Below are 69,446 nucleotides of genomic sequence, written 5' to 3'. Positions count from 1 at the left end.
TGTTTCACTTTGGGGCCATCAGTGCTAACAGGTAGAAGGTGGGGAGGAGGAAGACCTTTGTGCATATCAAGGACCCCAGAGCACCCCCCTGAGAAGAGAATAAACCCAGCTACAGAACTTACATGGTGGTGAGGAGGGGAAAAAGAAGGGACACAGTACATACAGAGGTTTAAGAGAATGTTGGACGAGGACCTTCAGCAACAGGGCCTGATAGTGCTGAAGAAGGAAATGGGGCAGTCAGCCACTGATCTGGACACCCTCAGCCTCAGGCAGAGGGTAGATCTCAATGGCCTCCACCAGGGGCAGTGCCTCTACTGCAGTCTCCATCACAGCCAGGCCAACAGCAGCCTCTGCCTCTGCCAGCTGTTGCCGCACAGCTGCCTGATGCTGCTGCTGGTGGGTCTTGCGGTGCTTCCAAAGGTTTGAGAAGGAGCGGTAGCTCTTGCCACAGTCAGGGCAGGAGTAGGGCCGTTCGCCCGTGTGGATGCGGCGATGTTCTGCCAGGCGCATGGAGATGGCAAAGGCCTTGCCACACACTTCACAGGCAAAGGGCCGCTCGCCTGTGTGCAGGCGCCGGTGATCTTTCAGATGGGTACTCTGACGGAAGGCCTTGCCACAGTCAGGACACGGGTACGGCCGCTCGCCTGTGTGGATGCGCCGGTGTACTTGCAGCGATGTTTCTGTGCTGAACAGCTTCTTGCACTCGCTGCACTCCAGGCCCCGGCGTCGGGCAGGGGCCACAGGGGCTGCGGTGGTAGTGCTTCCAAGGGCTGATGGGGAGGCGACTGGTGTGCGAGTGGCCCGCGGGGCCCGAGGGGCTGGGGGCTCTTTAGCTAGGACCTCTCCAGGCCCAGCAGCTGCATGAGCCGCCTCATGTGCCTGAAGCCGAGCAGCTGAGCCCACTTTCTTGCCACAGGTGCCACACTCAAAACGCCGTGGGGCCTGGGCAGCAGCAGCTGCACAGCGGTGCTCACGGAGCCGCAGTGAGGAGGGGAAGGCCGCCCCACAGGATGTACAGCGGTGAGGCTGGCGCCCAGCATGGGCCACAAGCTGGTGCACCTCCAGAAGCCGGCGCAGCAAAAAGGAGCGAGGGCACTCACGACACTTGTAGGGGTACTCGCCCGTGTGGTGGTAGCGGTGCATGAGCAGACGGTAAGGGCGGTGAAAACGCACCCCGCATTCTTGGCAGCGGTAGGGGAAGTGCTGGGCGTGCACCAGACGGTGCTGCCTCAGTGTGGAGCTTTGCGTGAAAGCCTTGCCACAGTCCCCACACCGGTAGGGCCGCTCGCCTGTGTGTGTGAGTCGGTGGCGGGCTAGGTTGGCAGGCGAGTTGAAGGGCTTGGAGCAGTCAGGGCAGGGGAAGGGTCGTTCCCCCGTGTGCGTGCGCAGGTGGTTACGCACATGAGACTTCTTCTTGAACATCTTACCACAAATGCTGCACTTATGGCGCCGTTCCAGCCTATGCACAAAACGCTGGTGTCGGGTCAGCTGCAATGCCTTGCCAAACTCACGGCTGCACAGGAGGCAGCGGTAGGTGCCTGGGGCAGTTGGCCCTGCTGAGCTCTCTTCAGACATGGGGGGCTCCGGGGCCTCTGGTTCTCCAGTTTCTGCTGGGGCTGGCTCAGGGAACCCAATGACAGGTTCCTCTGGAGGAACAGGTGTCGTGGGCAGAGGGACACCCCCCACCCCATGGGTACGCCGGTGATAAAGGAACTTGGTGAGGTTGACGAAGGTCTTTCCACATGGACATGAATGCAGAGGATTCGGGGTGTGGGCTCGCCGGTGGGCCAGGAGGAGAGCCTCTGTGCCGAAGGCCAGGCCACAGTCTACACACAGGAAGTGGGACTCGCTGCTGTGGTCTCCAAGGTGCTGGTCCAGACTGGAAGGGCTGGGGAAGACACGACTGCATAGGGGGCACTTAAAAACTCCCTCCCGGTGACTCCGCAGGTGCTGCTGTAGCTGGTGGGGTGAGAGAAAGAGCTGGTCACAGGCTGAGCAAAAGAGCTCCTGCGTGGCTGCCCCACCTGGCTCTCCATTGTTGTTCCTCCGGGCCCTGCGACCCCGGCGATCACGCCCAATGGCTTCACCATTGCGAAGCTCATAACTGTGGTCAGAGGCAGGCAGGGGGTCAGGTTGAGACACGGCCATCTCCGCAGATGATGGAGTCAGGGTCTCTTGCTGTAAGGCAGATTCCTCAGACTCTGGGGCAGGAGTAGGGAAGTGGGTGGCCTGGTGCTCCAGGAAGTCGGCTGGCAGCTGGAAGAGCTGGGAGCACTCAGAGCACTTGTAGAGGAGTAGCTCCACCTCAGTTACCACCTCAGTGGTGGTGGCAGCTGCAGACGGGACAGCTGCCCCTTCCCCACCCTCTTCTGCCTTTCGGTACGAGTGCTCCACAGCCACGCGGGCCTGGCCCACAGGGGGCCCTAGGACAACTGGGGACCCCAGGACAACTGGGGACCCCAGGACAACTGGGGTGGGAGCCTTAGTGGAAGTGGTCCGGAGATGCGTCTGCCGGTGGTTCAGCCAGAGCTCCTGGCTGGCGAAGAGAGCCTTGCAGTCCACACACTCGTAGTGGATAGTGCTAGAGCTCAAGGAAGGCGTTTTGGGTGGTGGCTCAACTGGCACTGCCTCCTGGGGTGCCATCATCTTCAGGTGTAGCTCTTGGTGCTCCAGAAGCTGGCTGGGTGACATCAACAGCTGCCCACACTCCAGGCACTGGTACTGGCTCTCCTGCACTAGGGTCTGATAGAGACCTGTGCCTGAAGCTGCCTCTGTAGCCACAGTGACTCCAGGGTCGGCCACACCTACCAGCTCAAAGTGCTGCTGGGGTACATGGGAGTTCTGGTGCATGAGCACCTCCTCCAGAGAGCCATAAAGCTGGTTGCACTCAGAGCAGACATAGCGGTGCTCAATGTACAGAACCGTCTCCTCTGCCTCCTCAGTCATGGCGGCAGCAAGGCCCTGGGTTGGGAGAGGGGACAGTGGGGACAAATCAGTTAGGTACTGCTTCGTCAGTCCTCCCCAGGGACAGTTCTTGCCCTTTATCTCCCAATACCTTAGATCTATTTCCCCCATTAACTTCTTTCTTTGATTTTTTTTTGGGGGGCTGGCTGGTAAATTCCTTCAATTTTCCTACTCCCACCCCCCTCCCTAACAATTCTTCTTCCCCTAAACATACAAAACAAAAACACCAAACACAAAATCTTCTCAGCAGTCCCTTCCTGGGGAATCTACCCCAAATCTCACTCTGAATCAACTCACATCAAACTCCACCCACCAGATCCTTGTAACCTGTCCAATCCCTAATCTCCCATGCCTCACAGCAGGCATGAAGGTCCTGTCAACCACACAGGAACCTGTCTTCTCTCCACTCAGACTTCCTTCCACTGACTCCTCTCCTCAGCAACTCATGTTACCCCATTCCCTCTCCAAGGTACCCAAGGGAATCTACACATAGACCTTAACCACCTATTTCTCCCTGCCATACTCCTCCCACGGCATCTGCACCTTCTCCCAGGTTCTCAGATTTTTTACACCCAGACCACTCAAACAGCCCCAATGCCCATGACTCTACTTTGGGCACCCTTACATGGTGCAACGCCTCTCCTTTACACACAACTCCTGCCACCCACTAACTCTCTCCCACTGGTGCCCAGATTCCTCACATCATATTTTCCCTCAATCAAATTTTCTCACATTGGGCTAACCCATCTCCACACCCTGACTTTTCCCACCTTAATTACTTCCTCATGATACGCAGACTCTGCTCTTCAAATTACTTAAGCCCTTCTACAAATCAAGGCCCTCTCCCACAATCCTAACTTCCTATCCAGAATACCCAGATCCATCTTCACAAAGGCCTAATCCTTTTTCCATACCTAGACTCTTCCCACCACCCTAACTTGTGCCCTCAGAGGGGGCACTCTTCACATTAATGAACTCTTCTTTGTACTAAGACCAAAGCTTTAATTCTAATTCCCTCTGGGATAACGAGGTCCCCTCTTCACATTGACTTAAGCCTCTCTCTCTCTCATACACAGCCAACCTAACTCATTCAGGGACACCCAAAGCCTTCTTCATATAAACCTAAGTCCCTCTTTGCAAAAAGTCCCACCTCAACCCTAACCCATTCCAAGGATGCCCACACCCGTTCCTCACATTGACTTAAAACCATTCTTTACAAACCCACATACCATAACCCATTCCAGGGATACCCAGATCACCCTTCATATTACTAACCTAACCTTTTCCTGCTTGCAAAAAGACCCAACTCCACCCTAACCCATTCCAGGGATGCCTAGATCCCCTCACCCCATATCAACTTAATTCCTCTTTTTTTGCAAAAATACCCCTCACTGACCAGAAATAGCTAGACTACCCTTCACAATGGCTTAAACTCCTTTCACACATCCCCCTCCCATTGCCCAAATCCCCTTTAGGGATACCCGGACCCTTATTCTTCACATGCAGAACTCCCATCACTACCCTAATCCAGTAGTCACAGCCCTCTTCCTCACACCCAAACTCCTCTCAGCAGCACACCTCTCTGGGGATACCCAGACCCCCAACTTCTAATCAACCTAACATCTCATTCTTATTCCAAGAATACCCAGGCACCACCCCCTTTTGGCAAACAGATCTCTCTCGCCACCCTACCCCCCACCCCAGGAATACCCAATCTTCTCTGCACCTTGGCCTAATTACCTGTACTTTAAAAAAAGACTACCTCCCCCCAAGCTCATGCTACAGACACCCAGACACTCTTTTCACACTGACATAACCCTTCTTTGTACAGAGACCCCTCTTAACGCATTCCAAGGGTACCCGACCCCCACCTCCCAACCACGTTGGTTTAACGCTGCTTCCCATTAATTTAATCCCCTCTTCACACCTCGACCTCTCCATTATCTAAATCTCCTCTCTAGGGTTAACCATTTCCTAATATGTTTAAGGCTAATATGTTTAGTTATTCTAATATTCCTAATATGTTTAATCATCATTCCAAGCATAACTAGATTTTTCCCTACGTTACCTTAATTACCTCTTTTCTTATGCCCTAAATCCCACCTCGGGCACCCAAGCGCCCTCTAACTGCCCCCACCCTTCAGTCCTGAACTCGTCCCACCACCAAGCCCTTTGCCCCAATACCCCATGGAACTCTCCTTGAAGGTAGCTCTAAGGCCTCCCCTTCCCACCCGGGTCCCTCTCAGTCCTCAACCTGAAACCCGCCCCTCCTCACTCAGCCCTGCACACGACTCTGACCCTTCCCACCCGTCCGCCCGGCCCCTGCCCGGCCGCCCGCGCGCCCCGCGGGCCGTTGGTGCAGCTCCGCCCTCACCGCCCGGCGTGCGCGCCCCTCGGGCGCTCCGTGCGCAGGCGGCCTGGCGAGAGGAGGCCGCGGGGGTGAGGAGGAGCCCAGCCTGCCCTCAGCGCGCCAGCTCGCCCTCACCCGCCTCCGCCGTCACACACACCCCGGCTTGGGGCCCGGGCCGCCGCTCCCCTTGCACAGCCAACCTAGACCTGCGTCCTCTCTAGCTCCCGCCGTCGCCTCTCGGCGGCTCCGCGGCCTCACTCTCGCCCCTAGCCGCCCGCAGCAACGCCCCTCCCACCTTCCTCCTCAGCTGCCGCGCGGATGCCCGAACGCGCCCAATCATCGCCCGTTTGGCCCCTGCCGTTCGGCCAATCGACGCTTACGTCTCTGAGGCTTGGGCCAATAGTGAGGAGCGCCGGGATTCCTCTCAGCGCCCAACCAATCTTCTAGCGACGTTCCCTCACAGGGAGGAGCCCTGTTGATAGTGCCCACCCACTAAGCCTCCCGGAGGATGGTCCTCCTCCTCCTCGTCGACTCCGCCTCTGACGGCTCCGGAGGGTATCTCTGAGCGGAGGACAGCGCGATGACGTCAGGCGGCGGAGCGAGGCTGCGGGCGCCATCTTGGGGGCGCCGGGCAGGAGTCGGCTTTAGGAGTGGCGGGGGGAGTGTGGGAAATTGAGGCACGCGACAGCTTGAGGGCAGGAGCAGGAGAACTGAGGCACAGGAACCCCCGAGGGCCAAAGGGAGAAAGTGAAACACAACGCGAAGTGGGGAGAGGGAAACTGCAGCACCAATCACACGGAGGGAGAAAAGGGAAACCAAGGCTCTAGACCCACTTCATTAAAAAGGGAGATGAAGGCAGCAGGAAAGATGGGAGGAAAAACGGAGGGAACTTTTTTTTTTTTTTTGGTGGGGGGTTGTAATGTCAGAGGGAAAACAAGGAGAGAAGGAATTTGGAGAAAAAGGAAAAGCAGCGACAGGCAGTTTCGTTTGAAAAAACGGAGTGTAGTGGGTAGATGACCTGAAGGACGATTAGGGTAAGAACCTGAAGGAAGGGACCTCGTAGCGGACGACTCTGTTCAGCTTCCTTCCAGGGTGACTCTGACCCTGCACAGTTCAAGGAGAGTGGAGTCCCCATGTATCCAAGTGGCTCTGCCGTCCTACTCACCCTGCCTTTGTGGCCTTCAGGACCTTGGGACTGTGTTACCCCAATATTGTTAGAAACGTTTCCAGAGCTGGGCTGGCCAGTTAGCTCAGTTGGTTAGAGAGCAGCCTTACAACACCAAAGTCATGGCTTTGGATCCTCGTACTGGCCAGCCCCCCTCCCCTGCCCAAAGTTTCCAGAACTACCTTAACCCAAGGGTAGGGGAGCTGCAAGAGATTCCCTTGGTCCAATTTCTACCCCCTTCCCCCCTACCCATTTGTCAGATAAGGAAACTGACTCTCATAGTTGGGTCATTTATCTACCTGAGACTAAAAAGCTACTAAAGGACAGAACACAGAGTGAGACCCAGGTTTGACTTTTCATCATCAGCTTCAGCTTTGTTCTGTCCCTTTGGTCTTTAGCTGGGTGTCCTAACTTTTCAGTATATTAAACTCCCTAACACCAGGCCCATGTGGTTAAACCAGGCTGCCTGGATTGGAATCCCGGTCCTGTCACTTCCTAGCTATGGGACCTTGGGCAACTAACTCCCCTGTGCCTCAGTTTCCTTGTCTGTGAAATGGGGATGATAACAGCCTGTCTCATGGTGGTTGTGAGTTGCAGAGTAAAAGCTATGTAGGAGCTATTTTTATTAGTGTCTCAAGGAGCCTAATGATAGCTGACATCTCCTGAGTGTTATGATGTGGTATTATGTTCAGTGCTTTACACGCATTGTTCAGTTTAATCCTTTCAACAACCCTATGAGGGAGAAACTATTATCCTAACTTTACAAAGAAACTGAGGCACAGAGAATTTGCCTAAATTCCCATAATTAGGAAGAGACAGAGCCAGGATTTCAACCCAGGAGCTGATTCCAGGATCATCACCCCTCAGGCTCTACTGCCTGGAAGGAAGGAAGTTCAGTTGAATGGATATATGCAAGAAGTAGAGGAAAGAAGTTGGGAAACATTGTGTTCTAATGCTAGGACCAGCCTGCTCTAAGGCAGTCTGGGTTTCCCCTTAGAGTGGAATCACAGAGCCAGAGAAGTGGAAGCTGGGCTCAGGCTGTGACAGGCTCTGTGCCCTTGGGCAGGTTCTTGCTCTTGCAGAGGCTTCCTTTTACCCATGTGAGAATGTGAGAATCCAGCTTGGCTTCTCAGGCCTCTTTCTGCTAGGACTTTTTGTTTGGACTTTTCAACTTATTTTGGTTGGTTAAGTCCCTTCTCTTCAGGAGATACAGGAATAAGCTGAGGCCTGATCAGTCTTTCTGTAGGTAGTAGCTCAGGACTAGGACTTCTGGGACAGGATAAACCTAGGGTAGGTGTTCTATGTTGGGGTGTTGCATAAGCAAGGGCCAAGAGGCAGGTGTGAGTCTGGGCTTTCAGGCCTGGCTGGAGCTGAAGGTGGGTTTTGAGGGGTCTGAAGGTGTTGCCCAAGTAGGGTGAGGAGGTATGTGTGAAGTTGGTGGTCTTCCAGGGTCAGATGTATGTGTCAGATGTGTGTTGGGGATGCCCCACATGCCAGCTGCAGAGGGCTTCCCATGCCAGGCCAGCCTGTACTCCAAGAGTTGCCATGTGCCAGTTGTGTGTGCGAGGCATGTGGTCACGTGTGCTGGGGGCTGCACGTGAGTGTGTCAGTGTCTCCTCCCCATCACGAGCATCGGGGGTGGTGGTGAGTCACAGGCGCAGCTTTCAGCACCAACTGTCATGTTTCTTCTCCCCAATTTCACCCTCCACCCAGCCATGCACCACCCACCCCCACTCCAGGATCTGTGTCACTTCTCTCTTCCATACCCCTACTCAACTCCCTCTGAGAGGCTGCAGAGCTTTCCCTGGGAGGGAGTCTCCCACCTCTGGTTCTGCCCTGCAGCTCCCTGCCCTTGTCTTATCCCCCTTTCCCACTGCTTCTCTGCTCTGGTGCCTAGAGAATGAGGGCCCTTTCTCCCTACCCACTCACCTCCGTGGATCCCAAGGATTTCTCTATGCATTATGGAGAAGTCCCATACTCACCACACAGCCCCTCATTTCTGTGGGAGCTATTTCTATTTGGGGGGCTTCTCTCTCATTTACATGGGCCAGCTGCTCCTGCCTCAGTGGGCCTCTTGTGTCTATGAGCCATATCCTTGTCTCTGTGTGTCCCCTGGTGTATGCAGGCCTTCCCCCTGTTTCCGTGGCGCTCTGCCTGCCTCTGTGGTATGCTTCCTTGTTCCCATGGACCACTCCCATATTAGAGTGCTTTCTGTTTCCATGGGCCTCTCCCTTGTGTCTCTGGCCTCTCCCCACCTTCACACGGGCTGTCTGTGTCCATGAGCTTCCCCTGGTCTCTGAGGTCCTTTTGCTTTTCTGTGGGCTGCTCTCTTGTCCCTATGAGCCTTTCTTTCTATCCTTGAGCTTTTCCCTGTTCTTGTCCTTATGCGGTTTGTGGGCCTAGGCCCACCTCTCTGGGCCTTGATGGCTGTCTTTCTATTCTCTGCATTTTTCATGTCCGTAGCCTTCTCCCCCATCTCCATGGCCTCCCCAGGTCTTCCCACCTCTCCTCCCTGTGGGCTCCTGTGCCCAGGGCTGCCTGGGCAGGGCGGTGGCATGGGGTGGTGGAGGGGGTGGCCTGGGGGTGGGCCCTCCATTCAGTGCAGCTCTTCTCATCAGCATTCTCGTGGGGGCCCCCCAGTCCAACCAATACGAGCTTCCCCTCCCCCTGACTCCCCTCCCTCCTAGCTCTCTGCCTGCCTCCCTCCCTTCCTCCTGCTGCCATCCTCCCTGCCTTCCTCCCTCCCTCCCTCAGATCTCCCCTCCTCCCCCTGCGCTCCAGGACCCAGCGCGGGCGGCAGGCGGGCAGGCTGGCGGCGGCCTCGGAGGGGAGAAGGAACGGTGGTGGTGGCGGCAGTGGCCAGCAGCGGGGAGACAGGCCCAACTGGGGACCCGGAGCCGCTGGTGGCTGCTTCTTGCAGGGGACCAGGAGTCCGTGGCTAGGCCCTCCCACAGAGGCCCGGCCGGAGCACCGGGACACCCCACCCTCCTCTGCTTTGCTCTTCTACCTGCTCCTCTCCATCCTCCTCTCCTTCCTTCTTCTCCTCCTCTGTCTCCTCCCCATCTCTCCACCTTGTCTGCCCCCTTCTCGGCCTCTCCAGGTCTCCTAGAACCCCATCCTCTCTAGCCTCTCCCTGCCCCCAGCATGCTTTTCCCTTGGGGGCTAAGCGCTTGAGGACTCCAGGCCCTTGCCTCGTCCAGGGCCGGGCCAAAGCTCCAGGGGGGAGGGGGGAGGGGGGAAGGGGGTGGCCCCCTCCCCCCATTGGGCCCTCCCCTCCCCCTATTCTCCTGATGGCCAGCTTCCTTTTCTCCACCCAGTCCTCACCCCCTGTGGCCCCCCCAGGCCGGCCAGGCTAGGGGAGGGGGCGGGGGCCCTTTTCCTGGGCCGGCTTCCCCCTCCCCCGGCTTTGCCTGTGCTCCCCTCCCTTCCGTTTTCACCTTCCTCTCCTCCTTTCCTCCCTCCTTCCCCTCCATTTGCTCCTTCCCCTTCTCTTCTCTCCCCTTCTCTCCTCCATTTTCTCCTTTCCCCTTCCTCTCCTCTCCAGCCCGCCTTCTTTCTTTCCACCTGTCCTTCCTTCCCCACTCCCAGGAGCTACCGTTTTGGATTAGTTGGGGGCCACTGCTGGTGGCGGGGGAGGGGGCCCTGTGGACTGCCCTCTCCCCCCGCGCCAGCCACACCACCACCCAGAGCCAGAGCATCTCCCTGTTGTCATTCCTCGGGCCTCGAGGGAGCCCAGCCCTCCGTCCCATCAGGATCCGTGAGTGTCTGCAAGGTGGGGATTGGGCTGGGTCCTGGAAGGCTGGGTTCACTGCTGCCTAACGGGGTCCCCACCTCCCTCTGCTCTCCGGACGGCAAGTACCCTCCCCCATTAGGGGACTGTTCTGCGCCCTCCACCTCTCCAGTCTCCATTCACCTCGACCTTTTCTCACCCTGCCTCCTGGGGTCCTAAGGGGCTGACTGGCTCCTACCTGTGGTTTCTCACTTCCTCACTTCTCTGGAGCTCCTGGCATGTCTCTGCTCCTGCTTTCTCCAGTCCTTGGTTCCGATCCCAGACTGTCTTATTCTCTCTTTCTCTTCCTCTGAGCCTCATCTTCTCTGCCTGCCATGGGCCCTATCTCCATCCCATCCAGTCTCTGTCTCCTGGAAGTGTCTTTCTGTTTCTGAGTCTCCATTTCATGTGTCTTTTGGGCCTCTCTCTGACTCTGTCCAACTTCACTCTTCTTTGCTGTCAGCCTCACCTTTTCTTGGAGTGTCTCTGTTGATACCCCTCCCTCTATCACAACTCTCTCTCTTTCCACTTCTCTCCATTTTTTGCCTCAGCTCACCTGCCCCTCCCTCTCCCTCTCTCTAACTCTGGGCTTCCATCTCTCACTCTTCTGCTTGCCTTCTCTAGATCCACTCTGGGTGCCTGGCTTCTCCATCCCTCACTCCTTAGGTGCTCCATGGTACACATTGTCTTTTCCTTGCTGATCTCGCCCTTCTCACCCCCATCCTCACTCTCCAGTTCTGCGTTACTCACCTGGCCTTTCTGCTCCCATTTCTCCCCATGCCTGGGCCCTCTGTTCTCCCATATTCAGCCAAGTGTCTCCGGGTGGGTGCAACCCTGGGAGGACTTGCCCAGGGCACTCACTCTTCCTCCCTGCCTCAGTTTCCCTCCCCAGCTCTCCCTCTCTCTTAGTTTGTGAGTTCTTCTTTCCCTGTATGATTCTCCCTCAAGCTTTTCCAGTCTTGCTTCTGTCCTTTTTGCCCCTTCCTCTTCCATAGGCCTACTCTACAGCTCTGACATACTTTCTCTATCTCTTTTCAGAATTTTGCTCCCCTCCCCACAATTGTGTCTGCTGTTATTTTTTTTTTCCCTTCTTCCTCACCTCGTTTGCCTTTGCTAACCCTATTTGCCTTCTCACCTTTGCTCATATCTTGTTTGCCCACTTGTCTGTTTCTCCCTTGGTAGGTTCGCTAACTGGGCCTCTTTTGCTCAGTGGTTTGCTGTGTTGTTTTGCCTGAGCCTCTGGGTCTGAGTCCTAGGCATGCCTGGTACCCTGCCCCTCTTCTCTCGCATCCTCCATCTTGTCTCTGTCCCCTTCGGTATCTCACTTCTGGGCTGTGTTTGTGTTTCTCTGTGTACCTTCCTGTACTTCTGTGTCTATTTGCTTCCCCTAACCCTGTCACTACACTCTGTCTTCCTGCTCCCATCTGTACCTGCCACCTGTGGGTCACTGCCCTTCTGCCCCATCTCTCCTTCCATCTTTCTGTCCTCTAGTCTCTGCACCCTGCCTTGCCCCAAGAGCCCCTGGTGTCTCAGGATAGCCCTCACTTCTGCCTCTTTCCTAGCCCCACCCTCCACACCCCTTCCTTGTGAGTTCTCCTTCTGGGTCTCCCGGTATCCCTTATTCCTCCACCCTTGCTAAGCCTTGACCTTAGATCCGAATTACAGTTCCCAGTGACCAGCCTGTCCAGCATGCCCTCCCACCCCCCAGCCTCTCCTTCCCAGAGGCCCAGAGAGAGAGTGGTGATTTGCTCCAGGTAAAGTGGTCAATAGGGGGCAGAGCCTGGACTGATCCAATCTTCTGCTGCTCTGTCCTGGGTTTTCCTGGCCATATGAGATGGTCTGAAGTGTTGATTTGTGCCTCTGCCCTTCCCTAGCAGTTCTCATCCTGCAGTCTCACCAGCTCAAGCCTTTCTTCCATGGGGACTGGGCAGGGTGTGGGGGTCCAGGCTCACATTACAGCACTCTGGGCCCCATAAAACCCTCTTATATGGAAACCCAAGTGTATCTTCCATTGGGGCACGGTCCTTGGCCAGGGGGAGCTTCACATCTGGCCAAACTCATCCCTGCTCAGTGGTTATCCTACAGAAGGCCAGGAGCTCCCAGAGGAACCCTTAAGTCCATGGGGGTGGACAATTGTGAGGAGCAAAGATGCTCCATCTCCCTCTTTTCTGCAGCTCGCCAGAACAGGTGGGGGCAGTGGTTTGGCGCCCATTTCTGGCAAGCAGCTCGCTCCCCGCCTTACCTCCTTCCCGTCTAGCTCTCCCTGGTTGCATCCCAAGTCGGTTCGTGTCCTCTCTCCATTTTCTGTCTTCCTCTTTCTGTGTCTCTCCTGTGCCTTGATTTCCCCTCCTTCAGCCTGCTCTGCTCTCTTCCTCACCCTGCTCTGACCTTTTTCTATCTTCACATCTCCCCATCTTTCCTCCCCTCCCTTTTTCTCTCTCCTAGTCCTATCCCCAGCACCTGTAACTCTCCTTCTCTGTCTCCATTTCTATCCCTACTTTCCTATCTTATCGTCTTTCTGTTCCCTATATTTTTGTCTGTTTTCTCCTTTCTCCTTTTCTGAGTCTCTTTATCACTCCCCTTTCTAAGCCTCTCTTCCACTTCCTGTCTTTCTGTTTTCTCTCTTCTCTTTACTTTTACTTTTTTTTTTTTTTTTTTTTTTAGCCCTTTTGCTGCTTTGGGCCCTTCCATCTGTTTGTCTCTCTGTTTCTCTTTCTCTCTCTCTTCCTTTCCTTCATTTCCTCTCTTCTCTTCCCAAGTTTCCTAACTCCCGGATACATTCCCCTTCAGACCCCGGATGTCCAGGCCCCTCTCACCATGGGATTGTGGGAACCAGGGATGTCAGGAAGGTGGCAAATGAGGCCTGGGATGGGGTTGCCTAGCAACCAACGCATCCTCTCCAGCTGGTTTCTGTTGCCTAGTAACAGCTGCCTGCCCAGAGACAGGGGCGGGACTGGGTGGGGGGTAGTACTTCTGGTTTCCTATTGGGGTGGGGTTGGTCCTGGAATTCGCTCCTACTTGAGATCCTAGCATACCTCCCTCCTGTTTTGGTACCTGTACACATCCTCTAGCAGTGCCTGACCCACTTGTGCCTAAGTGCTGTGAGCTCCTCTCTGGTAGTGCTGTTGTGAGCTTCCTGAGCTTCCCTTCTAGTAATGCCCTCAGTATTGCAAGCTTCTAACGAGAGCAAGGCCCATCAGAGCTGTCCAGTAGTCCTCCAAAGGGGCTGCACATCAGCAATCTCCCCATGGGCTGGGGTCTCCCTGCAGGTGGCGAGTGGGGGCCGCGGCAGCTGCGTCCCCATGAGGAGGGGAGGAAGATGCCGGCTGAGCTGCTGCTGCTGCTGATTGTTGCCTTCGCCAGCCCCAGCTGCCAGGTGCTCTCATCACTGCGCATGGGTGAGGCCCTACAGCACTCTGCCCCTGCCTCCTCAGAGACTCTCCTGGTGGACCCCGGGGCTTCTCTTTGGGGGCCCAGGCATGCCAATCCATCAGGACCTGAGAACCTGGGCCTCAGATCTCAGCTTTTCTCAGCAATGAGAAGTCCCAGGCCCCAGCTCCTCCTGTCCCCTGGACCCAGGAGTCCAGACCTTCAGCTGTCTCCAGCCTCAGATCTAGGAGTCTAGATCCCTAGTCCCTATACCCCCAGAGCCCAGGAGTCCAGGACCCCAGCCCCTCCTTCCTTAGGACCCAGGAGCTGGTTCCCAACCCCTGTGTTCCCTTAGCTGCAATCCTGGACGACCAGACAGTGTGTGGCCGCGGTGAGCGTCTGGCCCTGGCCCTGGCCCGGGAGCAGATCAACGGGATCATCGAGGTCCCAGCCAAGGCCCGAGTGGAAGTAGACATCTTTGAGCTGCAGCGGGACAGCCAGTACGAGACCACGGACACCAGTGAGCGGGGCCACAGGGGCGTGGGGTGAGGCAGGGCAGGCCTGTGGTCCTCAGTCCGTCCCTCCACCCTTGTCCTCCTCAGCTCGGCCTTGTCCTCTTCTAGCTTCATCTGCCCCCTTCCTTCATGTCTGTCTCTGCCTTCTCCTTCCAGAGATGGCTGCCACTGGGGGTAGGGGATGGCGAAGCATAAAATCCAGTTTGCCCTGGAGGAGCTCAGGGCCTCGTTTGAAAGATGAGCTTCATAGCTGGCTGGGGATACTTGTTAGTCCCCAGAGCTGAATAATGGGGGGGCTCAGGGACAGGGTTCAGTGAAGGCATTCTGGAGAAGGCTAGATGGAAACTGAGCTTTGAACGGTGAGCAGGACGTAGAAGGAGTGACATTGCTCTAAGCCCACCCTGTGGAACATGGCCTATCACATGGTAGGAGTGTAAAAGTGTCTGTTGAATACTGATGGACTGAATGGTTGTTAATAGGTGTCACTTGAACAGATGTGCTGGGGTCAGAGACCTTCAGGAGATGCTGCCTTAGAATGTGTTAGATTTCTTTTCTGCAGGCCTTATCAGAGGCTTTATTATGTTCATATGTGTTTCACATCACCAAGAGGGAGAATGGAGTACAATGATTCTCAGACTTTTTTGACTGGTGTGGCACAGAGGACAATTTGGGAGAAGCTGGGATGGAGGATGAGGAGGCAGATGGCGTTCTGGGTATGTGCCTGGAGTCTGGAGGTGGGGGCAGGGAGAATTACTTGGAGGCAATACCAGGACATGGGTTGAGCCCTTCCTGAGCACCTGGATTCAGCACATGTTTGGGGGTGTTGTGAGAGACTTCTGGGCTGAACATGAAGGGCAGTGGGAGGTGAGCTGGGCAGATTGTCAGACTGGCTCGAGGAGGCCTGCAGTGCCAGGGTGAAAGATACTGCTTTCACCTGCAGGCAGCAGGGAGCTATTGGTGGATTTAGACCTGGGAGCTGGGCTTCTGGAAGGTGAACCTGGAGGCTGCATTTGGGTGATGGGCGAGGAGGCTGGTACGTGCCCAAGTTGAGAGTACTAAAGTAAGACAGAGTCAGAGGGGTTGAAGAGAAGGGGACAGATATGAGAAAACTTGAGAATAGAAAAGAGATAGAACTTGGTGACTAATGAATTGGCTGTCAGGAGAGAGAATGAAGGCAAGGATCATTTCTAGGCACCTGGGCTGTGAGAATGGTGGAGCCCTCACCAACATGGGAGGCACAGAAGGAACATGTTTATGATACTTTTAGTTAGATGTGCCAGAAACCCAACTCAGGCTGGTTTAAGGGAAAAAGAGAACTTATCGGCTATGTCACTGAGACCTAAGGATCAATTTCAGGCATGGCTAGATCCAGGTACTCAAATGATGTCCCAGTATTGTTTTAGGCATGGCTAAATCTAGGCGTTGAAATAATGTCCTGGAAATTTCTGTCTTTATCTCTGGGCCCTGCTTTCCTCTGAGCCTCTGAGTTGGCTTCATTTTCAGAAATACCCTCCCCAGCTGGTGGCAAGATGGCCCCAGCAGTTCAAAGCTCATATCTTACTAGTTTAGCAAACCCAGCAATTATAGCAAAAGACTTGGGAAAGGCTCTCAGTGGTCTGATTTGAGCCCATATCCATCTCTGAACCAGTCACTGTGGCCAGGAGGATGTGGTTCTGTGACTTGCCAGGCCTGAGTTGAGTGCCAAATCAATCCTGGGAACTGTGTGGACTGAGGGGTCGGGGTAATTCCCCCAGGAAAAGTTAGGTTCTGCATTAGAAGGGGCACCAGACAAGCAAAAACAATACCTTTGTACCTCCCAGTCTTGAGACACACATTGTTTAAGGAGAAGAAAAAAACGGAAGGAAGAAGAGCAAGTAAGGTGCGACAGAAGAGTGTGGAGGACTCAGGGGACTTCAGCTGTGGGTTTGGGCTGGAGGGGGCGTTGGATGCATCATAGATTGTAGCATGGTTAAAAAGATTGAGAAAGGTGAAGGCTGAGGAGCCTGGCACTGGATTTGCAGGCCAGGAGGAGGCCCCTGTTGTCTCTCTCTTCATCCCTTCCTTTGTTTCTCTCTTGGTCTGGCCTGTCCCTCTGTTGCTCTGCCCCATCTCTCCTTCTCGTGCTCCTTTCTTTTATTCACTGTGTTGGGCAGAGTCAAGGATTGGCCCTTTGGGTCCTGGGTGGCAGAGGAGGATCAGGCAGCTCTAAGTATCTGGATCCTCTCCTGGGCCAGGGCAGTTCCCTGGGGATTGGGAAACGTGAGGAGGCAGTGGGTCTCTGACTGTGGTTTCTTCCTTGCCCCCTGCAGTGTGTCAGATCCTGCCCAAGGGGGTTGTGTCTGTCCTGGGGCCCTCTTCTAGCCCAGCATCTGCCTCCACTGTGAGCCACATCTGTGGGGAGAAGGAGGTGAGGTGGGGAGTGTGGGGCAAGGCAGGGTGGGGCAGCGGGGCGGGGTGGGGAGTGGGTTCCTGGGAGGCAGGGCTGGGGAGAAGGAGCAGGATGGAAGCCAAAGCACCCTCTCTGTCCAGATCCCCCACATCAAGGTGGGTCCCGAGGAGACTCCCCGCCTTCAGTACCTTCGCTTCGCATCTGTCAGCCTGTACCCCAGTAATGAGGACGTCAGCCTGGCGGTCTCCCGAATACTCAAGTCCTTCAACTACCCCTCGGCCAGCCTCATCTGCGCCAAGGCTGAGTGTGAGGGAGGAGAACTGGGTGTTTCATTTTCTGTTTCCCCCAAATGCCCCTTCCTAAGACATCCAGCATCCCATGCTATTGTTCAGTGCCCCTTGGTTAGAACCTCCGAGAGACCCAGGAACCAGGCTCACCTAGTTTCCCTCATCCTTTCCCCCTTCAGGGACTGAGACCTCTGGTTCCACAGACCCCCTCCTGCCCCCAAAGAGACCCGTTTAGTTCATGGACAGAGGTTAAGTGCCTGCTATGTCAAGGTCCTCTGCTAGGCCCTGGAATGTTAGCAGGGAGCAGCACTGGTGTGGTCTCTGACTGCAGGGGACTTGGTCTGGTGGAGGCCACAGGCTGTTGAGTTGTTTTGATACAGTGGGGTCCATGTGCTTCCAGGAGCCGTGTGGGGCCTCTAGGAGCAGCACATAGGAGAGATTCTAACCCATCTGGGAGGGTGAGAGTCTGCATCCCCAAGAAAGGGACATCCAAGTTGAACCTTAAGAGGGAGGGAGGAGAGAGAAAACTGCAGAGGGCATGGTAAGGGCAGAGGCAGAGGGCCAGGGGCGCATGGCCCCTTTGAGAGGCTCAAAGATGCTCCTGGTGGCCAGAGTGTGGCAGCAACAAAGCAGAGGATAATGGGAGCTGTGTACCACACAGGGCAGGGCCAGACTTGTGTGATAGGAAGTACTCTTTGGCTGCAGTGTAGAGAATGGACTGGAGAGTGACGCAGGTATGCCAAGGAGACCAGTGGGACACGGGGGAGAGGTGATGCTGGTTTGGGCTGAAGTGGTGGCATTTGGGATGGAGAGGCTAGGATGGATATGAGGAGGAGAGCCAGTGAGGGGAGGGAGCGGGCAGGGTTGTGGCTTGACAGGAAAACAGCCAGTTGAAGTGCACACACATTGGGGTGGTGTGTCTTTAAGACATTCACATGAGATGTCTGGTAGGCTGGTGGGTTTGTAGATATGGAGATTGAGACAGATGGGAAACTGTGCTCAGTAACCTCTAGAGGGAATTCCCCTTTCAAAAGGTATTTATTGAGTACCTGCTGTGTGCTAGATACTGTTCTTGGTGTTAGGGATATAGCAGTGAGTGAAGCAGACAGGAATCCCTGCCCTTGTCAAACTTACATTCTGATGAGGGGAGTTAGATAGTAAACACCATAATGAGTCATATATTCTGGTGGGGAGTCAGGAAGGTGGAGGTGACAGGAATCTGGAGTTCTGGGGAAAGGTCTAGGTTGGGATTTTAATCAGGGAGGAACCAGGCATTGGTTGGTTAGATGTAGTAAGTTCTGTGGAAAAGTAGAAGCAAGGAATGAGGTTTGGGAGTCTGGAGTGGGGGTGGGATGCAATTTTAAATGAAATGGTGGGCCTGGGCCTCATTGAGAAGGTGACATTTGAATGAAGACCTGGAGGTGGTAAAGGGCAGCTGTGTGGGGATCTAGGCAAAGGGGGTTCTAGGTAAAGGGAATAGTCATTGCAAAGGCCACAGGACAGGAGTGTGACTCGTGTATGGAACAGCGAGAAGGCTGGTGTGGCTGGAGACAAATGAGTGAGTGATGGGGAGATGAAGTCAGGGAGGTCATGAGGGGGGTGGGCAGATCATGTGGGCCACCTTTGAGGCTGTGAGGACTTTGGCTTTTAGGACCCTGAGTGGCATGAGAAGCCATCAGAGGGTTTGGTGCAGAGGAAGAACACATCTGATTTGCATCATTCTGGCTGTTGTGTAGGGAACAGACTCTAAGGGACAAGTGTGGCTATTGCAGCAAGCAAAAGACAGCAGTGGCTTGGGCCAGGGCAGGGACAGTGGCATGGTATGATGGGGTCTGATGTGCTTTGAAGGTAGAGCCTAGGTGTACTGGGCATGGGTGAGAGAGAGAGAGGAGAAGCCAGGCTGCCATCAAGGGTTTTGGCCTCAGCAACTGGCAGACTGCTGTTGCTGTTGACCAACATGGAGAAGATGTAGCAGTTTGGGTGAGAAGTGTGAGGGTGGTGTGCAATGCCTGAAAATATCCTGGTGGGGGTCAGGAAGGTGGTGGAGACAGGAATCTGGCCTTCTGGGGAGAGGTCTAGGTTGGGATTTTGAATGGGGAGGACCCAGGCACTGAGTCCCTAAGCCCAGTACCCCAAGGGACCCGGCTGTGCTCTGGACAGCCAGTCCATCTCCTTGGCATGCCCTCCAGTCCACTGCCCAGCTGCCCCAGATTGGGGAGGAGGAAGGAGTGTCTACCCCAAGCCCAGAACCTAGGAAACTTCTAACCTGAGGCCCGGCCCCTCCCTCAGGCCTGCTGCGATTGGAAGAACTGGTGCGTGGCTTCCTCATCTCCAAGGAGACACTGTCAGTGAGGATGTTGGATGATAGCCGGGACCCCACGCCACTGCTCAAGGAGATCCGTGACGATAAGGTGTCCACCATTATCATCGACGCCAACGCGTCCATCTCCCACCTCATCCTCCGTAAGGTGGGCCCCCTTCTCTGCCTGTGATACCCTAAAGGGACAGGAGTCAGAAAGATGGGGTGACTGTTGGGTGACCATGGGCCTCAGTGGTCAGAAGGGGTTATTGAGACCTCTTCTTATGTGCAGATGAAAATTATGAAGTTTATAGTTGCTTACTGGATAGTCAGTCACCTCATCTCCCTGTGAAGTGAGGACAGTATAGTTCACACACCAGCGAGTTATTTATTGTGAGGGTTAATGAGTGAATGGCAGGTGAAGTGCGTAGGGCAGTGCCTGGCCCAGAGTAAATGCTGGCTAAGTCATCTCCTTAGGGTTTTTATTGAGGGTCTGTGTTGAGATGCTTTGCATATATTCTTTAACTTGGCTCTCACCCCACTCTGGGGTAAGTGTCATGAGCATTTTGTGGATGAAGAAGCTGGGGTTCAGGGTGCGGGGGGAGGACTAGCTTAAGGGCATACAGGAGGGGCACACCAGGACCTTCTCCCACAGGCCTGACACTTTCTGTCCACCAGTGACCCACACTCATTAATCATTCATTTGCTTCCCTGCTCTTAATTTTTCTTCATAGTCAAATTTGTATTGTTTATTTTTCTTCACTTTTAAAAAAATTAAAACCATATGTCACTGCTGATCGTAGCTCACAGGAAGAAATGTGAAGGGAATCCATCAGGCTTTTGAGGCAGGATGTCTTAGGGAAGGCTTTCAGGCTCGGGAGGCAGGCAGCCATGGGAACAGTCGTCTCTTTCCTCTCTGAGCCTGCCCTTCCCTGACACCCACATGAAAATGAGCCCAGCTCCTGCCGCTGAGGCAATGCAAGCTGGTGCTCTTTAATGTTATAATTCTCGTGGGAGGACAGGACTGGGCACTCCTGGCATGGAGAGGTTTTCTGACTTTGTTCTGCTCAAGGACTGTGAGAAAGGGGCTCAAAAATGAATCTTTTAAAGATTGCAGGGGTTAGTTTTTCTGACCTTGTGACCGGGCTGAGCCCTCCCTACACATTAGCAGCCTGAACTTGGCTTTTGGGCAGTGTGGAGGTTAAGTTCCCTAATGAGGGATGGGGGCATTTGAGGGCCTCATCCCTTCCTCCAATACAATCCTTATGTCCCCTGGGGCACCAGTCAGCATGGTGGGATGTAAGCGACCAAGGTCTCCCTCTGCCCTCACTTGTCTCCTTTTCCCTGTCTCTCTGTCTCTGGGTGTCTCTGACTATTTCCCACTGGGTATCCTCTCACCAGGCCTGTCTCTAAATCTTTCTTCCTCCCTTGGGTTCTCCCCATCTCTGTCTGTGGGTCTCTACCTCTCACGCTGCCTCTTGGCCTCCCCTGTGTCCTCCAGGCCTCGGAGCTAGGAATGACCTCAGCGTTTTACAAGTACATCCTCACCACCATGGTGCGTACCCCTCTGGTCCCTCCCTGCCCTCACTTCTTTCCCACCCTTTCTGCCATACTTGGGGCCTGGCCCCAGGCCTTACCAGCTCTTCTTGGTCCCAGGACTTCCCTATCCTGCATCTGGACGGTATTGTAGAGGACTCCTCCAACATCCTGGGCTTCTCCATGTTCAACACCTCCCACCCCTTCTACCCTGAGTTTGTGCGCAGCCTCAACATGTCCTGGAGGGAGAACTGTGAAGCCAGCACCTACCCGGGCCCTGCGGTGAGCACACAGACATCCAGTCACACCCAGAGACACACTGTACACAGACACTCCCAGGGCCCATTTCAAAACTTGCTTAGATCATGCTCAGAATCCTCTGGTGCTCCGAGAGGCCTAACAGTGTGGCCCTGTGATGAGTCTGACCCATGTCCTCCTCCTCTCCACCTCCCGCGCTGCTCCAACCACACCAAGCACAGGTGCACCTCAGGGCCTTTGTATGTACTCTTCCCCCTGCTTCCCATGCACCTTGCCAGAGAACCAGTGGCTCGCTTCCTCATCTCCAGGTTTTTGCTCAAATGTCCGCTCAGTTGTATAAGACCTTCCTTGTACATTTGAAAAATGGGAAACTAACTACTTTTTAACACCTTTCCCTGCTTTCTTTGTCCTCATAGCCCTTATATTTGTTTATTTAATCACCATGTTGCTTACTTTATATTATACTTATATAGGGATATAGATTTATAGATTGTAAGTTCCACATGGGCAGGGTGTCCATTTTGTTCACCATTGTATCCCCAGCACCTAAAACAGCCTGGCTCATAGTAGATGTTTGATCATATATGTTGAATAAATGCAAACATATGAAAGGTGCATATTTATGTGTATTTGTTCACAAACATCTACTTATATACCAAGAGACATTCCTATGTGCACGGAAGTGCACTCAGACACTGCGATGTACAATCAGATGTGGGCACGCAGGGACATCACACATACTGACACAGACAGAGGCACACTCATATGCACCCCTGTGCACACCTACACAACACAGATGATCAAACCTTCACCGGCCCAGCGAAGACACATGCTTGCAAGCACACACGCAGATGCCTTCATCGTCAGTCATAGCTTGGTAGCCAGGGTGTATCAGACACTCATTGTGTGCCAGGCGCTGTTTCAAGTACTTTACAGGCATTGTCTCGCTTGATCCCCACAGTAGTGCCCAGACGTAGGGATTATTATTATCCCCATTTTACAGGGGAGGAAACTGAGGTTCAGGAAGGGGTGGGGACTTGACTCTCCTCACTGAGACAGGAAGTAGCCGAGAAATAGCAGAGCTGGGCCTCCAGCTCAGAGCCTCCAACCATCGTGCTTTCCTGTCTTCCTGACACCACGCTCACCCAGTGTATAGACAAATGGGCATGTTTGTCCAGCTCTACTCATGTCAACATGTCCCAGACGCACTCAGGGCCTGTGGCCATCTTCGCTCATCTGCATGGGCCATGTAGACATTGATTCCTTGGCACACCTGCCTAAGTGGGTGCTCCAGGCAAACCCTCTCAGACGTGCCTTCCCCAAACAGAGACATGTGGCCACACAGTCTCGGAGAGCTACTCCCACCAAGGCATGGGGCAATATGCACCCCTTCCTCACTGTCACCCACATTTCCTGAGAAAGATGCCAGAGCTGCTTCCTCGATCTTGTTTTTTTATTTTTGGCCACTAACCAGCCATCCCTTCCTCACTCCTGACTCGCCAAGTTACCCATTACTGGGGAGGGAGGAGTTGTCCGAGTGCTTGAGGGTAGCACCATGGGGGGCTTTAGGGCTCCTCTGACTAAACTACCTCTTTCCCATCCTGCCTCCGCCTCTGCCCACACTCAGCTGTCAGCTGCACTGATGTTTGACGCCGTGCATGTGGTGGTGAGTGCTGTTCGGGAGCTGAATCGCAGCCAGGAGATTGGCGTGAAGCCACTGGCCTGTACATCAGCCAACATTTGGCCCCATGGGACCAGCCTCATGAACTACCTGCGAATGGTGAGCCGGGGTGGGGGAGGGCGGAGGAGATGGGACAGTGGCCACCGCAGGCGGGACACTCACTGTGTCCACCCTGCGGCCCCCTGCCCTCTCCCCGACCTCCGGGCTCTCTCCGGGCCTCCTCTTTGCTTTTCCTTCTCATCTGTCCACTCCCACCCGTCCTCTGCCTGTCTGGGCTGCGCTGTCTCTGGGTCTTGCTCTTTTCCTGCTTTTTTGTTCTATCTCCCCTTCCTTGCTTGTTGTCCTGATCTTTTGACTGTGGTCCTTCTTGGTCTCTCTCACTTGTGCCCTGCACGCATCTATGTGCCTTTCTTTGTGGATGTCTCATCCCTGCTGGGTCTTTCTTGCCCATCTCTGGGCCCCTGCCATCCCCTCCCTCTTCCCAACCTCCCCGCCCTGCTAGGTAGAGTATGATGGGCTGACCGGGAGGGTTGAGTTCAACAGCAAAGGGCAGAGGACCAACTACACCCTGCGCATCCTAGAGAAGTCCCGGCAGGGCCACCGTGAGGTGAGCAGGCCCAGAGCGATGCCAGAGGGTGAAGTGAGGGTGGTGTGGACCCAGAAGCTGCTGTATCCTTGGGCAGGGCCTACGCTGATGGCACCATCTCTGCCCCCAGATCGGGGTGTGGTACTCTAACCGTACCCTGGCCATGAATGCCACCACTCTGGACATCAACCTGTCGCAGACGCTGGCCAACAAGACGCTGGTGGTCACAACCATCTTGGTGAGTGGCCTTGCGGGGGTTGGGTGGACTTAAGTGAAGGGACCAGAAAGCTGGGTCTTTCCTGAGCTGTGTCCCCGTCCCAGCCCTAACTTCCATGGTGAGGTAGAGGGATACCTCAGTGGCACAGCACTCAGATCAGCAGGGGACGTGACCCATGCACACAACAACCCCAGGTTGTGACCAAAGAGTCACCTCCTAGCCACTGGCAGAGCAGGAGAGAGCACAGACTCTGCCACCAGAACCAGTTTCAACTCCAGGTCCTCACACACTGTCTGGCCCTTTTAATCACAATCTTTAGGATAGTCGTTTTGTGACACCAACTGTGTTGACATGCCAACTTATTTAATATATGTCTCGAAGATGTGGAAACCAAGGCTCAGGGAAGTCAAGCAACTTGCCCAGATTCGCCCAGCAAATATGTGGCATAGTCCAACTGGCAGTCATGTCTCTAAGGCTCCAGAGTCTGACCGTGCTCTGAAGCTCCCGTCCTTTCAGTACTTCAGCACCAGCTAAGGACATTGTCTTGTATCCCCAGGGGTTCCACTCCTGCATTTTACCAAATTAGACACAGAGGGGCCTTTTTGTATCAACGAATTTTTATTGAACACCTCTTCTACACCAGTCACTGTGAGAGGCCCTTTCTAGGTGTCACTCTTTAAACCTTACAGCTACCCTGTGAGGTTGGTCTTATTTTCCTCCTCTTGAACGTAAGGAGTTTCTGGTGGAGCTGAGTGTCAGGCTCATAGGAGGTGAGCAGGAGGCTTTCCCGAGCAGCAGGTTCTGGAAGCTGGATACACTGGACAGCCATGCTCTTCTTAGTGGCCAAGTCCATGGCCTGCTGACATCTATTGTTCACAGGAGCCCCTCAGTAACACTGTGAGCTGGGTTGGCCAATAGCTGTGGATGCTGAGGTTCAGAGAGGGTTATTAGAGGGTTCCACAGGATCAGAGTCTCCCTAAAGCAGCAAGTTATAGAGCCATTCCCTCAGTCCCTAGGGAGCTCCTGATCTAAAGTGGGCCTCCAGTCCCTCTGAAGAAGAGCCAGTGAGTCTGCTGTGGAGGGACAGATGGCCTGCAGATGGGAAACCAGACACTTCGCAACAGCCTCACAAGGGGCCCTGAGGGCGGGGCACTGTGCAGCTTTCAGGGAGTGGGTGTCAGAAGTCAGGGAGGGGATGTCAGGAGAGCCAAGCCATGACCCTGTGGGCTTTGAGACTCTTTCTCATACCCCTCCCCCTTCTCCTCAGGCTGGGAGCCAATATTGTTCTTCCCTTCCTGATGTTGATTCTTCTCTTGATGGATTGATTCAGTCATTCATTCCACAAATATTTACCAAAGCTGCTGTGTGCCCACCCTTACACAGATTCTAGAGGCACAGCAATGTCACAGGTGCTCTTGAGTGGCAAGGGGAATTGAGGGGAGGCTATCCCAGTCTGATGGAGGAGACAGACCTGGATATAATCATTCCAACTCCAGGGTAATGAGGGACTCCCAAAGAAAGGAGGGACTGACCCATCTTTATAAGGCCTGAAGAAGGCTTCATGGAGGAGGTGGCATTAGATGGGGTTTTAGAAGTTGCATAGGAGTTAGGTGCACAGAGAACATCCCAGGCAGCAGGAACAGCAGGGGCGGGGCCCCAGGGGGTGTCTGTCAGATTGGACAGGGAGGCAGAGACCTCAGTGTGCACAGCTGGGCGTACCTCATTTGATTATTTTCTGACATGTGTTTCTGGGCAGGGCCTGTGTCAGGCACTTGGGGATTCAGACATGAGTCAAACTTAGTGCCTAAGGCAAGATGTGGGTCAGGACTTGTCTCATTCCCTGCTTTGTCTCCAGAGCCTAGAAAAGTGCCTGGCACCTAGCAAGCACAGAGGGGTGTGGTGAGTGATGGGACAGAGGTGGCCAGGGGGCTGTGGGCAGCAGTCGGGGAACCGTCTCTGAAGGACTCAGTTGTGCTTGTGCTTTACCTTGGAGAGAGAGTGTTGAGCTGGAAGGGGCAGGGCCAGATCCGGATGTCAGGAGAGCTTCTTGGCCCAAAGGAGAGGTGGTCCAGGGGAAGTAAGGGGGGAGTCTTCTGTGGATGTTAAGAAGCAGCGCAGACAGAGCATGGAAACCAGTGGGCCAGATGAGTGAGGGAGTGGAGGAAGTAGGTGATGGGGTGCAGGCTGGCTGTCACTGGGACAGGGGCTAACAGGTCTGGAGCTAAGAGAGGGTAGGCTGGCTCCAAGATTGAGAGAGGCCCCACTGGGAAGGTATAATGCAGGGAGATAAGGCTGTGCAGGGGCCTGCCCTCCTCAGCCCCAGGCCTCGCCCCATCTTGGAGAATTTGTCAGAGCTCTCAGTAGGTCCTGATGATTTCCCTCATCAAGCTGTGACTCCTCATCTTACTCTTTGGTGACTGGGGTCAGATGGACTTCATTCCCATTCCTGGCTCTGCCCCTACCAGAACAAATCATTTAACTCTGCAATCTCCACATCTTCTGTAAAATGGGCCTAATGACCCTACCTTGAGGGGCTGTGGGAGGCCTACATGAGCTAAGAAAGCCCCTTTGCAGTGCCCAGCATGGGAAGTGGGCCGAGTCCATGTGAGTTCCCCCTGTCTCTTTCCTAAGCTTGCATCCTTGATGAAAATAGCAATCACAGTGGCCAACATCTTTGAGCATGGTGCCAAGGCCTTTGCCTGTGTTTCTCAATCTTCACAGCAGCCCTGATCTTCATATGAAGAAACTCAGGCACAGGAGGGTTAAGTGACATTTCCAAGGTCTCCCAGCTAGAAGGCAGCAGAGCTGATTTGATTTGGCAGAGCACACGTACCTGTCCCTTGTACCACATTGTCTTGATTGCTGCTTTTTTCTGAGACCTTAGGACAGTGTTCTGGGCTTGGCACTGCCGTCCACACGCTGTGTGACATAAGCAGATCTCTCTGTCCTCATTTCCGTCCTTTAAAGGGAGGGGATTAAAATATTTATAACAGAGTGAAGGGGTTGGACTAGATCAGAGTTGTTTAAACGACACTGCAGGAAGTCTTTGATGTGGATTTGGGTCTCATTTTATGAAAGGGTCCAGGCAATCAGCTTATGAGGAATGTTCTAGAACCACCCTACTTTAATTTTTTGTTTTTACCTTTTCTTTCTTTCTTTTTTTTTTTTTGTTGCTGGCCTGTATGGGGATCCAAAAATGGTGTTACTTAAATGCCACACTCTAATCAAGTGAGCTAATTGGCCAGCCCTAATTTTTTTTTAAGTTTTAAAAGATTTTTATTGAAGTGTAACATGCATACAGAAACTTGCACAAATCATCCTCACTGAATTTTCCACAATTGAAAACACCTAGTAACCATTCCCCCACCCCCACCCTGAAGTCTTCTTGTGCCCCTTCTAGCCACTAACCCACCAAGGGTAACTAACCACCATCTCAACTTCTGTCACCATAGATTAGCTTTGCCAACCTTGAACTTCATTTAAATGGCATCTTACTATATGTTCTCTTGTGTCTGGCTTTCTTTTGCTTAACATGTTTATGGGATTCATCCATGTTATTGCAAGTAAGTTAGTCTCATTGTTGTATGTTCTGTGATATGAACCACAATTTACTTATCCATCAAATGTAGATGGACATTTGAGTTGTTTCTGTTTTTGCTATTTTGAATAGTACTACTAGGAACATTCTATTCCATGTCTTTTGGTGAACATGTATTGGCATTTCTATTTGGTATATCCCAGGGAATGGAATTGCTGGGTCACAAGGTGTGTGTCTCAGCTTTAGTAGCTACTGCAAAAGCGTTTTCTGAAGTGGTTGTACAGCTTTCATTCCCACTGTCTGTGTATGAATGAGAATTCCAGTTGCTCTTCATTTTACCAGTGGTGAATGTATAAAGGTACCAATGAAATGGTAATTTAATGAAAATGGTAAGTTTCATTTTCATTTCCCTAATGATCAGGGAAGTTGACCACCTTTTTGTGTTTATTGGCTACTTGGAAAGTCCCTGTTCATGTCTTTTTCTCTTTTTTAAAAGTTGGGGTATATGACCTTTTTATTGATTTATGAGTTATTTATATATTCTGGATATAAGCCTTTGGTCTGAAATACATATTGCAAATGTCTTCTCACCTTTGTGGCTTGCCTTTTCAATTTCAGTGGTATCTTTTGATAAAAATATTTGATTTTTAATTTTACTAAAGTCCACTTTATAAGCTTTTTTTCCTTTATGGTTAATGCTTTTAGAATTTGAGAATTCTTTGCCTACCCCACAGTAATGAAGATATTCTCCTATTTGTTTTCTAAAAACTTAATAATTTTGTCTTTGACATGTACATTTGCAATCCACCTGGAATTGATTTTTATGTATCATGTGAGTAGGAGAGGTTGAAATACATTTTTTCCATATGGATATTTAATTGAACAGCACTGTTTATTAAAATGATAATTTTTCCTCCTTTAACAGACTCTTACCTTTGTCTTAAATCAATACCCATCTATCTGTGGGTTTCCAAACACTCTATTCTATTGTATATTTACATATATTTGCTCTAATACCACATTGTCTTATATGTCATAGCTTTGAATTAAGTGTTAATATTTGGGGGCTAAATCTCTAGCTTTGATGTTCTTTAGGATTGCTTTGGCTCTTCTTGACCGTTTGCATTTCTACACACATTTAACTATTATACTTCAATTTTTAAAAATTTGTTGCATTGGGGAGGGACAGAAGTTAATACAAACCTAGATAAAATAGAATTCAAAGAGTACAAAGACGGTAAGAGTACAAAGATAGTAAGACTGAAAAATCAGTCTCCTTTTCTCCTTTGCCCCTCATTTTCTTTTCTCAGAGGCCACCATCCTTCCAGAAACATCTATGTATATATAAGCAGATCCCCACTCTTTTTTGACAGAGTAGATATTGTACATGTTGTTCTGTAGCTTGTTTTTTCCCTCCTAATATAACTTATAGACTTTGCTAATTTAGTGGTTGCCTAGGATTCTTTTATGACATTGATAATCTTTTTGACTTGTCTCAAATTAGGTTGTTTCAGTCTCTATTCCCACTACAAGCAATGCTGCAGTGACTTTCCTGGACCTGCATTTTTGTGTGTAGATGAATAGCCATTCGTAGGATGAATTCTTAGAATCCTGCTATCTGTCTACAATGCTGGCTTCCACAAAGATTCTCTTTAAAGAAGTCTGAAAATCCTGGATTTAAGTCTCCTTAAAGACTCTTCAGTTCTGTTGTTCTGAGGCTCTAAGTTAAGTCTGGATCATTGTTTTGTGATCTTGAGTTCTGTCCTAGGGCCCCAGTCTCTATTTCTGTTTCTATATGCTCAGACCCTGATTCTGAGACCTTTAACCCAAGTTCAATCTTGAGATCAGCTTTGCAGATCACTTGGCCTAGTGGAAGCAAAAATGGCTTTGGAGTATACAGTGAGGGTTGTTAATCCCTACTGTTCCTCATCTCCCCTTCCCACTTTCTTTCTTCAGCTCTGTGGCCCTGAGCTACATACTTTACCTCCCTCAAACTCAGTTTCCTCCTATATATCAAGAGGGCTGTATGGGAGCCTTCCAGCTCTAGCACTGGGTGCTTGTCTTTAGGATTCTTGATTTCTGATTCTCCAGTTTTGATACCTGACCTAGATACCCCTTGTCTGTGTCTGATTTCTCCCACGTCTACCCTCTGATTCTGTCCACTTGAGCTTAGTCAACCACAGGATTTAAGAGATGAGCTTTTTGACTTGTCCTTCTCAGCCACTTACTACTTCACCTCTCTGGACCTCATTGTTCTCATCTCTAAAACAGAGGTAATAATACCGACCTCCCACGCTGACAGAAGAGCTGTCACACAGCAAACCCACAAGAAATGCTGGGTGCTGCCGCTATTATTAGTATTATCTCACATTCCTGCTCCCAGATCCCAATTTTGGACTTGGAAGGCAGCTTGGTAGAGAGAGAAGCACTGATTTTTCTCTGTCTCATTGCCCCTCAGCATGGAGCTCCATGGGGGTCCTAGAGTCTGGAGCCTATACCAGGACCTGGTTTCACAGTAGAAGATTACATGTCTTGCGTAACACACCACACCCACAACCTAGAGACTTAAAACAATAACAATTTGTTATTTCTCATGATTCTACAGGTTAACAGTTTTTTGGCCAGTCTCACCTGGGCTCACTGAGGCTACATTCAGCTGGTGGCTAGACTGTGCTGTAAGGTCCAGAATGACCATTGGTGCTGACGATTGGCTGGCATGCCTCATTTCACCCATCCTCCAGTAGACTGGCCTGGGCTTCCTTACACAGTGGTCCCAAGAGACTTCTCTGAAGGCCGAGGCCCTGGAATTCACACAACATCACTTCTCCCACATTCTGTTGGCCAAAGCAAATCACAAGGATGGCTCAGATGCAAGGAGTCTGGATCAAAAAGAAATGGACTCCATCTGTTAATGTGAGAAGCAGCAAATGTTGTGGCCACGTCTACCACAGAGCTCAGTAATTAATTCTGTGTTGAATGAATGAGAAGTGATAGAGGTTAATTGACCTCTGTGAGCCTCAGGGTCCACATGTGTAAAATGAGTCACTGTTAGGAATTAAAGGGATGTAACCAAGAGGACACACATGGCATTGCTCAATACACAAGGACCATTGTAGATATTATTACTAAAGTTCTTCTCCCGTGGATGTTTTCTAAGTCCTTTTGTTCATTAGGCCAATGTGACACTATACAAACAACCACTAAGACCATTACTGTGTCAGGACAACTTTCCTTTTTGTTAACCATCATCTTCATCTTACTTGCTCTTGAAATGTTCTCTCTGCTTTTGTTTCTTTGGCATGATGGGATCAGTTTGCTTAAACCCTTCAGAAATAAGCATTGGGCTGGCCCATGGCTCACTCGGAAGAGTGTGGTGCTGATAACACCAAGGCCACAGATTCAAGTCCCATATAGGGATGGCCAGTTGGCTCATTGGGTGAGCATGGTGCTGACAACACTAAGTTAAGGGTTAAGATCCCCTTACTGGTCATCTTAAAAAAAAAAAAAAAAAAGCATCAACATAGCAAGCCAGCTGTAGGCTAGAGATTGCACACTGGCAGGTGTGATTCTTTGGCCTGTAAAGCATTTTTTTTAGAAAGTCAGTATTGGAATTTAAATTAGTTGCTAACATTTATAATCAGGAGATTTTACAAAATAATCTAGGTTTCCAAGTTCTCTTGAAATTACACCATCTGGCATCTCAAGCCTGCTTCCCTCATGATAGATTTGAGCTAGAGCTAAATCCTAGTGGGGGATACTCTCTTTGACCATTGGTGGCTCATGAAGTTGGTTTAATGAGTTTCTACTGGCCCTGTAAAAAAATGAAATTAAGCAGGATAGAAAATGTTGCCCATAGTCACTAAGGGCAAATACTGTTTTATGGAAGTAAGTCTAGTTACACGTGTGTGTGGGGTGTGCGTGTGTGTGTGACTTGGGTTGCAAGGTAAAATGTATTTCTTACAGTGGGTTGTAATAAAAGTTTGAAAGTCCTTGTTCCAGTTTGGCACAAGCTCCATCCAGTTTGATTCACTCTGAAGTTACCTCCGCCCTTGTAGGCATTTGAGCTTGAAATCAATGAACATCAGGTTGGCTGGTGGATTAAAATGGTTCCCTGCAATCTGCTAGGGGCTGGCATGGTCTACACACTTTCTCCCTGACTTTCAGGTCTGTTCCCCACTCTGATCATTTGTAAGCAGGGAACGTGTGCAGTGAATCTCATCTCCACTCTGTGAGCAGATTCCTGCTGTACCTGCTTGGTCTGGGCCCCTGGATCCCCGGACCAGCCCCCAGTGCCCAATCTCTGACTCCTATTCTCTCTGCCCACCAGGAGAACCCATATGTCATGCGCAGGCCTAACTTCCAGGCCCTGTCGGGGAACGAGCGCTTTGAAGGCTTCTGTGTGGACATGCTTCGGGAGCTGGCCGAACTGCTGCGTTTCCGCTACCGCCTACGGTTGGTGGAGGATGGTCTGTACGGGGCACCTGAACCCAATGGCTCTTGGACAGGCATGGTTGGCGAGCTCATCAACCGGGTATGGCCAGGCTGGGACTGGAGAAAGCACCATGGACCGGGCAGGCAGGGGTGGAGGTGGTGGCAAGCAGGCAGCCAGTTGAGCCTCAGAACCAGCCTGGCACACAGCAGGAGAGGAAAGAGTCATTAAGGGGTCCTCATACCAATCTTGCTGATGGTGCGCTGGATACTAGTGCCTGGTGAGTGTCAAGGGGCATTTTTGGAGAAGAGTGGCAGTGCACTGCCTCCTTTGTCCCATTTTGCGAAATGCCCCCTCACACCCCCTTGGCTTTGCTTGTGCTCAAAGATTTGTTGAGTGAATGAAAGAGAATGGAGTGGGAATCAAGCAAAGGCCTGAGTCAGTCAAGGGAGGCTTTCTGCAGGACGCAGGGTTGAGAGGAGGGATTGCACCTTGTTTGTGTGCTATGCCTGGCATCTGCCAGGGATGTCCTGGAACATTGCAGACTTTGAGGGCTAGCTGCCTGTTGAACTCACTCATTCAGTAGGTATATATTGAGCACCTACTATGTGCCTTGCCCCTTGCTGGGCACCAGATATAGCTTTGAGTGCAGTGGACCTGGATCCTACACCCAAGAGCTTAGAGTCTCTTTATGGTACAGAAAAGTGAGTGACCACAATACAGAGCCATCTGGGCTGTGATGGGGGAAAGTCAGAGGAGGAACTCAGAGGAGGCTCCTGACCTAGCCAGGGAATCCAGGGAGGGCTTCTTAGAAGAGGTGATGCCCAAACTGATTCCCAAAGAGTATGAAGGAGTCAGCAAGGTGAAGGGGATATGAGAAGAGAGGACTATATTTGGAAGAGAGGAAACAGCATTACAAAGGTGTGTGTGTGTGTGTATGAGAGTGGGGTGCACTGGAAGAACCAGCTGGGCCTGAGTGTGGGCAGGATTTGGATGAAGGTCAGGAGGGATGAGAGGCAGGCCCGTGGGAGGTGGTGGGCAGGGGTGCCATGGAAAGAATATTTTGGAGTCAGACCAACCTGGATTTGAATCCTTAGGCAAGTCGTTTCTCTTCTCTGAACCTCAGTTTTCCCCTCCCTAAGATGGGGGTAATAATACCTTACAGGTCAGTAGTGAGGGCTGTATAGGGACAAGTACCTCACACATTGCTTGGCAGAGAGTGGGGGCTCATTGTAGTTCCTCTTTTTATTCCAAGTGGGAGAAAGTAAGTGGGCAAATGCCCAGAGACAGGACAAACAGGCCCCTGCTCAGGACACACCCAGAGCTGGTGTGCAGAGCAGGGAATATAGTCAGGGTGGCCTTGACATTGGACTGAGCACAGTGGAGATGTTCACCCTTCTGTCTCTCCCATGCCAGAATTTACTGCATCTAAGCCCCTGAATGTCACCAGAGTAGACACGAGAAGGCCACTTTGCTTGATGTGTTAGTCTGTTTCTGTTGCTTATAACAAAATACCTGAAACTGGGTGATTTGTAAAGAAAGTAAAACTTATTCCTGATAGTTTCTGAGGCTGGAAAGTCCAAAGTCCATCTGTTGGTGGCAACAGTGACCCAGGGGCCTCACATTGCAAGATGGTGGAAGCAGAGAGAGCAAAGAGAGAGAGACAGACTCTCCTCTTCTTTTAAAGCCCTCAGAACCATGCCCCTGACCACCATTTTTAATCCATTCTACTGCACAGTCCTACAATCCAATCACCTCTTCAAGGCTCCACCTTTCAATTACCATAATAGGATTTCCCACCCTCTTAACAGACACAATGAGGACTAAGTTTCTAATACATAAAAGCTGGGGGACATAATTCAAGCTTCAGGGAGTTTGGGGGGACATAATTCAATCTATTACTCTTGACAAGGACATTTATCCCTTAGAACACCGAACTTTTTTTTCAGTTGAAGGCTCCCATGGCTGGCTGGTTGGCTCAGTCGGTTTGAGCATGGTGTTTTTTTTTTTTTTTTTTTAAAAGATGACCGGTAAGGGGATCTTAACCCTTAACTTGGTGTTGTCAGCACCACGCTCAGCCAGTGAGCGAACTGGCCATCCGTATATGGGATCCGAACCCGGGGCCTTGGTGTTGTCAGCACCACACTCTCCCGAGTGAGCCACGGGCCAGCCCTGAGCATGGTGTTATAACACCAAGGATTCTGATCCCTGTATCGGCCAGCCACCAAAAAAAAAAAAAAAAAAAAAAGAGAGAGAAGAAAACAGAACTCTGGACAAAAGCAGAGCTGCCAGAACTGCTCTAGTAGAGGCAGGCCCTAGGTTTGAAAGCTTCTGCTCCAGGTTGGGTTTTAAGTCCTGAAACCTGAAGAGGTACCTGATGAGATAGGAGGTGAGGAGTCCCAGAGCTTGAGGTCCTGTGCCTACCTAACTGGTAGGCTTCCCCATGACCTGTTTCCAGTCCTCAGTCATATAGGCTCTGAAATTTCCTCATTGGGACCCCCAGAAATAAGTAGGCTCCAGGGGAGTAGCCCCCCAACTAAAGTCGTTGTAAACTGGACGCCAACTTCTTCATCAGCAAAGGAGCCATCTGGAAAAGTCCTTATGCACAGCTGCCTGACCTTGGGCAAGAGTCTTAACCTTTGTGCCTTGGGGCCTGTCCCGTGGTGATGGTGAGAGGACTTGGGGCCTGGGACGAGCAAAGCACAGCAACCAGCTTCTTTGATGGGTTGCTGTGATTGTAATCCTGAGTTTGTCTGAATCTTGGCCCTGCTGTGCACTAGCCATGTGACTTTGGGCAAGTTACTTAATCTCCCTGTAGATAGTTTCTACAATTGTACAACTGGGAAAATAACAGCCCATAGCATGTAGGGTTGTTGTAAACATGAAATGGATTAATCCACCTAAAGAACTTAGAGCAAGGCCTGGTGTGCAGTGGGTGCCACAGGTATGTGTCCTATTTCTATTACTGTTATTGTCATTATTTCTACTGGCATGGCCAGCACATACATACATTTATGTGTTCATCCATTCTCCATCCAGCCGGTATTTGCTAAGTGGCTACTGTATACTGGGCCCCGTGCTGTTGACACAGTGGAGAATAAGCCAGCCCTGGCCTTGCTCTTACTAAGCAGGTTAAAGAGTTTGGGCCTCAGCAGGAGGTGCATGGGATGCCCTCAAAGGGGATTTTTTTTGAGGGCGGCTGAATGAGGTGGGACTTGGGCTAGGGGACAGGAGAAGTAGAGACTAGGGGAGGAGCTGCAGAGCCCCGGGGCTTGGTGGCTGCCTGGGGTGGGGGGCTTGGAGAGAGGACTTGGTGCTCCTCCTGTGTCTGGCTCGGGCAGCTGGGTGATGGCGATCACAATGACATTTAGGGAGAGAACACTGGAGGAGGAGCAGTCTGGGAGTGCAGAGGATGGGCAGGCTTTGGCCTTGCTGAGTCAGAGCTGCCTGCTGTGAGATGGCCACTTGTGCCGAGCTGCATGGGAAGAATCACAACCAGCAACACAACAGCAGCAGCCACTGTTTGTTGACTTCACACCACGTGCCAGGAACTTTTCACGTGTTACTTAACTTACTTCTCATAACAACTCTTCATGGCCCAGAGGATCACTGCTCTTCTAGCAGCGCAAGAACTGGGGCTCAGCAATGAAGGGATCTGCCCCGACACACGTGGCTGCAGCCAGATGTGTCTTACCCAGGGCCCCTGCCCTTTCCAGGCCCCCAGCAGGTACTTGGGAAGCCTGGAGGAATTGGGATAATGCTCCCTAACATCGATCAAGTGCTCATGCCTGCTGTGCCAGGCCCTTGTCTGAGCTTTCTGACTTGTATTCACTCCTTGACTCCTCATGGCCACCCAACGAGGGAGGGACTGATATTAGCCCTATTTTCTCAAACGCATAGAGTGAAGCACCAAGGTAGCAGCATGTCCAGGCCACCTGGCTGGTAACTGGGGGAGCAAAGGCAAGCCTCCAGCAGGCTGGCCCAGAGCTGGTGAGAGACTTCCAGATGGAAGGCAGCCCAGAGCACCAGCATCCTCCCCAGTCAGGTACTGTATCTCTTCCCTCCTAGGCCAGGTACAGGGCTCCTTGGCCAGTCTCCAATTCTGGTCCATTTATTCCACCCAGTGGCCCCTGCTGGAATTGGCCTTCTCTTCCCTGCCATCACTGCCAAGGTATGAATTCTGGCCCCTCCCCTCTCTGGCCTCCTGGCCTCAGCTTTCTCTGAGCACCAGTTTGTCCTCCAGTAGGATTGTTCTACAGCAAATCTGACCTGTCACTTGTATGCTTTAGCTGCAGCCCCCCAGGCCCTCAGGATAAAGTCTGCACCTTCCAGCCCTGTCCTCAAGAGCAGAGCAGGTGTCTTAGGGGTCCTAGGAAGCAGACCCTGAGTTGGAGGTTTACAGGCAGGAGGTATGTTGGGGTGCCCTTGAAAACCCACGCTGTGAGGGAACAGAAGAAGCAGGCTTAAGCAGAGGGAAGAGTTGAGCTGCGATGCAGTCATGACGGCCTCAGCCACCCCACAGGCAGCTCTGGATCTGGGATGGCCATTGGAGACACCCCCCTGAGGTAAGAGGGCAAAACCTTTACTCTCCCCACTGAAATGTCTTTGGACATGGGCTGCCCTTGGGGAGGGTCAGGACCTTGGGCCAGGGGGCTCTCTTCCACCAACACCCTGGGCAGCTGAGGCAGTGAATGGCCCAACTTGGAAGGAGAGTCTGGGTGGTCTCCACAGTGTCCACTACAGCAGCACACAGGTTAGGAGCCAAATAGAGCTGCCTTTAGGCTCCCTGTGCTCCCACATGATCCCTAGCAAGCCTCTTATCTCTCTGAACCTCAAATTTCTCCTCTTGAAGTGGGGCTATTACCTCCCTCACAGGGTTTTGAGGAGATTAAATTAGCATTTGTGAAGAGCCTGGTACATGTCTGTCACATAGGTCACTACTGATGGTCATCTTTAGTGAGGTGATATGTATAGGAATGTGGTTAGAAACATGGGCTTTGGAGTCAGACAGCCCTGGGTTCGTATTTGGACTTGATCTTTACTGGCTGTGTGACCTGCAGGCAGGTGGCTCCCCTGAGTCTCAGTGTTCCCTAAAATGGAGAGTAATGACCCCTAACTTGGAGGGTGATCACACAGGACAGATGAGATCAGCACAGAATGCAGGTGCTGTCATGACTAAGACAATGCCCACCTACCTCTCCTACGACATTCTCACCCTGGGGGTGGGAACTTGTCTACTTAGCTCTGCATCCTCATCACAGGTCCTGGCACACAGTAGGTGCCCAATAAATTAGTGTAAATGAGTGAGTGATTGATTCTGTCAAGGGGTCTGTAGAAAAGCTATCTCCCCCAAAATAGAAATGGCTGTCCCCAATTCTCTCCATCTAATGGAAGACACACACACACACCCCAGCACAGTTTTTCTTCGGCTGAGCACACAGTAGCTGACTTCAACTTTCTTGCTTACACTCCCTATCCAATCCTGTCTCCTGGGGTTGCACCAACTCCCCTAGATTGGAATTTTCAAATAACATGTTGTATTTGTCTTCCAATTCTAAAATTTTTACTCACTGTGTAAAACACAGATAGGTACAGAAAAGAATATCACCACACAATACCTCTGTTTTATGCTTTAAAAAAATTCATCTCATTTTTGTGTGAAAAATTTTTAAATACAGGATTCAGAATTTTACATTATATTGTGTTTCAGGTTATAAAATAGTATTTGTACTAAGTATTATTTCATTTTGCACAAAAGTAGTGTGAATATGTGTGTATGTGAATCAAAAAATTGTAAGCATTTCTGCATGCCATCAAACATTTTCATAAGCAATTTAAAAGCAATCCCTTTATTTTCTCTTTTTGCATACGTAATACAAAGTGATACAAAGTCATCTGGTACAGATGGTAGGAACACTGGATATGAATTATGGTTTCATACCTCAGAGACAACCACTGTGATGAGTGTGGGGCAGTTCCTCCAACTCATTTTCTATAAATTCATTAATACATGTACGCATTTAAATTTTTCTAAATTTTATTTTTGCAAAAATGGTATCCTACTGTACATATTGTTGTATAATTTGCTTTTTTTCACTTATAGCTTGGCTGTCTTTGTGTTAGTACATATAGATCTGCCTTGTTTTTAAAAACCACTACATTTAGTCATTTGCCTATTGAATATTTATTGAGCCCCTATTATGTGCCAGGCTCCATTCCAGCCATGTATGGAAGAGACATGTTCCCTGCCTTCCTTTTTTTTTATTTAAAAAAATTTTTTTCTCTCTCCCTGCTCTTCTGATGTGGACATTCTGGTGGAGAAATTAACAGTGAATATATTAATATCCCTAGAGGCTGGGAGCATTACGGATAGAAATCAAGCAGGGTAAGGAGATAAAAAGTGTCTGGTGCGGGGATGCTGTTTTGGACAATGTGGTTGGGTAGTGTTTGAGAAGAGACCTGAATGAGGTAAAGCAGACAACCCTGAGAAGACCAACCAGGAAGGGCTTCATGGCCGGGGTTTTGTCCTTTTTCCTCCCTTCCAGATCCCCAGTACCTGGAACAGTCTTATACCCAGCAGGCAAGCAGTAAATACTTGCTGAATGAATGGATGGGTCTGGGGGAAGTGTTTTCCAGGTAGGACTCATAAGTATAAATCCTTGAAAGGAGCAAATGAGCTGATATGGGGGGCAGTGAGGTCCAAGAGCAGGGCCCAGATCACGGGGCTTCACAGATGCTGTTAAGGAGTTTGGATATTATTTTCATGGTGTTGCAAAGCCATTGCAAGGTTTTAAGCAGGGAATGTGCCATGATCTATTTTTTTTCTCCTTTCTATTGAGATGAAATTTATATAACATAAAATTAACCATTTTAAAGGGTATAATTCAGTGGTTTTTAGTACATTCATAGTGTTGTGCAACCACCACCACTATCTAGTTCCAAAACATTTTCATCACTCCAAAAGAAAACCCCATACCCATTAAAAGTCACTCCCCGTTCCCCCTCCTCCTTCCCTCAGCCCCTGGCAACCATCAATCTTTTTGTCTCCATGGATTTACCTATGTGGACATATGAATGCAACCATCTAATATGTGGCCTTTTGTGTCTAGCTTCTTTCACTCTGCATGTTCATCCATGTTGTAGTGTATATCAGTACTGCATTCCTTTTTATGGGTGAATAATATTCCATTCTATAGATGGACCACCTGGATCTGATTTTTAAGTTATTTTCTTTCGTGAGAGTAACTGTAGTGGGACAAGAGTAGAAACAGGATGGTCCATTTATTTAGGAGGCTGTTGGAAGTTATGGATGAGAGAGGATGTTGGCCTGGGCTTGTTTGAGTGTGGCTGTGAAGGGCTGCTGCCAGACTGGATGCGCACAAGGGAGTGGTGACTGCAGGGTTTTGCTGGGGCAGCTGGGTGAATGGTGAGGCTGGTTTCCACCATGGGGAAGATGTGGGAGGAGCAGTTTGGTGGGGTCAGGAAACAAGAGTTATCTCTGGACATGGATCACTTGAGATACCTATTTGAAATTCAAGTGGAGACGTATGGATTCCATTGTGTGGCTGAAGTGTGAATTATTTAACTCATCTCATATTGATGGATATTTGCATGGTTTCCAGTTTTTGCTGGCATAGCCAATAAACTTGGCCTGTGGACTTGTGGGAGTGTTCCTGAGGGATAAGTTCCAAGAAGTGGAGGTGCTGGGTCAAAGGGTATGGATTTTTTAAAAGTATATACTGCCAAATGACTGTTCAAAAAGATTCCATTAATTTATATTCTCACCAAAAGTGCATGAGGATGTCAAATTTCCCATACTCTTGCCAACAGTCATTATTATCAATCTTTTAAAAAAAATCTTTGCCAATCTGAAAGGCCAAAAATATTGTCTTATTGTTTTAACCTGAACAGAATGTTATATGACTATATTTTAATCCCCATGTGGATGTACTATAAACTATTTAGCCATTTTTTGTGTTTAGTTTCCAGGTGTTTTTGTTTTTTTGTGCTGTTATAAACAACCATAAACAAACATCTTTGCACAAAAGCTTTGCCTGCATTACGGCTTATTTTCTTAGGATTGATTCACTGAATAGAATGACTGGTGAAAGAGGAAGACTCCTTTTATGGCTTTTGTTATATATTGTTGAATTGCTTTCCAGAAAAACTACACCAGTTTCTATGGAATTATCTCAGCACTGAGTGTTTTTTATTTATTTATTTATTTATTTATTTATTGAATCAAAATTGATTATACATATTTTGGGGGTTGAACATTGAGATCTGTTGATTAAATCAATATTACTAGCATATATATTGTTACAAATCGTAATTATTCTTTATGCCCCTTGTCCAATCTCTCCCCTTCCCCCATTCCCTCTCCTTCCCCCCTCTAATTCAGCACTGAGTGTTTCGATCGGCTTTTAACTATAGGCAATCCCCTGTCATTTTTGCTGATGGCAAATCATTTCGGTTTTTCCTGCTTTGACTGGTGGACCACAGTGGGACTTATGTGGTTAGGTGATAGATGGAGTCTGAGCCCAAGTTCAACTCAGAATAGGTTCCCAGTTCCTGGCTGTATAATTAGAATAGACCTAAGTGGCAGCTGACAGGATGCCACATTGGTGCACTGACCTATGGAGTTAGGGCCCTTTTGGTAAAACAGCCAAGTGGAAGCCCCTAGAACTCCCTGTCTTTCCCAAGATAGTACTTCAAAAGCAATTCTACATCCTTTGGAGGAATTGCAGAGATTAGTGTCACCATTAGCTTGAAAGAAGCAGGGGTAGCGATCCTGTCCCCATTCAACTAGCCCATTAGCCTGTGCAGAAGGCAGATGGATCTTGGAGAATGACTGTGGATTATTGTCAGCATAATCAGGTGGTGACTCCCCAGTTGCTATTCCAAATGAAGTATCCTTACCAGAGCAAATCAACACAAGCCTTGGTAGCTAGTGTGTGCTACTGACCTGGCAAATGTTTTTTTCTTCATACCAATTTCCAAGAACTACCAGAAGTCAAGAGTACATACATATCTTCACAGTCTTGCCTCTGGGTGACATCAGCTCTCCCACTTTCTTCTATAATGTAGGCCGCAGAGAACTTGATCTCAACAGTCCACGCAGTGTCACACGGGTGCACTACATCAACAACATTATGCTGATGAGATCTGATGAGCAGGAAGTAGTTTTGTAAGTGGGGTGGGCAGTAAACACTCCGCTGAGGTCAGTCTGTCAGGGTCCAGTCTGGAGACAAAAAATGCGCCATTTACTTGAATAGAATCACGTCAGTTATTTGACAGAGAGAATTTAATATGAAGAATTGTTAACTAGATGTAAAGTTGTTAACCAGCTAACTGAAAGAGTAAAAAGAAAACTAAAGGGTCACGAAGGTAGCAGGTGCAGGAAGCAGCTACCACCCCTAGGGCTGAGGAGTCCAGTGGAAGAGGTTGAAAAGATTGAAATTTAGAAACTCAGAGTAGGAGCACCACAGGGCTGAGACTCAGGCCTCTGCTGGGGGAGTGGGAGGTGGGGGAGGGAGGGGTAGCTCTGTTTGGTTGCTGCTGGTGACATTTGGTGGGTTTTTGGATTTTTGGGGCAACTTATACCACATTGGAGTGTGCTACTTCAATCCATTTACTTCCCAAACAACCCATAGTGCTTTTCATTTTGAGTGAGGTCCAGAGAGCACGAAGGCTCTGCAGCAAGTCCAGGCTGTGTGCAAGCTGATCTGCCACCTGAGCCTTATGACCCAGCAGATCCAGAGGTTTGCAAAGTATTGGTGGCAAATAGGGGTGCTATATGGAGTCTTAAGTGGGCACCGATAGGTGACTCATGGCGCAGACCTCTAGAGTTTTGAAACAAACCCATGCCATCTTCTACAGTAACTATTCTCCTGTTGATATACTGCTCCTGGCTGGTTACTGGGCCCTGCTAGAGACCAAACACCTGCCCATGCCCATGAGTGACCACATTGCCTGGGTTCCCGTCATGACCCGGTGTCGTTTCTGCATTAGTCAGGTCCTGCCAGGAGACTAGCTGGGCCAGCTATTTGAATGAAGAAAATTATTTTCTAGGTATAAAGTTTTTTGGTTTTTGTTTTTGTTTTTGGTGGCTGGGTGGTACAGGTATCTGAACCCTTGACCATGGTGGTATCAGCACCACGCTCTAACAGGTGAGCTAACTGGTCAGCCCCAAACTTGTTAACTAGATAACTGAGAGGGTAAAAGGAGAACTCCAGGCTAGCTGGTTAGCTCAGTTGGCTAGAGTGTGGTGCTAATAACATAGAAGGTCCAGGGTGTGAGCCCTGAACTTGCCAGCTGCCAAAAAAAAAAAAAAAAAAAGAGAGAGAACTCCAAGTCAGGGATTAGCCAACATTTTCTGTAAAGGGCCAGAGAGTAAATATCTTTAGCTTTCAGGCCATACTGTCACAACTACTCAGCTCTTCTGTTGTGTGGAGATCAGTCAGACAATGGGTAAACTAGTGCTGTGACTGTGTGCCAATAAAACTCTATTTGCAAAAGCAGGCAGATGCTGGACTTGGCCTGAGGCCATAGTTTGCCCACCCTTGCTCTCAGGTGTGATGGAATAGCACGCAGGAAGTCGCCACATCCCTAGTTCTGAAGGAACAAAGGGAAAGAGCAGAAACTATTTGAAACTTAGAAGGGCCCTGTGGAGGTGACACTCAGACCCTGAGGAGAGGCACTCGCTGGCTGGCACTGGTGTCCCTGAAAGGGGCTGGATGAGGCCGGTTCTATAAGTGTTGGGAAGCTGCAAACTGGATTCATCTGCTGCCAGGACATGCAGAGAGTGGCAGGGGTTGGGCAGTAGACTGGAAGGAGCAATCCTTTCTCCCTCTTTCAGACTTGCAGCCTCCCTTTAGCGCCCCCTGTTGGCAGAATCTGGCAGGGAATGGCTGACAAAGCAGGAATGTGGTTTGCACAGAGCGGGGTGTAAAGGGTGGGTTTGGAGCTAAGGGACAGTCACAAGTGCTTTTGATTGGCTTTTGGGCATTTAGACGACACCCCTGTCATTTCTACAGTGGCTCATCATTCAATTCTTCCTGATTTTATTCCAGAGATTAAATAACCGCTAGGGTCCTGTTAGGGTGGGGGTGGGGGAATATGTCAGGGTAGGGAAGACTTCTCTAAGAAATAGGTGTTTCTGCTGGAAGTAAAGAGTGAGGAGAAGGTGGGAAGGGGGTTCCAGAGGCTCTGAGAGGAGCCTACAAGGAGCTAGCAGCATTTAAGGATTCTTCTGTCCTTCTTACAGAATGAAACCTAAATCTGACCACCACCACTGCCACCACTTAGTCCTGCCTCCAGCATCTCCATGGACTTCTTCAGTTGGCTCCCTGGTCCCTGCATCCACTCTTGTACCTGTGATCTGTTCCAGATCACATCATCGTTGCTTGTCCCCTCACCCCCCAAACTCTGATGCCCTGGGAACAGAATCCAGCCCCTTTACATGGCCTACAGGTCCCTTCAGGGCTTTAGTCCCACCCCTCCCCCTCGTTCTCTGCTTCAATCTCCCTGAATGCTGCAAGCCACTTCCCACCTTAGGGGCTGTCCCTCAGCCTGGAACTTTCACCCCAGATCTTCTGCCTCACCCCCCACTTCCTTTACATTTGTACTCAAATAAGATTTCCTCACAACTGGAAGTGTGTCCAGAGCAGCATCTTCTGCCAGTCACTATCTTGTTGCCTTGCCCTATTTTTCATCATAGCACTTGTCACTACCTGACATTGTATGTTTATAGTCACTGCTTCATTCCCAAAGCTAAAACTGTGCTTGGCCCATGGAGGGCACTTGGGAAATATTTGTTGAGCAGGTGAATGAATGTGCGAACAAATGAACAAATGGAAAGGGCAGAGTGGCTGCAATGTAAGGATAGAGGGTAAGATAGCAGGGGATGAAGCGGGCGAAGTTGTAGGGGCCAGATGGGGCAGAACCTCATAGGGCCATGTGTGGGGCAGGGTCTCATGGAGGGACAGGTGTCGGGCAGGACCTCATGGGTCCAGGTGAGGAGTTTGGGTGATAGTTTAAGAACAATGGGAGTCATTGCAGCATTTAAGCAGGGGAGTGGTGTGACCAGACTGTAGTTTATTGGGATCCGTTAAGCTACCAGCTGAACGGCCTGGGAGGCTGGGACCAGCTTTGTAGTCATAGATGGTGGCCTGGGCAGGGGTGGGCAAGTGGAGGCAGAGAGGAATGACTCAATTCCAGAGGTGCTTTGGGGGGCAAATTAGGAGGGCTTGAGGATGGATGCAGTGAGGGGTGAGGGAGAGGGACATATGAAAGACAACTCCCTGGCTTCTGCCTGAGGTGGTGTTGGGTAAGACTGGATGCAGAGCAGTGTTGAGGGAGAGGGTGGAGGCTGAGGTTGCTGCAAGTTTGTTAGAAGTGCAGGGATTTGCTCACTCCTCCTGTCATTCAGTCCTGAACTCCCTGGGATCCAGGGAGGAGTCACACACTTGGACCTGAACTCAGATGCCCCCAGTCATGAAAGGGTGGGGGCACCAGACAGGTAAAGTGGTTCCAAATCCGTGGGTCAACTAAAGCGAGGCACTTAACCTCTCTATGCCTCAGTTTTTTTGCATGTAGAATGGTGGGAATGTGGTCCCTCTGCACAGGGACCAAATGAGCTACTCCAGGGAAAACCTTGGAACAGTGGCTACACAAGATAAGTGCTGTGGACGAGCAAGCATCTGACCTGCATGGGGTTCTATTATAGCACCAGGAAAGGAGAAGTCTCTGAGGCAGTGACATTCCTGGTTTTCAGCAGAGGAGGATGGGAGGTGAGATGCAGCAGATCCTGCTTTGAGCTGGCCCTGAGTTTTAAGGGCCCATAGTTTAGTAGCAGAGGCAGAGAAGTGAACATATATTTTCCAAATTGAGCTAAATGCTGAGATCAGGTGGTGTCAGGGTGGGGGTGTGGTGGGTGGGGGGTCCATGGAAGGCCTCCCAGAGGAGGGAAGTCATGAAGGTCCCTGGAATGATGGGTGGGATCTAGCTCTGCCAGGCAGAGGGGTCACCTCAGGCCAAGGGAGGGACACGCTCAAAGGTCCTGTGGCCAGATAAAAGCTGGCATGAGACAAAGGGGTGGTGAGTGGCCCAGCAGTGTTGTGAGGGAGCTATCGGCAGCCTTAGATGCCATTCAGAGAGGCTGGACTTGATCAAAACCAACTAGTATTTGTTGGGAACCTACTCTGTGTAGGCCCCAGGGTGCCCCACTGAACCAGTCAGGTGAGAAGCTTGTAATGTAGAAGGGGAGACAGCCCATCACTAAGCAAACAAGCAAGATCATCTCCAGTCATTCTAAGAAGGATATAGAACAGAGTAATGGGCACTGGTGAGAGAGAGGACCCTGGGGTGGGGGTGAGGTAGGGTCTGGACGCTGCTTGAGGTGGGGAACAGGCCTGCTGTGTTGACGAGCAAAAAGCAGGCCAGCGTGGCTGGAGCAGAGTGGGTGAGAGGAAAGCGCATGAGATGAGGCCGGTGAGGCAGATGGAGCTCAGGTCATGTAGGGGCCTTGGCCGTGAAAGGGTTTCATCTTAGGTGCCATGGGAAGCCATGACAGATTTTAAACAAACCTTTAAATAACCCTTTGGTTTATATGTGGAGAGTGAATTGCGGGGGTTATGAGTGGCGGCAGAGGGGACTGGTGAGTAGGCAAGGGCGTTGTCAGGAGAGAGATTCCAGTGGCCTAGGCCTGGTGGTAGAGGTGGAGAGAGATGCGAGTGTTTGGGGAGAAGAGCTGCTGCCCTTGCTACCGGAAAGAGAAGCAGCAGGGTCCAGCCTCGGTGTCTGGCCTGTGGCAAGGCCTCAGGAGTAAGTGAGGAGGCTAGAGAGCTAGCAAGGGATGGGGAGCCCTGCAGGCTTGCAGGGGTAATTGGGGTCCCAAGCTCCTGGCCACTCTCCCCCCAGCTGTCTGAAAGGCCGCTGCCTCCTCCTGAGATGGGGACTTGGGCCACTGTGGAGGGCCTTGCCAGGACAGACCTTCCGTGAAGGCATAAAAATAGGATTCCTGTATTTGCTGTGATTATTCCCACGACAATTCACATTCTAGTCATGAAAGTGGAGAGTGCACAAGAAAGAGGGTAAACACTCCTTAGTCTCAACACCCAGGAATTCCCAAAGATGTTCTCAGAATCCAGCCATTTGTTGGGCCCCTGCCACACATTGCTGCCTCTGGAGCATGCTTTGGGGCTGGTGCCATCTCTCTCTCACCCTGCATTAGTTGTTTAACCTGTGCCATCTTTCTCTGCACTTGTTTCATCTTTAAGGTCTGTGTCTTCTCTCCCTGACAGTGAGGAGTTGTTTTTAGGATCTCTTTCTTCTCTCTTGACCCTGGATTCTACTGTGACCCCATCTGCTCTCTCTTTGACCTTGGGTTTTATTTTCAGCCTGTACCACCTCTCTCTATCTTGTGGTTATCTTTTGGGCCTGTGTCATCTCTCACTGACTTTGGGTTGTGTTTGGGTCCTGTGCCATCTGTTCCTGACTTGGTTAGGTTTTGGGCCTAGGCCGTCTCTCCTTCATCCAGGGTTGTACTCTGGTACCTGTGTTCTCTCCTAACCACAAGTTCTGTTTTGGGCTTGTGCCCTCTCTCCCTGACTGTAGGTTGGGTAGGGCCTGTGTTATCTCTACACTGGCTGGGGACATACTCTAACTTGTACCCTCTCCGTCATTTCTGGGGCTTATGTCCTCTCTCCATGCCCCATATTCTGTCTGAGCCTGTATTACGTTGTGTGCTCTCAGCCTCAGCTCCTTCAGGACCTTGGCTCTTATTTCAGCCCCAGGGGGAAGTCTGTGCTTGAATTTGTGCTTGGAGCACCCCCAACCTCCAGCCCCGATGCTGGGACCCAGTTGGGGCCTAGGGGTTGGAGTCCATGTGCCTGGAAGGGAGCATCCTGGGAGCTGAGTCCCCACCCCAGGACTGAGACAGCTGTGGGAGACATCACCCCCAACCGCCTTGTTTCACAGAGGAGCAAAGTGAGGCCCAGAGATGTACAAGCTCCCGCCTGAGGTCACCCAGCAATCTGGGGCAGAGCCAGGGCTCCCCACTCCTTGTGTCCTGCTCTGCCTGTCCTGTCATGTATGTGCGAGTGCCATGTGTGTATGATGGCATGTGCTGTGCTGCTAGGGAGTGCCCCCTTTGTGTGTCTCTCTGCTGCGTGCATTCACCGTGTTGCTGGGTTGGCCTATATCTGGGCATGCATGTAGGTGTAGGTGTGACTGCATGTAGAGCTCACACGTGCAGTGTGTGTACATGTCTCTGTGTGGGGGAGGGTCTGTGACGTGCCAGGTCTTTTCCTAGTCTGTGTTCAGCCCTCAGCCAAAGGCTAGCTAATGTCTCCTCGGGCCAGAGTGAGATGGCCCTTTTGGATCAGCCAGTGCATTCCAAAAGGGATTCCAGGTACTCTAGCCAGGCCCCAACCCAAACCCTTCTCTGGTCCACCCCACCCACAACCCACCCTTCACTACTTCAGACCTGGACCCCAGGCACCCCTCCCCCACTTGGAACCATGTGCAGCCTCACTGAGGTTACTATTCCAGTTGAGCACTGGTCCTGTGTCTTGGGAGTCTTCAAGGGCACATCTAGGTTGCTAGTGCCTGCTGTCAGGAGAGTAAAGGTCAGATCCCTGCTTTATGGTCCCCAGCTCCTGCTGTTACTCACTAATGCCTTTGCCTCTCTCAGACTCAGTTTCCCCGTCTATGAAATGGGGCTAGTAGTGGCCCTCAGGGAGCTGTTGGGAGGAGTGTACAAGGTAATCTACATAAAGTGCTATCTAGCATGAAGCCTGGCACAGAGTAAGCGCTTAGTAAATGTTAGCTGTTGTTAATCGTTAAGATAAGAGGTGAAACCAAAGCCCACAGAGGGTCTAGAGTGAGTCAGCATCTGGGCAATTTGACTCCAATCTCAGGCTGTTTGCACGATGGGCAGAGGAGGTGGTAGGGGTGGTGAGTGTTTTATAAAGCAGGGCTAGGAGGAGGTGGCAGGAGGGCAGGATAGAGGCCAGAGGAGGCTCTTACAGCAGACATGAGAAAACCAGACCCAATTTCAGGCCTGGATGGACTCCTGGAGCCAGTCCAGGTTCCTGCCCCTTCTGTCCCCATCCTCTCCTTTGCTTCTCTCTCAGTGGCTTGTTCTCAGTGTGTTGCTCTCTAACTGCCTGTCTCTGTCTTCTTCTCTGCCCCATTCTTCCCCGACCCTGTTTCCTCTCAGCAGAAGGCAGACCTGGCTGTGGCTGCATTCACCATCACAGCTGAGCGTGAGAAGGTTATCGACTTCTCCAAACCCTTCATGACCCTGGGGATCAGCATCCTCTACCGAGTACACATGGTATGGTTCCCCCAGAGGTGTAGGCTGCTTGCCTGGGGCAGGGGCTCTAGGTGGGAGCTGAACCCCCAGTGGATCTTGGAGGGGCTGGTCAGGCCCCTGGGTTCCTGGTGAGGACAGGAGCTGGGCATGCAGCTCAGGTCAGATGTGGCTCTGGGTCTCACTCCCTCTCCCGTCAGGGCCGCAAGCCTGGCTACTTCTCCTTCCTGGACCCTTTCTCCCCTGCTGTGTGGCTCTTCATGCTTCTTGCCTACCTGGCTGTCAGCTGCATCCTGTTCCTGGCTGCCAGGTGAGTCTACTGCCTGCTGCCTGAGAAGGAGGCATGAGCTTGGGCCTATGGGACCAAGCTGCACGTCTGGACCATCCTTGTCCTCCACCTCAGCGCCTTGGATTCCTTGTGCCCTCTTTTCTCCCTTTCTTGCCCTGTCTTTCCATCTCATTCTTTCCCCCTTGTGACTCTGACTTTTGCTCTGTAGTTCTCTCTCTGGGTCTTTCCCCTTTCTGTTCTTTCTGTCTCTCCTCTTTTGCTTCCACCGTCTTCTCTATTTCTCCGTGTGTGTGTGTGTGTGTCTCTCTCTCTCTCTCTTTCTGCATCTTCTGTGTCTATCTCTGCCTCTATCTTTCCGTCTGTTTCTCTTTCTGCTTCTTCTTTCTGTGTGTGTTTCTGTCCATCTCTTGCTCTTTTCCATCTCTCTCCCTTCTCTTCTGATCATGGTGGCTCTGTCTCCTTCCTCTGTTTCTCTCCTTTCCTCTCATTCTTGGCCCTGTCACCTGCCCCATGTCTCTCCACAGGCTGAGCCCCTATGAGTGGTATAATCCACACCCATGCCTGCGGGCACGTCCCCACATCCTGGAGAATCAGTACACGCTGGGCAACAGCCTCTGGTTCCCCGTGGGGGGCTTCATGCAGCAGGGCTCGGAGATCATGCCCCGGGCACTATCCACACGCTGTGTCAGTGGAGTCTGGTGAGAACCTTTCTGTCTGCCCCCTCCTGGGTCTGGGGAGGGACTGATTTGAGGCCTGGGCAGGGTTGGGGGTTGCTGCAGTCTCCTGGGTGGAATCCTCATTCCCTACCTAGAGCTGTGACGAGGCATTGGTTGGAGAGAGCTGAGCCCCGGCTCTGCCGCTCAGTAGCTGTGTGACCTTGGGTAGGCCACATCCCCTCTCTATGCCTCAGTCTACTCATCTCAAAAATGGGAATAAAAGCACTCATTTTCCTCAGAGCTCTAAGGATTCGGTGAGGCTATTTATGGAAAAGTGCTCTGTGAGCTGTGCAGCCTTGTGCTGACACGAGGGGTTATATAGTCATAACAGGACATGTTGCTGTCTTAGACCTTGTCCTGGTCGTCCATTAGCTGCAACAGCCTTCACTGTCCAGATTCTCCCTTAAGGTCCTACAGGGACCCAGTCTCTTGGACAGAACTTACTTACCTCTGATACAAACCCCCAAAAGCTACATGTCAGAGGGCAGACACTGACAACTCATGATGTCTGGCCCACAGTTTAAAAAAATTTGGAATTAGATGCCAGCACTTAAATATTGGGCAAATTCACTCACACATTCAGATTTCTGACTCTTCTTGAAAATCTGGGAACTCTGGAAGCACTCAGCCAGCGTTCCCACCTGTTGTCTGCTCCGTCCCCATTCTCCCCACTTCAGTCACTTTCTGGCTTGGCCTCCATAAGCATTTGCATTTGTCAGCTGGTGTTTTAAATAGAAGCTCAGTTTAGTTGCAGTTCCTACAACTCTTCTCACCTCTTTTTCCTCATTAGAACCAAAGAAAGCTGAAAAAAATGCTTAGGACAGGGAGTATTCTCCCCAAGTTATAGATTAGAAGACTGAGGCCCAGAGAGGAGCGACTTGCTAAAGTGTGTGCATTCAGCTAGAGGCAGGGCCAGGCTGAACCCAGGCTCCCTCCCCCAGGCCAGCCAGCCCTCAGCACTGCCTGAGCCCAGCCTGGCTCCGCAGCCCTTTGTAGCCTCCCCAGGGCGATCCCAGGCATCTGGCCTTCTTGAGGAGTGCTTGCTTCTTCTTCGCCTCCTGGTCAGAATTTGCGCATCCATGGTTATGCCACAGATGCCTATTGAGCCCCATCCACAGGCCCAGCTATCAGGTGAAGAGTCAGTCCCATCTCTGCCTTCAAGAGGCAGAGGAGCCGAGGATAAACAAGTAAACAGATAAATAAACACAGGATGTCATATTTTATTCAAAGAATGTGTCCCAAATTCTACTCTTCCTCCACTTCTCACTACTGCACTTGACTGATGTTAAAAAAAGAAAACAAAACAAAAGAATATGTCCCAAAGATGTTGTTTAATTCAAGAGTAACGTTAATGGGTGGCAGGCTTTTTTCTTCTCCCAGCTAAGTGAAACTAACTTTCATATGGTACTTGTTTGCAATTCACTTGGTCTACTGGTTTTAAAACTCTTAAGTCTTGATTTTTTAATGTTTTTGGATTTGCATCATTTCAAATGATACCCATCTTAGTTTTCTGTTTCTGCTGCAACAAATTACCACACATTTAAACAACACAAATTTATTCTCCTACAGTTTTGGAGGTCAGAAGTCTGAAGTAGATCTCACTGGGCTAGATCAAGTTGCTGGCAGGGCTGGTTCTTTCTGGAGGCTCTAGGGGAGAATCCCTTTGTTTGCCTTTTCCAACTGTTAGAAGCCTCCTGCATTCCTGGGCTCATGGCCTCTTCCTCCATCTTCAAAGCCAACAGCGTAGCATCTTCAAATCTCTCTCTGACTCTGACTTCCTTCTTCCACTTATAAGGACCCCTGTTATTCTGTTGGGCCCATCTGGATAATGCAGGATCATCTTCCCATCTCAAGATTCTTAACTTAATCACATCTGCAAAGTCCCTTTTATCATGTAAGGTAACATATCCATGTGTTCTAGGGATTGGGATATAGACATTTTTGGTGATGGTGGTAGGAGAGGGCTTATTCTACCTACCACATACCCCAAGTGAAATTTATTAATATTTTTGATATAATGATACATCCAATGCACATAAAATGTACTAGTGAGGAGCTAAACAGGGTGCAGTGACAGAGAACAGTAGAGAATGGGGTGTTCGGAGAAGGCCACTCCTGAGGAGGAGATCCTGGGCTGAGTCCTAAAGGCTAAAATGGTCTATGCCAAAAGGCTAAAAGTCTAAAAGTCTATGCCAAGGAGAGGGAAGAGTGTGCTACCCAGGCAGAAGAGAGCTGGGTGTGAGGGGAGGTGGCTGAGGGCGCTGAGGAGACCTGCTGTGGCAAATCTGGCCGATGCGGGGTAGGGGAACCAGTGGCCTCCTTTCTGCAAGCCATCCTTTCCCCTCCTCAGTCAGGGACCCTCTTCCTGAGTATCATGCTCTCCAGCCAGGCATTTTCTGCCACTTCTCACCATTGTCACCCAGGAAGCCCCTGCTCACACCCCCTCCCTGTTGCAGCCTTGAACCTGGAATCACTCTCTTCTGCATTCCAAGTCCTCCCACACATTTGCTCATTCAACAGATGTTTGTTAATCTCTAGATGTGGCTCCAGTAGGATGATTCAGCAGACCAGGTCCCTGCCCTTGTAAGACTCAATATCCCAGTGTGGGGCAGTGGGGTGTTTGGTGTCATCACCCTAGGGGACTTGGCTGGTGCCTGATCTACAGCAGCCTGGCCAGAACCTGCTTCCTGAGCCTCTCATCTCTAGTGTCCATTCGGCCCTCAGCCTCCTACAGCCACACCTGAGGGTTCGTCGTCATGAAAGACAGCTCTGCCTCGGAAATCAACATCTCCAAGTTTGCCCTCTGACCACAGCCCTTGTCCCTCCCAGGCCTTCCGTTGGTCACTCTGTGAAGTGAGTCCTTTGACCTCCCTCTTCCTGTTCTCTGAATGCTTTCACATTCATCTCCCTGTAGGCTTGTCTCTTCAGCTGTTGTCCTGAACTCTTCTTCAGGTTATATTTTCCTCATGCCCTCCAGGCGAGAAAATCCTTAAACCTCAGCTCTAGCCAGCAGCTTGGCTCCTCCCCTTTGCCCCCAAACCCCAATCCACCAAGGGCAAGTGTGATGCCCTTATTGATTGGTCTAATTCCTGTTTGACCTGTAGTACACCCTGTTAGCCACCCTCCTTCTAGAAACTCCTTGCTTCTAGGCTGCTATGTCTTTGGTCCTCTGTTTCATTTTGCTGTGGCTTTCTCTTGCCCTCCCCATCCCTCAAGTGGTGCTTCTCACATCACACAAGTGATTTTTCAGTGCTTGAAGACCCAACTTTTTTTTTTTTTTTTTTTTTTTTTGTGGCTGGCCAGTAAGGGGATCTGATGCTCTCTTCTTATAACAATTTTTTTTTTTCTTTTAAAAGATGACCGGTAAGGGGATCTTAACCCTTAACTTGGTGTTGTCAGCACCACGCTCACTCACTGAGCTAACCGGCCATCCCTATATGGGATCCGAACCCATGGCCTTGGTGTTATCAGCACCACACTCTCCTGAGTGAGCCATGGGCCAGCCCAAAATTGTACTTATTCTTTATGCCCCTTGTCCAATCTCTCTCTATCCCTCTCTCCCTCCCCCCTCCCACCACTGATAACCCAAGATTTCTTCTCTCCCTCTGAAAGAGTAATGGTTACTCTGTTGATTTGTTGCCTAGATGATCTGTCCAATGCTGAAAGGTATGTTCAGGTCCCCAAATATTATCATAGAGCAGATGCTTCTTCTGTCACTCTGGAATAGGCTTTGTGGAGAGAGATACCCTCTTCTTTTCTTTGGTGTCTGCTGGTGACTCTCCTTGTGTCAATGCACTCCAGTGGCTGGTGGACCATCTGTGTGGTGGTTGTGATGTCTAGCCACTTTCACGGCAGCCGTGGTAACAGTGGTGGCTGCGGTGGGCCACCCACATGGAGGTGATGTTTTTGGCATGCTCCTTGGCACTGGTGGTAATGCCTGGTTATTGGGGGGGGGGGCCCAGTCTCCAGCTCCATGCCCCAGGTGTCTGGGCGGGGCCCAAAGGTGTTGGCGTTGTGCCTGGATGTGGGTGGGGGGGGTCTGGTCCCTGGCTCCAAGCCTCAGGTCCCTGGGTGGGCCCCAAGGCACTGGCAGAGTGTGTGGTTGTGGGCGGGTGGCCTGGTCCCTGGCTCCATACCTCAGGTCCCCTGGCCGGCCCAAGGTGCTGATGGTGTGCCTGGGCTGGAACTAATTTTTTTTCCTTTGTTTACTTCTAAAACGGGGGAACTTCCTCTGGGAACCAGTACTTGAGCTGTTGTTGAGCTAAATTGCTGCTTTGCTGCTGTTTCCCTAGGAAAGACTTTTTGTGCAGCTCAGGGTTTAATGGTTGACATTATAGGTACTTCCGGCTCTCCAGAGGCTGGGTGCATCCGGGTTGTGTAGAAACTCTGATCTGGGCCTGAATCTTTTCATCAAACTGCACCCCATGTAATTCTGCATTCCCAGCCAGTCTCCTCTGAGTGGTCCTGTGCTGATTGGGGGGCGGATTGGCTGTTCTTGCTGTGTCCCAGTGTTCTCCTGGTGGGCCCGTCTCCCCCACCACCTGTGCTCCAAACACTTCCCATGGGACGGGCTGAGCGCCAGTCCCTTGTGATGACTCACTGGCCTCTGAATGGCTCCCCTTTTTCAGCTGTTCTTGCTCCTCACTCCTGCGTGGGTCTACGGGAATCCTATTAGTGGTCTTGCTGTCCTGGGGGCCACCAAGGCCCTTTTATCCCCTGCCACCTCCAAGCAACTCCATCCGAAAGGCACAGCTGTGGCTTTTGTCAGCTCCTGCTCCATGCACTCAGCAGTTCCAGTCTTAAAGCGGCTGCAGCCTGAAACACTCCAAGCAGTTTTTTCTTTCTTTCATCGTGGATTTTCCTCCTTCATGAACTCCATAGGTCTCTCTTCCTCTTCCCCTGAGCTCCAGCAGCCCCAGCTTGGCTGTTGTTACATTTTTATAGTTGTAAATTGGACGATTTGTGGGAGGGAGTGATGCTGGGGACCGTCTATTCCACCCTCTCGACCGGGACTCCTCAAGAAATTTTTTAAATGAGGAATATATCTTTTATTTTTACCCACATAGCTGCCATTTCTAGTGCTCCTCATTCCTTCTTGTACATCCACATTTCCATCTAGAATTATTTTCCTTTTACTTGAAGAACCTCCTTTAACATTTCTTGAAGTGCAAGTTTGCTGGCAATCAATTCTCCCAGTTTTTGTTTGCGTGAAAAATGTGTTAGTGTGTATTATTCTTTGAAGGACATTTTTGCTGCATATGGAATTCTAGGTTGACAGTTTTGTTTTGATTTTTCTTCCAGCACATTGTTGCATTGCCCTTTGGCTTGCATACTCTCTGACAAGAAGTCTACTGTCACTGTTATCTTTGATTTGCTATATGTAATATGTTTTCCCCACTTCTGGCTGCTTTTAAGATTTTCTCTTCATCGTTGGTTTTCAGCATTTGATTTTAATGTACCTTGATGTGTTTTGTGTTTATATGTGTTTATCCTACTTGGGTTTATTAAGCTTCTTGGATCTGCAAGTTTATAGTTTTCATCAAATTTGAAAAATTATCAGCTATTAGTTCTTCAAATATTTTTCCTGTTATCCCTTTCTTTCCTTTCTTTCTGGGACTCCAATCACATATGTAAGGCCACTTGATACAGTTCCTCAGGCCACTGAAGCTTGGTGCTCATTTTCAGATATTCTTTTCCTTTCGTTTTGGATAGATTCCATTGATATCTTCAAATTCCTTGATCTTTTCTGCTGCAGTATTTAATCTGTGTAATCCCTTCCAGTAAAATTTTCCTTTTACTTGTTGTGTATTTTATGTCTAGTAGTGCTATTCACTTCTTTTTAAAAAATTAATTAATTAATTTATTTTTTACTGGCAGGATCAACCAGGTGTGCTTCTTTTTTATACTTTCCATTTTCTTCTCATTATGTTCATGTTCCTCTTCACATCCTTGAGCATTCTAAATATACTTATAATAGCAGTGTTAATGTCCTTATCTGCTAATTCCATCACCTCTGTCAATTCTGGGTCTGTTTCAATTGATTGATTTTTCTCTTGGTTATGGGTCACATTTTCCTGCACCTTTGTATATCTGGTCATTTTTTGTTAGATGACAGACATTGTGAATTTTACATAGTTTACATTGTTAAATGTATTTCTTTAAAGAGTCTTGGACTATTTCTGGCAGGCAGTTAAGTTACTTGTGGATTATTTTGATCCTTCCAGGCCTGTTAAGCTCTTTTAGGGCAGGTGTAGCATTGCTTTTATTCTAGGGCTAATTTCACCCTATTTCTGATATGTTGCACTTTGGGTCTCTACTGAATGTCTCACGTGTTCGATGAACTCCCTTTACTTTGGAGGGAACTCAGAAGATTACCAGCCTGTGTGAACACTGGGAATTGTTCCCTCTTTAGAAGTTTTTCTTCTCTGGCCCCGTGGAGTTTCACCTCATGCAGGCACAGATTGATATTCAACTAAAGACTCAAGCGGTGCCCAGATTTCTGGAACCCTCTCTCTGTGTGCAGCTCCCTCCTCTCTGGTAGTCTGTCCCACAAATTCCAGCCATTTTGGCCTCCCTGATCTCTGATCTCCAGATCCACAACTCACCAGGATTACTGGACTGTTCGGTTTCCCTTCCTGGGGTTGCAGTCTATAAATTAAATCCAGCTGACAGTCTGGACAATGATAAGGCTCACTTTGTTTCTCTTTTTTCTCAGGGATTACAGGCCTATGATGCCTGTTCTATGTCTTTAAATAGTTTCCTAAATTCTGTCCAGTTTTCTAGCTGTTTACAGAGGGAGAGTATTTCCAGATCATCATACTCTCTTACATCTGGAATGGAAGTCTCTGGAAGCAATATTTATTGCATTAATGTATTTTTTTGGTAGCTGGCCAGCATGGGGAACTGAGCTCTTGAACTTGGGGTTACAAGGCTGAGCTCTAACCAACTGAGCTAACCGGCCAGCCCTGGAAACATTATTTAAACCCACGGAGTCTGGCTCCAGAACCCACACTTGTGGTCTCTCCACTATTCAGCAGTCACTGTGTCTTTTGGGGTCACTGGGGGTGGGGGTGGGGGCACCACCAGTGGGGTGCATGGCCACAGGGGTAAGGTGGCAAGAGTGGCTCCAGCCTGTAGCTTACCGCTCCCACCCCTCAGGTGGGCCTTTACCTTGATCATCATCTCCTCCTACACGGCGAACTTGGCTGCCTTCCTCACTGTGCAGCGCATGGAGGTGCCTGTGGAGTCGGCCGACGACCTGGCAGATCAGACCAACATTGAGTATGGCACCATCCATGCTGGCTCCACCATGACCTTCTTTCAGGTGGGGCCACCTGGAACCTCCCAGGCTTGATGTTGGGACCCCTGCCATGCTCAGCAGTTCAGGGTGGGGTGGGCAGGGCCTCCTGGGTCAGAGGTACTGATTATTGATGACAGTCAGGCAGGCTGGGGAGAAGAAGACACATGTGCTCTCATGGGGAGTGAATCAGTGCCATACAGGCCAAAGGGGGTCAAGGAGCCTGTTGGAAGGGCTGGGCCCAGGAAAATAGGCCAGCAGAGAGTAAGAAAGGCCTTTCAAGGTGAAAGGAGCTTGTCCCTATGGATTTGGGGTGGTGGGAAGGAAATAAAAAGAAAGCCTGGCGAGGAGGTTCTGGTGAGAGACTGCAGAGGCCTATCGAATGTCAGGATGAGGCACTTAGATTGGACCCTGTATGTGGGGAGTTGGGAACAGTTGCTAAGTAGAGGGTGAACATTCGAGCTGGAAGTTCCCTCTGGGCCAGGATGGGGATAGACTAATGGTCTGGAGGAGCCTGGAGCTGGGCAGGGGGGGCCATTGGCTGAGGGTTAAGGGAGAGGAAGAGAGGAGGCACACTCTCAGGGCTCCCAGGTGGATGGTGGGTTCCACACAGGTGGAAGACTGGAGGAGGTGTTCTGGGAGGTTGCTGAGCCATAGCGAGGGACTGTGGGGCATCTAGGAAGAGGACTGTGTTCCTTGACAATTTGGTGGGAGTGGGATGACTTGGACTTGGCCTCGGACAGTTTGTCTTGTCTCTCTCTTGAGAGACTCTTTGACTCTTTCTGTCTTCCTCTTGTCTTTTCAATGTCTCGGGTTGAAGAAGACTTCCTTGAAAACAGGGGATGGGGCTCAAGGGAAAGGAAGGGGTGGAAAGACTCTCACTTGTCTTCCCCTCATGCTCCCTCTGCCCAGAATTCACGGTACCAGACATACCAGCGGATGTGGAACTACATGCAGTCGAAGCAGCCCAGCGTGTTTGTCAAGAGCACAGAAGAAGGCATCGCCCGTGTCCTCAACTCCCGCTATGCATTCCTGCTTGAGTCCACCATGAACGAGTACCACCGGCGCCTCAACTGCAACCTCACCCAGATTGGGGGCCTCCTCGACACCAAGGGCTACGGCATTGGCATGCCACTGGGTATGGCAGCAGCAGGGGTATGGGACAGAGGTGTGGGATATGGTGGGGGCCCTGTGAGTCCAGAACTAAGATGTGTGAGCAGGCCTGAGACCAGGAGGCAGGCTGGCTGTATTGTGTGTGGCCTGGGGCAGGTGCCATCACCATCCTGAGCCTCTGCACCTTCAATCTGCAAAAACAGGCCTAGGAGTGATCAGTTCCAGCCTCACAGGGCTGTTGGGAGAGTCCAGGGAGACCTTGTATGTACAATCAGTATATGTGGGCCACGAGGCTTGCAATCTTCCCCCATTGGCAAGAGAGCCCCTTTAGGGTAAGGACCTGGTTTTATCTGCTTCATATTCTTCACATCAAACCCACAGCCTGGCTCAGAGCTGGTGGTCAGAAAATGCTTGTGGGATGGATGGATGGAAGGGTGGAGGGAGGGGTGGCTGGCTGGATCTGCCGGGGAGATTAGGATGTGCCTATGTATACTTCAGGATGTGCTTTTCCAGGGTTCAGTGCTGGATTCCCACCACCAATTTGTCACCAAATTTTGGCGTTTTGGCTTTTAAAGCCATCTATATGCTGATGATTTATCTATTACTGTTCAACCAATTCCCCTAAATCTTAGACACTTTATAGGAGAGTCGGTGCTGTGGCAGGGAAGTGGTGTAGGCTGGCACTTTGGGGGACAGGCTCTGGAGTCACACCCACCTGGATTCAAATCCCAGTTCCCTCCTTGACTGAGTACATGACCTTAGGCAATAGTCATTCAGAAATACCTGCCTCAGGTGGTGATACCTGCCTCACAGGATCATTGTGAGACTTGAATAAATTTCTGTAAACCCAGGGTCTGGCACGTAGTAGGTGCCTGATAAATATCAATCATCCCCACTCGCCACATACCTAGTTCCTGTCATGTGGTAGATGCTCAAGAAGTATCCTAGTGAATGAAGAAATGAGTACAGAATAGGATGTGTAGGGTGTTTGGGGTCCCAGAATGGTTTAAGGGGAGGACTTGAGGGTGAGGAAGAGAGAGGCAGTCCACAGGAGAGGTGTGGAGGGGATTCATTCACTCAGCTGATCTGTCCTGTGCTAGACGCTGAGACACCATGGTGGGTGGGGCAGCTGCCAAGTCCCCACCCTCCTGCCTCGACTAGGGCTGGCAGACAGCAAAGAAATGATAAACATAAGCTATAAAATATGACATCAGGTGGTGACAACTGCTCTGAAATAAATTAAGGGGAAGAGACTGATGGGGAGTAGGGTGCTTGGTGCAATTTTTAAAATGTAGTCAGAGAAGGGCCAGCCTGTGGCTCACTTGGGAGAGTGTGGTGCTGATAACACCAAGACCACGGGTTCAGATCCCTATATAGGGATGGCCGGTTAGCTTACTTGGGAGAGTGTGGTGCTGACAACACCAAGTCAAGGGTTAAGATCCCCTTACCGGTCATCTTAAAAGAAAAAAATAGTGTAGTCAGAGAAGACCACCTGAGGAGCCAGTATGTGAGCAAAGACATGAACGGAGAGAGAGAAGGGAGAAGGAACATTTTAGGCAGAGACAAAGGTCCTAAGGTGGGACTGAGCTTGGCAGATTCCGGGAACAGCCAGGAGATCAGTGTGGTTGGAGGTGAGAGAGCTGTGGGGTGAGGGGAGGTGGGGTGAGAGGGCAGGGGCTGAGAGTGGCAGGGCCAGTGAATGCAGGATCTCTGGGACTAGGGAAGGACCTTGTTCTAGATGTAATGGGAAGCCACTGGAAAATTTTAAGTACCAGAGAAGCATGGTCTATAATTGTTCCTAAAACTGTCTTTCTGGCTGCTATATTGAGAAGGGACTGGGTTGGAGGTGAAGAGAAGTTGCAGGGAAGACCCTGGGCACATGGCAGAGGCAGGAGGGAAGGCCATGCTGAGTGGGCCATCTGGGGTGTGGGGCGGGTAGGTTCTCAGGGCCCTGATGGCCAGCCCACTCCCTCATGTGCCTGTTCAGGCTCCCCGTTCCGGGACGAGATTACACTGGCCATCCTGCAGCTTCAGGAGAACAATCGGCTGGAGATCCTGAAGCGCAAGTGGTGGGAGGGTGGCCGGTGCCCCAAGGAGGAGGACCATCGAGCTAAAGGTCAGCCACCCCCTTGTACTCATGCAGTGTGCCCTCCCTGAGGAAACCCCACAGTCCCTATGCCCACACAGCTTGGACACCCTGGCTTTCCCACCTCAACCCCCAGGTTTGGGCATGGAGAACATTGGCGGTATTTTTGTCGTACTCATCTGTGGCCTCATCATTGCTGTCTTTGTGGCGGTCATGGAATTCATTTGGTCTACACGGAGGTCAGCAGAGTCCGAAGAGGTGAGGAGTTTGGCAAAGGGCAGGGGCAGGGAGAGTGGGATCCCAGGGCTGAGGTGGGTGAAGGTTTGGCACTGGGAGCCATACCTGGTAGGTGGCAGGATCTGGAGAAGGGGAGGGGGAAGGAGTGGCAGGAGGTGAGGAGGGACCTGGGGAGGAGGGGAGCTAAGAGACCCCAGAGGTAAAGGAGGTCCCAGGAGAGGTGCAAGAGCAACAGGGGGGTGAAAAATTGAGAGCATGAGGAGGGAGAGAGGACCCAGGAAGTGATGAGGGTACAGGGGAAAGGAGGAGAGAGGGCACAGAAAGAAGGCTGTGGGGAGCCACAGAGGTGAGGAAAAAGCAGCTGCATGTGACTGGAAGGGAGCACAGCCTTGCTGATGGGTCTGCAGGCTGCACTCAGGATTGCTGCTTCCAGGGCCCTCTGCTTCCAGTGGGCCCTCTGGCTGCTCTGCATTTCCAGACCCATTTGCACTCCTGCACCCCTAGACTGCCGCTGGTGCCCCTTTCCCCAATCTCCACAATCAGCACCCCCCAACGGCCTCCCCCTCCTCACTTCCAGTGCTGACCCTGCATCTCCTCCCCAGAGCCCAGCTCTGTGTCTAGCACCACCTCCTGCCTTCTCCACTTGGCCTGCTGGCTCCTCTGAGGAGCCGCCTTCCGCCTGTGCCTTTCTCACTTCCTTTCTCACCTCCCCAGCGCCATCCTCCAGCAATTCTCTCCTTTCCTCCTCCATCATCAGTTGTCTTCTCTTGGTCAGATCAAGCCCGTCAGCATTCAAATGTGCTGTTCTCTCTCCCGTCTTAAAGAAACCTTCTCTTGACCCCACTTCTCCTACTAGACACCGCCCGATTTCTCCCCTTCCCTTTACAGCCTTGAAAGAATTGAGTCTCCCTGCTATTTCCAGTTTCTCTCCTCCCATTCATTCCGTGACTGGCTCCAATCCGGTCTCTATACCCACCACCCCACTGAAGCCACTCTTGTCACCAGTGACCTCCATGTCTGTCATCCAATGCCTGAGTCTCAGGCCTTATCTGTCAGAGGTAGCAATAGGCTTCAGCACAGTTAATCACCCTGTCTCCTAAAAACTCCCTCTCCTCTGCTTGCTCCTCATTTTCCTCCTACCTCTATGGCCACTCCTTCCTGGGCTGCTTTGCTGGGTTCCTCTTTCTTCCAGCCTCTGTGTGTTGAGGGGCTCTAGGGCTCAGTCCTTGGACTGCTTCTCTTCTCTGTCTTTCTCCACTCCCTTGGTGATCCCATACAGTCGAATGGCTTTTAAGACCATCTATGTGCTGATGACTCCTGTATTAGTTATTTACTGCTACCATAGCAGATTACCTTGACAGCTTAAAACAGCAAACTTCCATCAGTTCAGTTTCTGTGGGCCAGAAACCTGGGAGCAGCTTAGCTGGGTGGTTCTGGCTGCCCTGGGTCTCTTATGAGGTCAGTTATGATGTTGGTTGGGGCTGGTGTGGTTTGAAGGCTCAACTGGGGCTGGAGAGTCTATTTCCAGGATGGCTCATGATCTCAAATGTACCCACGCGATTTTAATTTATGGAGGCAACTGATGACATGGAAAAGCCATTGCTATTGAAAGTAGATTTTTGTTACTTACATTTCCCAAGAGAAGGGGGCACACCATGCCAGGTGGGGCCACAGGGGAAGCACCAGATTTGGTCAGGAGCCAGAAGCTGGAGCCAGGGAGAGCCTGGGCCAGAGCCTTTACTGAGGTTTCTTTGGGAAAGGCAGGACAGAGTAAACAGTTTACGTTTGGTCAGTTTGAATAATGTTGGCCAACTCTGGGCTATAGGCGCTGTCCCTAGTTGTTTGGTACCTGGCCCTTTGTTGAGGGCAGGGGAAATATTGGCTTGGTGTATGAATTAGGTAAAGGGGATAGTTAGGGGTATAGACTCAATATCGTTTGGTTTGTATGTGAAAGGCAGTTGAGCCCTTTGCTATCTTAAAGAACTGGGTAGTTCTGGGAGGGCCGGACTCTCCCCAGCCTGAAAGAATTTTAAGATGTCAAAGTATCCTCAGACACAGAAAATAAACAACATGATGAATACACTGACTCACATGGCAGTTGGCAGGTAGCCTCAGTTCCTCACACAACCTCCATGGGGCTGCTTGGGTGTCCTCACACCATGGCAGTTGACGTCCCCCAGAGAGAGTGATTCAAGAGACAGCAAGGCAGAAGCCAAAATGTCATGACCTAGCCATGCCCTCCTGTTGGTGACATAGACCAACCTTGATGCACTGTCAGAGGGGGTTACACGAGGGCATGACTACCGGGGGCAGGATCTTGGAGTCTGCCTACAGTAACCTTCATATGTGTATCTACTGCACATTTGTAAATTCAGCTCCATACTTGACATCTCCATGTGGATATCTAATAGGCATGCACATAATATTCTGTGTCCAACAATGGGCTCCTGCTTACATGCAAGGCAATGCCATACTTCCAGTTGCTTAGGCCAAAATATGTGGAGTTATCTTTCACTTCTCCCTGCCTTTCATGCCCTGTATCTGATCTCCTAGCAAATCCTGTTGGCTCCACCTTCAAAGTATATCCAGCATCAAACCCTTTCTCCCGTCACCCTGGTCCTGCCTGGGTTTTTATAGTAGCTTCCTCAGTGGGCTCCCTGCTCTTGGCCTCCCTACAGTCTGTTCTCAACCCAGCTCCAGAGTGATCCTATGAAAACACAGCACTCCTCTACTTAAAACTCTCCAGTGGCACCCATCTGACATAGAATAAAAGCAAAATCCTTAAATGACCTATGGGCCTCCCCTGAGCTGGCCTCCATGCCCCTTGACCCCATCTCTTCCCTTTCTCCCCTTTGTGTGCCCCATTCCCAACCTGCTTGTGGTTCCTCAAACTTGCCAAGCTGTTCTCACCTTTGTCCTGCTCTGTTGTCCACCCAGAATGCTCTCCCAGGTCTCCACCTGGCTCACCCAGCCTTTACTTAAAGGCTTTCTTCTCAGTGCCATCTTCCTCAACTATCCTGTTTCAAAATTCAGCATCTCTCCCCACCCACACTCCCTATCTCTCTTCCCTATTTCATTTTTCTCCAAAGCACACATCCATCTAACATACTACCTCTATTTACATGTGTTCTTTTCTGTCTCTGCACACTTAAATATAACCTCCAGCAGGTCTGGGACTTCTGTCCAGAACAGTGCCTGGTACACAGTAGGCACTCAGTAACTATGCCTTGCAATAATGACTGTGTGAATATGGGGCAGAAGATGGGAAACAAGTAGAAGGGAAGGATTAGTGGCAGTCAGAATAGAGAGTGAAAAGAGAAAAGAGAGGAGCCTAGATAGGAGGTGAAGGGCAGATTCAGGAACAGACCCAAGGAAGAACGGAGGTGTGAGAGTGAAGTGGAGAGGTGGGCAGGTGAGGCAGAAGACACAGGGAGAGAAAGAGAAGAGGGAGTGAGGACAGGGCAGAAGGAAGAGAGGACATGAAGAAAGGAGATGGGCGTGGGGAGAGGAGAGGAGGGTGTGAGGAAGGAAAAGGGACTAGAGGGTGGTGGGAAGGGAGGGGCGGCGAGGAGCGCGCCCTGACAGTGACCGCCCGCGCCACCCCCAGGTGTCCGTGTGCCAGGAGATGCTTCAGGAGCTGCGCCACGCCGTGTCTTGTCGCAAGACGTCGCGTTCCCGCCGGCGCCGGCGCCCGGGCGGCCCGAGCCGGGCCCTGCTGTCGCTGCGCGCGGTCCGCGAGATGCGCCTCAGCAACGGCAAGCTCTACTCGGCGGGCGCGGGCGGGGATGCGGGCGGCGCGCACGGGGGTCCGCAGCGCCTCCTGGACGACCCGGGGCCTCCCGGTGGGGCCCGACCCCCGGCGCCCACCCCCTGCACCCACGTGCGCGTCTGCCAGGAGTGCCGGCGCATCCAGGCTCTACGGGCCTCGGGGGCCGCCGCGGCCCCGCGTGGCCTGGGCGCCCCTGCCGAGGCCGCCAGCCCTCCCCGGCCGCGACCCGGCCCCACCGGTCCCCGCGAGCTGGCTGAGCACGAGTGACCACGGGCGGGGCCGGACGGGCGCTCGGACTGACCGCAGGGACGAGGCCGGCCCCAGGCCCCGGCCGCCCAGCTTCCCCAGCGGGCGGGAACAAGACTTGTGTCCCGGCGCTCTTGCAAGACTTGTGCTCCAGACGCCGCGATTTTGCCTTTGGTTCCCAGCCAAGTCCGAGGCCGGGCTCCGGAGCTTCCCTGCGCCACCTAGTGGATTCGCGAGAGGGTGCCGCGGGCGCCCGCACTCCGCCCCCCGCTGCGGGCAAGAGCAGCGCAGGAACCGAAGACTCCAGGGGCCGGGGACTGCAGGGGCCGTTCCTGGGAGCAGAAAGCAGTCCGCGGGAGCACCCCATCCTGGGACTGCGCAGGGCCCCCAAGACTTGACGCAGCCCTCCACACTTTTGGAGGTGGGGGGCCTCTGGACAGATGGGGGTCCCCGGGCGCCCCTCCACTCTTTCTCTCTTTTTTGGGGGGAGAAACCTCGGAATTTCTATGAGACCCCCCCCAGGGAGGGGGTCAGTTGTGCCCCCGTCTTTCCCTCTGCCACATCTCAGTCCCTGTTGGAATAAAAAAAGAACAAAACCCCAAAACTGGGGATACCGGTTCTCATTTCCTGGGCGTGAGGGCATTGGAGGCTTGCAGCCCTGGGGAGTCTGTTGAGAACCACAGCCTGGGTGGTCACTTCCACGCCCTGCCCACAGCCAGCAGGTCAACGCAGGTCCCAGCAGCTGGCCCCTCTTCACTGACCTTCTCTCAGGACAGAGGGAGGCTGCAACAGAGACCCTGAGACAGATGGAGAGAGATACAGGGATCTGGAGAGGCGGAGACACCGGAAACGGAGACACAGAAAGACAGAAAACAGATGGGGCTGGGGGAGGGGAGGGCCAGTGGGCTGTTCAGTGTGGAGGTGCCTGGGATGGCGCCTTTGGTGGCGAGTGTGTGCCTGGGCCAGGGAGACTTTGTGATTGTGTGAATGTGTGTACATCACGAGGCCATCTTCAGCTGTCTGGGGCTGACCCTGTGTTTCTGCTGAAACTGTACCTTCCCAGCCCCCGAAAGACGAAGTGAGGAATCCCAGTGGGGAAGGGGAGATGAGGGGGAGGGAGAGGCTGCAGAGCTGGTTGAACAGGGAGAAGGGTGGGTCCGCCTTTTGTCCCCGCCCTCCTCCACCCCGCTGGAGGATTCTGTGGAAACTGCAGCTGAGAAAGGACGAGTGAAGGTCACACCGCGAGAGCCAAAACGAGGCCGAGTGGAAAGGGGAGAGATGGAAGGGTGGGGAGGGAGAAAGAGATGGCGTGGGGGCGGGACAGAGACAGCAGGAGAAGAGACAGAGATGGGGCGAGTCAGTGACGGGGGCAGAGTGAGAGTTCTGTGGAGAGAGTTACAGGCAAAGAAGGAGAGATACTGTGAGGAGGTGAGAGAAGGGTGCGATAAAACTAGAGAAGGAGGAGAGGGGCAAGGCAGAGATGGAGCAGGGAGGGTAAGAGACACGCGGGGTTGGGGTGAGGCTCAGGAAGCCACAGAAAACTAAATGGGGATCCGAGGGAACCGGAGCGGTGAGGAAAGCCAGACGGAGAGGGTCCCAGAGTGGGGAGGGGAGGGGCTGGGTCCGCCCCTCGAGCCGCGGCCTGGAGCTCGGGAGCTGTCCGTTCAGCACCAGGCCGGGCTGGCCTAGTGCGCCGCAGCGCCCCGTCTCTCCCCTCCAGGGCCTGCCTACCTTCCGCAGTCCCTGCGGAGGCGGGCCACAGCCCCGAGAGTTGCTTCACACAGCGTCCCCAGTCTCCACCCGGCCCCTTCAGTGTCTCGGACATTTGCTGCTTGTGTGCCCCTCAGGGATAGGTGCGGGGCCAGCACCAGTGTTTCTCTGTTGTCTCCAGGTCTCTTTTACAGACTAATCAATGTCTCTGCCCTCGGGCCAGATTCTGTTTGTCTAGTTGACTAGAATATGATTGCAGACATTTCTGGTCTCTTCCTCTCTCTGTCCCAATACCAGGAAACTGAGCTCCCCTGGGGTCTCTCCCCGTTTCTGAGTCCCCCTCTCCCACCAAGTTTCTGCTCTGAGTTGCTCCACAGTCTTTATCTTGGAGTCTCCCTAGTTTGTCAAACCTGTCTCTGTCTGGCTGTTTAGGTCCCTGTGTCTCTGTATCACCTTCACTGAGTAGTTCTGTTGCTCTGTCTCCATCTGTTTTTCCTTTTCCGTCTTTGCCAGTCTTTGTCTTTTTCAGTCTGTCTGTATCTGTCTTTGGTTCTGGATTCTGTTTCTCCTCTTATGTCTCTCCTTCCATCTCTCACTCCTAGCTCTGTCCCCCTTTATTCCTGTGACCTTCCTAAGTCTTCCCCCCACCCCCACTTACGCAGAGCCTTGAGCTGGGAGCACGATGCACAGTCATCAGTCTCACCAGCCTTGTGTGTGAGGAGGTAGTGCATTAGGGGGACATGATCCTGTCTGGGGTGAGATGTGGGGGGCCCAAGGCCTCCTCCAGCCCAGCTAGAGAGCAGGAAGAGAGAAAGCTAGAATCTCCTGAGATTCAGACCTCCCCCACTTCTCCAGGCTTCTCTGTCTCCCCAGTCCCATCCTCATGGTCCAGGCCCATAACTCCAGGCCAAAGTGTCTGGAGAGGGAAGAGCTGATATGTTGACAAGCTCTCCCTCCCCAGGGAAGGGGGCAGAGTTGGGAAGGGTGGCTGGGGGCAATGAATCTGGGGTAAAAGATATGTCTCCTCCCCCTTTCCCAGTCTCCATGGCAACAGTCCTGTCTGCAGGCCCAGCCTCCTTGCTGCAGAGTCAGCCTCTCTGTTGCCATGGCAACAAGGGACAGTGGGAGGGATAGGGACTGGGTGCTGGGGGATGCCTCCATCCCTCCTTCTACTCTCTGTCACTGTCCATGTCCATCTCCCTGTGGCCTTGAATCTCTGTCTCTTTCTGTCTCTGTCTCTGTTTCTGTGCCTCATTCTGGCCTTCAGCCTTTCACACATTTCCCTGACTAGGTCCTTAACCTTCACCCACTCACCCCCCTACACCATGCTCACTCCCTGTTCCTTGCCCGTGTCCCCCGTACCTTCACTTCCACATGTGGAGAGGGTACCCACATTCTGAGAAAGCTACAGGGTCAATCTCTCCCTCTCTCTCTCCCCCCGCTCCATTCTACCACCTCCAGGGAGAGTCTGGGGTGTTCCTCACAGGGCAAAGTGGTATTGGGGTGGGGGTGAGGGGCCCTGGCTCCTCAGGCTCCAGTGGGATGGTTGATGGGGTGTTATGTGCAGGTGGCAGACCTGGGTGTGGGTGCCAGCTGTGCGTCTGTGTGTGTGCACACACATACAGTTTTTTGTGGGGGTGTGATGCATGGGTGGGTGTGTTGGGCTGTGTTTGAAGGTGCAACAAAGATATAAGTGAAAGTGCTGCAAAATGTGATGTGTGTATGTGTGGGAGGTGTGTGTGCACCTTTTTGTCTGTCATTCACAGCTAGCAACGATTTGGCGGTTTTGCACTGTGGGCCTTTGCTCATGCCCAGACACCCTGGGAAGGAGCATGTGTGATGATGTGTGTGATGTTGTGTGACCATGCAATGGTGTCCACAAAGGCTCATGTTGTGTTTCTGGAGGCAATGTGAGGCCTGTGCATGTGTGACAGTGCTGAGTGAAGGTGTGTGGTGTTCATGGTTGCACAGTTACTGTGTGAGATGGTACAGGGTTAGGTGTGGTGGAGTCTGGGATGTAGTGTTCTGAGGTGTGTTAGTCTACATGGCACTTTATGACTGTGATTGTGTTTCTTTTGTGGTGTGATGGGTGTGTGCTGTCTGTGCGTTTCATTCCTACATGTTTATGAGTCTCTGGGATTGCGTGATGGGGTCGTGTTGTGTGTATGAGGGCAAAAAACTGGTGTGTGATGGAACGTGATTGTGATCCTGTGGTGGTGTGTGTGTGTCCCAGGAGATGATCGTGTAACTGCGATGCTGGGCAGTGCAGTCCTCTGGCTATGCTGTGTCTCCTGTGTAACCTGTGTGGTTGTGTCTCATTGGATAGCTCAGCCATTGGGGGGGCACACATTGAGGGGTGTCTCAGGGCTTCTCTCCCCCATAGCAGCCCTCCTCAACTTGAGGGTCTTCTTTGCTCTCCTGCGTTCCCCTCCTGCAGCACCCTCCTTCTAACCGGCACTCCACACAGTCCCCAGGGGCCCTCCCGGCACACTTAGGAGGGGGGTTGCTCTGGGCTCTCTGCCTTATTGCGGCGGTTCATTGGGCTTCCCCCTACCCGGTGTCCACCTCCCCCTCTGCACGCCCCCCTCCTGGTGGCACGCCCCCACAATGAGGGGATTCCGGTGCTCTCCTTCCCTCAGCACCCTCTCCTTAGAGGCCCCACCCCATATTGAGGCGGTCTCCAGCTTCCCCGTTGCGGGGGGTCTCCGGGATCCGCCCCCGCAGCGCTCCCCTTCTCAGCGGCGCCGCCACTCTGCGGAGACCAGGGAGGAGGACAGCTGCAGTGCCGGGGGCGGGGCGCGGGCAGCCGTCAGCGCACCTGCGCCGCTGATTGGCCAGCGCCGCCCCCCCCGCGGGCGCGGGCATATGAGGAGGCGGAGGCGGCGGCCGCCGCAGCCTCTGTGCGGTGGGACTAACCGACCGACGGACGCACGCCCGGACCTAGGCGCGGGCGCTGCAGAGGCCCCCAGCCCGAGCCCGCGCCTGAGCCCGCCCCGCCCGCCCGCCGGTCTCCCCGTGGAGCTGCCAAGATGGGGGTAGGTGCTGGACCGGCCGGGAGCTGCGTGTGTGTGTGACATTGTGGGTCCAGTGACATTGGGTGTGTGCGGGGGGGGCGGAGGCTCCAGGACCCCTGAGCTCTGGGGCTGGGTCTTCAGGACCCCGTGAGCAGCTGGTCGGTCCGGTCCGTGGGGTTGTGTGGCTGTTGTGTGCTCGCGGGGCCGCCCGGTTCGGCCGGGGTCTGTGGAGCACGTTAGCATGGCTTTGTGTGCCGAGATCCGCGGGGGCGTGGATCGGCCCTTAGATCTCTGCCTGACCTTGTGCGGTCGCATGTGTGCGGTCGCCTGTGTGCAATCGCATGTGTGCGTATGTGAGGTCCGGGCTCCGTCAGGCTCTGGCAGCACCGTCTGCCTGTGATTGCATGGCCCCGGTGGTGTGTGAAAGCCTGCAGCCGTGTCTGGGTGTGTCTGAGAGCTTGTGTCAATGTGTCACTGTGTGGAACCCCCCGTGCTTCCCTGGCCAGGTGGGGATAGGTCCAGGCTATGCGATAGACACCAGATGACCTCTCTTTCTCCTTCCAGGCCTGGGTGGGGGGGCTCTGCATTGCGCTGCGGCCTGGGGCTGCTGGGTGTGTGTATAGCCCCTAATCTGGGGGAGCAGACATGGGGGGAGGAGGGGGAGGAGCAGGAGAGTGATGGTGAGGAGACTGAGTGCCTGGCTAAGAGTGTATGTGTACAAATGTGTGGTGGGGGAGCATGCATGACTGGTATGCCCTTGCCTCCGTGTCCGTGTGTCCTTGTCTGTCTGTGAGTCTCTCCAGCAGATGCCGCCTTCTTCCCTGGCTGACCGCCTGACCCCTGCTGCAGCCCTGGATTCCTCCCTGTGTGTCTGGGGTGGGGCTGTGGGAAAGGGGAGTGAGGGTATGAGGTGGGTAGGATGGGGTGGTTGGATGAAGAGAGAGGGTTGGGGTGGAAGAGGCTAATGGGAAGGGAATATGAGGCATGGGGAGAAAGATGGCGGATGGGCCTAGGGATGGAGGCGGGGGATGGGACTGCAGAACTGTGGGTTAGGGTGGGTGAGGGGGGATGAGGAAGAGAATTGGGTGTGGGGGGGACTAAGGGAGAGAAAGGGAGGCGGGAGCCAGGGATGGCTTTCAGGTAAGTGGAATGGAGGGAGGGGAAGTCATGGGCAGGTTGGGGGAGAGGACAGAGGCTAAATGCCTTAGAGAAGGGAGGGGAGGGGGTCTTAGGAAAAGAAGTGGGGACAGGAAGAGAAGAGAAGGTGGTTTAGAACAAGGGAGGGAGATCTAGAGAGGCAGA

The 69,446-nt window shown here is 51.7% G+C and overlaps 3 protein-coding genes across 4 annotated transcripts in view; 2 read left to right on the top strand and 1 right to left on the bottom strand.

The window, feature by feature from the left end:
* Positions 1 to 5,602, bottom strand: part of ZNF574 (zinc finger protein 574) — a 5,628-nt gene extending 26 nt beyond the window's left edge. Inside the window, exons 1-2 of one of the 2 annotated variants that reach the window (XM_063112878.1) lie at positions 5,450 to 5,602; positions 1 to 2,961 (exon numbers count right to left, since the gene is read on the bottom strand). The exon at positions 1 to 2,961 is cut by the window's left edge and continues 26 nt beyond it. In XM_063112878.1, coding sequence (XP_062968948.1) covers positions 238 to 2,946 — 2,709 coding nt within the window. In that variant the 5' untranslated portion in view covers positions 2,947 to 2,961; positions 5,450 to 5,602 and the 3' untranslated portion in view covers positions 1 to 237. The remainder of the gene's footprint in view (positions 2,962 to 5,449) is intronic. The other variant, XM_063112879.1, reaches the window with a different exon arrangement.
* A 7,965-nt stretch (positions 5,603 to 13,567) lies between these two features.
* GRIK5 (glutamate ionotropic receptor kainate type subunit 5) lies at positions 13,568 to 63,441 on the top strand. The gene is made up of 19 exons (XM_063109586.1): positions 13,568 to 13,646; positions 13,973 to 14,137; positions 16,442 to 16,539; positions 16,662 to 16,827; positions 19,098 to 19,276; positions 20,609 to 20,662; positions 20,764 to 20,925; positions 22,529 to 22,681; positions 23,085 to 23,189; positions 23,299 to 23,406; positions 31,251 to 31,454; positions 47,578 to 47,691; positions 47,868 to 47,977; positions 48,481 to 48,654; positions 55,831 to 55,996; positions 56,882 to 57,107; positions 59,070 to 59,198; positions 59,305 to 59,426; positions 63,013 to 63,441. Exons 1-19 carry the CDS (start codon positions 13,568 to 13,570, stop codon positions 63,439 to 63,441), a joined length of 2,943 nt encoding a protein of 980 aa, XP_062965656.1.
* A 4,594-nt stretch (positions 63,442 to 68,035) lies between these two features.
* ATP1A3 (ATPase Na+/K+ transporting subunit alpha 3) overlaps positions 68,036 to 69,446 on the top strand; it is a 19,326-nt gene continuing 17,915 nt past the window's right edge. The window contains exon 1 of the mRNA XM_063109491.1: positions 68,036 to 68,165. Coding sequence (XP_062965561.1) covers positions 68,160 to 68,165 — 6 coding nt within the window. The 5' untranslated portion in view covers positions 68,036 to 68,159. The remainder of the gene's footprint in view (positions 68,166 to 69,446) is intronic.

This window comes from Cynocephalus volans, chromosome 10 (assembly GCF_027409185.1).
Source record: "Cynocephalus volans isolate mCynVol1 chromosome 10, mCynVol1.pri, whole genome shotgun sequence".
Taxonomy (NCBI): domain Eukaryota; kingdom Metazoa; phylum Chordata; class Mammalia; order Dermoptera; family Cynocephalidae; genus Cynocephalus; species Cynocephalus volans.
Note: the sequence above shows the minus strand (reverse complement) of the source record. Positions and strands in the feature narration are given on the sequence as shown.

What these genes read in the sequence shown, in the direction of transcription:
- GRIK5 (XM_063109586.1), top strand. Translation starts at nt 13,568, where the DNA reads ATGCCGGCTGAGCTGCTGCTGCTGCTGATTGTTGCCTTCGCCAGCCCC. An exon ending in GCTCTCATCACTGCGCATGG is followed by an intron (nt 13,647 to 13,972) that starts GTGAGGCCCTAC and finishes GTGTTCCCTTAG; the next exon opens with CTGCAATCCTGGACGACCAG. An exon ending in TCCTCTACCGAGTACACATG is followed by an intron (nt 47,692 to 47,867) that starts GTATGGTTCCCC and finishes CTCTCCCGTCAG; the next exon opens with GGCCGCAAGCCTGGCTACTT.